We start from the raw sequence: 59,188 nt of genomic DNA, 5'->3' as shown, positions 1-59,188 counted from the left end.
AATAATAGATGATTTTTTAAAATGATGATGAAATCAGAGCAGACCTATTGTCATGTTTAATCCCAGTGAGAGTCAAGTTGGGAATTGATAATTTCTTTTTTTTTTTTTTTTTTTTTTTTTTTACAGAGGATCAGTTTAGTATGCATTAAGTAAGGATTTCAACAGTTTGCACCCCCATAGAAACACAAAGTGAAATATATTGTTTGAGTACTCGTTATAGCATTAAATCTCAATGTACAGCACATTAAGGATAGAGATCCTACATGAGGAGTAAGTGCACAGTGACTCCTGTTGTTGACTTTACCAATTGACACTCCTGTCTATGGCATCAGTAATCTCCCTATGCTCCAGTCATGAGTTTCCAAGGCTATGGAAGCCCTCTGAGTTCTCCGATTCTTATCTTGTTTAGACAAGCTCATAGTCAAAGTGGAGGTTCTCTCCTCCCTTCAGAGAAAGGTACCTCCTTCTTTGATGGCCTGTTCTTTCCACTGGGATCTCACTCGCAGAGATCTTTTGCCAGAGTGTCTTGGCTTTCCATGCCTGAAATACTCTCATGAGCTTTTCAGCCAGCTCCGAATGCCTTTAGGGCTGATTCTGAGGCCAGAGTGCTATTTAGGACATCTGCCATTCTATGAGTCTGCTGAGATTCTCACTTCCCATGTTGGATCACTCTCCCCTTTATTTACTCCATCAGTTAGCGTTAGCAGGTACTAGACTTGTCTATGTGCTCCCTTTGACTCCCAGTCCCTTCACCATGACCAACTGTGAACTGAAACTGATCACCTGGAACAGTGAGATGGCATTGGTACATGCCACCTCGATGGGATTGAATTGGAATCCCCTGGTATGCTTCCAACTCCACCACTTGGGGCAAGTCAGCCTGAGCATGTCCCAAATTATACATCTCTTCCCTCTCCCATTCCCACCACCATGTTCAACAGGGATCACATTTCAGTTAATTTTCAACACTTAAGAATAACTGTGCATCAATTACAGATCTAAACCAGTCATATTAAGTAGAACAAACAAAAAAAACTACTAAGAGGGATAATGTATTTAGTTGTTCATTAACAGTCAGGGCTATGCTGATCAAGCCACCATTTCCCATAGTGTCCACCTCACTCCAACAGGTTTCCATCTTTAAACATTTTTGATTAACATATAATATAGGTATTTTTTAAAAGATTTATTTATTTATTTGAAAGAGTTACACAGAGAGAGGAGAGGCAGAGAGAGAGAGAGAGGTCTTCCATATGCTGGTTCACTCCTCAATTGGCCGCAGCAGCCGGAACTGTACCAAGCTGAAGCCAGGAGCCAGGAGCCAGGAGCTTCTTCTGGGTCACCCATGCAGGTACAGGGGCCCAAGCACTTGGGCCATCCTCCAATGCTTTTCCAGGTGCATCAGCAGGGAGCTGGATGAGAAGTGGAGCAGCCAGGACTTGAACTGGTGCTCATATAGGATGCTGGTACTATAGGTGGTGGCTTTACCCACTAAACCATAGCATTGGCCCCTGTGTGTACATTTTTATGGGATATAATCCAATCTCTCAACACACACACACACACACACACACACACACACACACACATATATATATATAGCATAGGACCCATTATTATGAATTATAATCACCCCACTGTATTATAGAACTCTAGAGCTTATTCTGTCTGTATTTTGGTGGGGGCCTTTAATATGTTCTGAATTTTAATCTTGTGTCTGTTAGACTATACTCTGTTATGTCTCTTTCAGATTCATTTATGTTATCTTTTGTCCAGATAAGTTTCAAATATGTCAGACTTTTTAAACATAGTTCCTGAGTTTTGTGTGATATATGAGGGGGCTTCAAAAAGCTCATTGAAAATTTGTATCATATTTTAATCCCATTTTCCATGAAACTTTTGAAGCCTCCTCATAAATTATTTTATATTATTTTTATATTTGTAGTTTCCGTTTAGCTTTTGAAGCTATTAAAGTTACTGGGGCCGGCGCTGCGGTGCAGCAGGTTAAAACCCTGGCCTGAAGTGCCGGCATCTCATATGGGTGCCGATTCTAGTCCCGGATGCTCCTCTATCTTCTGGGAAAGCAGAAGATGGCCCAAGTCCTTGGGCCCCTGCATCCGCGTGGGAGACCCAAAAGAAGCTCCTGGCTCCTGGCTTCAGATTGGCACAGCTTTGGCTGTTGAGGCCGTCTAGGGAGTGAATCAGTGGATGGAAGACCTCTCTCTCTGTCTCTACCTCTCTCTGTAACTCTTTCAAATAAATGAAATAAATCTTTATAAAAAGTTATGTTTACATGTAGTGTAAGGAATTCATTTACTATTTTTCCACGTCCAATTTTTCTCAGTGTCATTTTTGAGTAGTATATTCTTTCCTCCATTGATTGAAATTCTGTATTCATCATAAAATAGATCCTCACAGACACAGGACTATTTCTTTACATTTTTCTCGCTGTATTTGATTTTTGTCAGTTCCTGAATAAATTATACTATTTCAACTATATATTGATTTTTTTCAAATACATATTGATATTTTACAGACCAAGAATAAACTTTCAGGTTCTATTTTTCAAATAATTCTTAGAAATTTTACCCATTTTTCTTTTAACTTAAGAATCAGCTTGTCAGTTTGCACAGAAACAGTTCCATAGGGAATTGGACTCGGGTTTCATTGGATATATTTGATGTGAATTGATGTTAAAATATTACAGCTTCAAAACTCATCAAATTATATACTTTTAAACTGATTTTACTATGTCAAGGCTAATCTTCAAAAAATCTGTTTAAAAGGAGGCACCCTGGCTGGCGCTGCGGCTCAATAGGCTAATCCTCCACCTGAGGCGCCGGCACCCCGGGTTCTAGCCCCGGTCAGGGCACTGGATTCTGTCCCAGTTGCTCCTCTTCCAGTCCAGCTCTCTGCTATGGCCTGGGAGTGCAGTGGAGGATGGCCCAGGTCCTTGGGCCCTGCACCCGCATGGGAGACCAGGAGAAGCATCTGGCTCCTGGTTTTGGATCAGCGTGGTGCACTGGCTGCAGCGTGGCGCCGGCCACAGCAGCCATTGGTGGTGGAGGGGCAGTGAACCAACGGAAAAGGAAGACCTTTCTCTCTGTCTCTCACTGTCTACTCTGCCTGTCAAAAAAAAAAAAAAGGCACCCTTTCCATGGCCATTATATATCTCCTTTCATTGTGGTATTCTTGTATGTATCTCAGTAAAGAATTTGTTACAGTACAGAGGGAGGTAGAGACAGAGACAGAGAGAGGTCTTCCATCTGCTAGTTCACCCCCCCAAATGGCATGACTGGAGCTGAGCCAATCTGAAGCCAGGAGCCAGGAGCTTCTTCCAGGTCTCCCACATGGGTGCAGGGGCCCAAAGACTTGGACCATCCTCCACTGCTTTCTCAGACACATTAGTAGGGAGCTGGATTAGAAGTGGAGAAGCTGGGATCGAAAGCAGTGCCCATATGGGATGCCAGCACTGCAGACCAGGGCTTTAACCTGCTGCATCACAGCACTAACCCTTCTTGTATCTAATCTAATTGGCCTTGAGAACAGGCTCGTTTTTTCAGTGTTGAGGTTTTTTTCCATTGTATTTCTGGTATAGAGGAAACTAATTTAAAGGCTAATATTTTATCTTGTAACTGATAATTCTTTTGTATTGTGCCACTGAGATTTCAGAGTTTATTCATTATTTTTTAAAGATTTCTTTATTTATTTGAAAGTCAAAGTTACACAGAGAGAGAAGAGAGGCAGAGAGAGAGAGAGAGGTCTTCCATCTGATGGTTCACTCCCCAGTTGGCTGTAACAGCCAGAGCTGAGCCGATCCAAAGCCAGGAGCCAGGAGCCTCCCCCAGTCTCCCACGCGGGTGCAGGGGCCCAAGGACTTGGGCCATCTTCTACTGCTTTCCCAGGCCATAGCAGAGAGCTGGATCGGAAGTGGAGCAGCCGGGTCTTGAACCGGCGCTCATTTGGGATGCCAGCGCTTCAGGCCAGGGCATTAACCCACTGTGCCACAGCACCAGCCCCCAGAGTTTATCCATTATAAGAACTGACATTACCTTTTTTTTTTTTTTACAGGCAGAGTGGACAGTGAGAGAGAGACAGAGAGAAAGGTTTTCCTTTTTGCTGTTGGTTCACCCTCCAATGGCCACCGCGGCCGGCGCGCTGCGGCCGGCACACCGCGCTGATCCGATGGCAGGAGCCAGGTGCTTATCCTGGTCTCCCATGGGGTGCAGGGCCCAAGTACTTGGGCCATCCTCCACTGCACTCCCTGGCCACAGCAGAGAGCTGGACTGGAAGAGAAGCAACCGGGACAGAATCCAGCGCCCCGACTGGGACTAGAACCTGGTGTGCTGGCGCTGCAAGGCAGAGGATTAGCCTAGTGAGCTGCGGCACTGGCAACATTACCTTTTTTTTAAAAAAAATATTTACTTATTTATTTGAAAGACAGAGTTACAGAGAGAGGGAGAGACAGACAGAGGGGTCTTTCATCCCCTGGTTCACTCCCCAAATGGCTGCAATGACCGGAGCTGAGCCAGTCTAAAGGCAGGAGCCAGCGACTTCTTCTGAGTCTCCCGCATGGATGCAGAGGCATAAGCACTTCTTTCCCAGGCCATAAGCAGAGAGCAGGATTAGAAGAGGAGCATCCAGGACATGAACCAGTGCCTAAATGAGATGCCAGCACCGCAGGCAGGGATTTAACCTACTACACCGTGGCGCCGGCCCCAGAACTGATGTTACCTTAACAACCATATAGAAAGTACATTATTTCAAGAAATATGAAATCAAATGTAAAGAAGTGGTTGATCAAGGAAGCCTGTAGAAGGTGACATCAGAAATCAGGATGTAGGATTAAGGACACTTGACGGGACATAAAGAGCTGAATGTTGAGCATGATGTGATTGAACTGCCCGTGGAAACTCAAGTGGAGATATGCACTAGTCAGATGAAAATGGCAGTTGGGAGCTCAGGAGAAAGGTCTGGGCTTCAGATCAAGATGTGGAGGTCAGGAAAACATACAAGAGGATGAAGGTGATGGCTTTGGAGGCCCTCACTTGTGGGACAAAGGAAAAAAGTTAAGGTTGGAACTTTTGCCATACATGGAGCTGTTTGAAAAAAGAATGGTTGCCCATCTTCCTTCTGAACTGGAAAAGAATGAAAAGAAACTGGAGTCAGATAGTTTGTGATATTATATAGGCTCAGCAACTGACACACTGATTGGGCAGTCATTGAACTCCTCCATATTTTGCATATTTTACCTTGATAGTAGCTTCTGAATATCCTTGAAGTTGTCATGAGGGTGGAATAAAAACAGTTATTTTGTGAAAGTCAAAATATCAAATAGAAGAGAGACATCCTTAAAAAGTGAACTTATTTGTACCAGCTCTAGCTTTTTTCTCATTACTAGAGAAAATTTTAAATCTTCTTGTGCTGTTAGTTAATTCTAAATAAACCCAAACTACACCATTGTTGTAAAGGATTAGAAAAAATATATTGAACATCATGCCAGGCCAAGAAAGTCTTTGTAAATGTGAAAATAAATCTGGAGGGGTAGAGGGTACTTAAGTGATACAATGTTGTGAAATTTTCTTTTGGGGGGTATTTATAGGAGACATTTAGTGGTTGGTTGGGATAATTAACACACTTGATCTAATTTAGTACTGAGCAAAGAATATATGGAACTACTTAGAACTGCCACAAACAAAGAGGTGTTCTGGATAAAATAAGAAAAGTCCTATAACAATTTAAGAATGTAAGACATGCAGATGATTTAAAACAGTAATTCTTAAAAAAAAGATTTATTTTATTTGAAAGGCAGAGCTAGAGAGAGAGAGAGAGAGGCAGGCAGGCAGGCAGGCAGAGAGATCTTCCATCCACTTGTTCACTCCCCAAATGGCTGCAACAGCCAGCACTGGGCCAGGCTGAAGCCAGGAGCCATGAGCAGCTTCTGGATGTCTCATGTGGATGCCCCCGTGGGCTCTGCATTTGGGCTCTCCTCCACTGCTTTCTCAGGCACATTAGCCGGGAGCTGGATCAGAAGTGGAGCAACCAGGACTCAAGCTGGTGCCCAAATGGGATGCCGGCACTGCAGGTTGTTGGCTTAATCTGCTATATCACAACCCAGCAAACCAGTAGTTTTTAAACTATGCTTTTCCAGGTGAGGAAGATAAAGAGGAAGAGACAGCCAGGTCATGAAGATCCTCTCCCTTAGTTAAATTGCTCAGCTACATTTTCTTTCTTAATATTAAATGATTATGTGGTGTGCCATTTTGACAGAAATTCACGTAAAGAGTCTGGAATAGTATTCCAATATTAGTATCTGTATATATGTATGAGATAAATTATGTAAAAATTTTAGTTCTGCCATCATAGGCAGAAGAGGATTTTCTTTTTACAAATGACTCTGCCCAAGGCTCCCTTCATGTCTCTGTTCCTCAGGCTGTAGATGAAGGGGTTCAGCATGGGAGTCACCACAGTATACATCATAGCCATGACAGTCTCCTTCACAGTAGAATTATTGGCTGATGGGATTAGGTAGAGACCAATAATTGTGCCAAAGAACAGTGACACCACGGACAGGTGGGAACCACAGGTGGAGAAGGCCTTACGGATGCCCCGCGCAGAAGGAACCTTGATGATAGACAACACAATCCTTGCATAGGATGTAATAATGAGTAGGAAGGGGATGACAATAACAAGTCCACCCATGACAAATATCACCAACTCATTGACATGGGTGTCAGAGCAGGCCAACTTCAGCAGAACAGATATGTCACAGAAAAAGTGGGGGATCACATTATCTGCACAGAAAGACAGCCTGGCCATGAGCAGGGTGTGCAGCAGGGCATGGAACGTGGTCAGCACCCAGGACAGCACCACCAGGCAGAAGCAGAGCTTGGGGCTCATGATGCTGGTGTAGTGCAGGGGGAAGCAGATGGCCACATAGCGGTCGTAGGCCATGGCCACAAGGAGGAAGCTCTCCAGGTCTGCAAAAAATAGGTAGAAGTACATTTGGGCCAGACATCCTGCATAAGGGATGGATGGGACTTGGCTCTGCATGATCTGCAGCAATTTGGGCATTGTGACAGAGGAGAAGCAGAGGTCAGAGAGGGACAAGTTGCTGAGAAACAAATACATGGGCGTGTGGAGATGAGAGTCCAGGTGAATGAGGACAATGATGAGGAGGTTCCCTATGACTGTGGTCAGGTACATGGCCAGGAACAGGACGTAGAAGAGGTTTTTGTGCTGTGGCTGGATGGGCAGGCCTAGGAGGAGGAACTCTGAGACAGTGGTTTGGTTCTTTCCAGTCATGTTCTGTTGCTAGAGCCCTTAGGCAGAAGCAGTAGTGTCCATCAAAAGTTGAAGTTTGATTGATTGTTTCTATGGTACGCCGACTGTTAAGTGTTCTGAAAAAAATTATTTTTTTCACCATCATCACAATGAACATAATCTCTATACTCCAATGTTTTATAATCAGATTATATCCTTATAGAGTTGTATCTATGAGCTATATGGAATCTGTTCTGTTTGCATTAACATTACATTAACATGACAATTGAAAAAAAAGCTAAGAAGCAACCATAGCCTTGGCAACTCATGACTAGAGCCTAGGGAGATTACTGACGCCATAAACAAGAGTGTCAAATAGTTAAGTCAACAACAGGAGTCACTGTGTACTTACTCCTCATGTGGGATCTGTCCTTATTGTGTTGTCCAATGTGAAGTAATGCTATAACTAGTACTGAAACAGTATTTTACACTTTGTGTTTCTGTGTGGGTGCAAACTGAAGAAATCTTTACTTAATATATACTAAATTGATCTTCTGTATATACAGATAATTGAAAATGAATCTTGATGTGAATGGAATGGGAGAGGGAACGGGAGATGGGAGGGGTGCGAGTGGTAGGGAAGTTGGGGGGGGGAGCCATTATAATCCATAAACTATACTTTGGAAATTTATATTTACTAAATAAAAGTTAAAAAAAGGCAACCAGACACTTTACCTTCTGCTCACAAACATTGGACAACATAGATACCTATAACCTTTTCTGGCATCTGCTATGTGCTTGAAAACTCAAATTCATTTTTTTCATTGAAGCTTGTATGAGGTTACCCTCGGACTAAGATCTTTGTGAGAGTACTTTCCATCCGTCAGTTACCTGTTTGCTTTTTTCAGAGTAGGATTCTGTCCTCATTGGTATATCTCACAAGTTATATCTTCAAAAGTTGAAGTTTGATTGATTGTTTCTATGGTACGCTGACTGTTAAGTATTCTGAAAAAAATTATTTTTTCACCATCATCACAATGAACATAATCTCTACACTCCAATGTTTTATAATCAGATTATATCCTTATAGAGTTGTATCTATGAACTATGTGGAATCTGCAAATTGTCCAGCACATATTAAATATTAACTCCTAATAATAATCTTACATGTAAAAAAGAGGCTTGTAATTGTGACTTTCTTTACTTCTCATTAACAATTACAACATTCTATCTTTTCTAAAACATTCTTTTCTATTTTCTTCTGAGGCATGAAATACATTACTTTTATCTTCCTGGTTGGTTATCCTCAGTAACTTTAATTGGCTACTGTTCTGTCACTTTTTTTCTTTTTCTTAAAGATTTTATTTATTTATTGGAGAAGTAGAATTACAGAGAGAGGGAGAGACAGAGTGTAGGGGCTTCCATCCATGGTTCACTCCCAAATGGCCACAACAGCCAGGGCTGCGCCTGATCTGACGCCAGGATCCAGGATCCAGGAGCCTGTTCTGGGTCTCCCACATGGATGCAGGGGCCCAAGCACTTGGGCCATCCCCTACTGCCTTCCCAGGTCATAGCAGAGAGCCAGGTTGAAAGATGAGCAACTGGGACTAGAACTGGCGCCCACATGGGATACTGGTGCCGCAATCAGAATATTAACCCACTGTGCCACGGTGCCAGCCCCATGTCACTTTCTTACTTGTTAATGTTCGTCAAGCCTTTTTTTCTTTTAATTGTATGAATACTCCCAAGAAAAATCCTTCTACTCAGTGTCTTAGATCACTATTTAAATATCAGGTGCAGACATCTTTGACACAGAGAACTCTATCCCATTATTTTCTATGGATGGTTCATGGGCACCATAAGCTCAAGAGATCCCAAATGACTCATGATCTCAACATTTCCCTCTCCCAACCTCCTCCTCCACTCTCTCATGTTTCAGTGAGAGGAATCTAGGATCAGAAATATGTGAGCTTTATCTCATTCATTCCTTCTCTCACCATCAGTTGCAATATAGCTGTCATAGATTTCATACTTCATCTCACTCTGATTCATTGACTCCTCAACCCAACACCACAATCTTAGACCAAACAGATCTTACCTTACTTGGACTATTAAAAAATCCTCTCTGCTCTTCTCGTCTTCTGCCTTAATACCCTTCTCCTTAAAGATGCTTCATTCACATTGTGGCATTCTAAGATAAAACATTTTTCCTATGGATTTTTAAATTTTTTATTTATTTTCATTTTAGAGGGCTTTATTAATAGATTGTTAGGGCCACAGCAAATGCATGTAAATTACTACAACACAATTATCATCAATTCTAATGTTAATGTGTTATTAAAAAAAGAGGAAAGATTCAATACAGTTCATACATACAGTTCTAAGAATATAACATTTCTCTTCTGCCCTCTCTGTTTCTCTACCTTGCTGTCTGTCTTTATTTTTTGAGATATTTTATTTTAAAATTACATCATAGTCAAAGACCTAATGATCCAGCGAATACAGTGAAAAGACCCTAGCTCAGCAGGCATGTAGGCAATGGCTATAAACAAGAATCAAATGAAAAGATGACTATTTCCCCCATATCCAGTGAATTTTAAAATAATCACAGATTATTAAAACTATAGTAGCTTAACCAGTGGTTTCACAAAGATATAAAACAAAGTTTTGCAAAACTGTATTTGTAGCAATACTGATAAACAGGCATTTCTCTTTTTGGGTTATATTTTTTATTTTTTTTTCTTTTTAAATTTTAGCTTCTACATAAAAGGGAGAACATGCAGTATTTTTGTGTGTGTGTCCAGCTTATTTCCATCAACATAAATGAAAATCTTATCATCTCTCTCTCTCTCTCTTTTTTTTTTTTTTTTTTTTTTTTTTTTTGGACAGGCAGAGTGGACAGTGAGAGACAGACAGAGAGAAAGGTCTTCTTTTGCCGTTGGTTCACCCTCCAAGGGCCACTGCGGCCTGTGCACTGCGCTAATCTGAAGCCAGGAGCCAGGTGCTTCTCCTGGTCTCCCATGCAGGTGCAGGGCCCAAGCACTTGGGCCATCCTCCACTGCACTCCCGGGCCACAGCAGAGAGCTGGCCTGGAAGAGGAGCAACCGGGACAGAATCCAGTGTGCCGGCACCACAGGCGGAGGATTAGCCTATTGAGCTGTGGCACTGGCCCATCTCTCTTTTTAAGATAATTTATTTTATTTGAAAGGCAGAAAGAGAGAGAGAGAGATCTTCCATCTGCTGGTTCATTCTCCAAATGGCTGCAATGACTGGGAGTGGGTCAACCAAAAGCTTGGGGCCTGGGACTGCAGCTGGGTCTCCCACATGGGTGGCAGGGGCCCAAGTACTTGAATCATCATCTGCTGACTCCCAGGCACATTAGCAGGAAGCAGGATTGCAAATGAAGAAATAGAGTCTTGATCCAGCACTCAGATATGAGATGCCAGCATTGCAAGTGGCAGCTTAACCCTCTGCATCATGAAGTCAGCCCCAGGATCATCTCTCTTTTGATGAATGGTCTGAGAGATTCTCATTCCTCATAAAATAAAGGCAAAACTCCTTTCAAGGATACAAACATTGCTTCATAACCTCGCCCTTGCCTAGCTGCACACTCTCATCTTGCCCCACAATGACCCCTGCATCCCACCCTCCAGCAATGCTGGACTGAAACACCCTCGTCTTGTTGTCCCTCCTGCCTACCACTTCATTCCTTTTGCACCCTCCCTCACCTGCTCATCCTTCAGGTGTATTTCCTGTCCCTGCTCAACTAAACCTTTCTGTGTCTCCAGACTTGGTGAGGCCTGCTACTATGCTTCCATCCCATCCTGAACTCACCCTGCAGCGGTCAAGCCCCTTGATTACTCGTTTAGTCGACTTCCCTGATGACTGGGGCACAGCCAGCATTTGGTGCAGTACCTGATGTTTCACAATGTCCATTCACTTTTCTTCAGGCTGAGATGTGGATTCCTTCAACTTTAAAGGAGCAAAACCCCATTATGTTAAAATAACTACATTTATTAAATCATCTCAAAATTAAAAATCTCTAGCCTTAACTATTTGGCATGAATTTTTGGCAATCTATCCAAGTTTAAGATACAATTTTGTATCACAAAATATTAGGGAACCTCAGATATACTATTTTTTTTACAGGCAGAGTGGACAGTGAGAGAGAGAGACAGAGAGAAAGGTCTTCCTTTGCCGTTGGTTCACCCTCCAATGGCTGCCGCGGCCAGCGCGCTGCAGCTGGTGCACCACACTGATCCGATGGCAGGAGCCAGGTACTTATCCTGGTCTCCCATGGGGTGCAGGGCCCAAGGACCTGGGCCATCCTCCACTGCACTCCCAGGCCATAGCAGAGAGCTGGACTGGAAGAGGAGCAACCGGGACAGAATTCGGTGCCCCGACCGGGACTAGAACCCGGTGTGCTGGTGCCGCAAGGCGGAGGATTAGCCTAGTGAGCCGCGGCGCTGGCCCAGATATACTATTTTTAACAATACAGTTGACTGAGCCCATACATCTTGATGCTGAAATGGACATGATGTCATGGACTTTGATGTAGAAAAAATAAATATGAGAATTTAATAAATTATGGGAGGAATTAAAGGAAGAAATATGGTTTCTATCCTGACTTGTTCACTTGAGATCTTCTTCAGGGTTCCATATCCTATGTAATAATTTTACATGTCAATGTGGCTAGGTCTTGGCGGCTGGCACCGTGGCTCAATAGGCTAATCCTCCGCCTGTGGCACCGGCACACCAGGTTCTAGTCCTGGTTGGGGCACCGGATTCTGTCCCTGTTGCTCCTCTTCCAGTCCAGCTCTCTGCTGTGGCCCGGGAGTGCAGTGGAGGATGGCCCAAGTCCCTGGGCCCTGCACCCACATGGGAGACCAGGAGAAGCACCTGGCTCCTGGCTTTGGATCAGTGTGGTGCGCCGGCCACGGTGCACCAGCCGCGGCGGCCATTGGAGGGTGAACCAACGGCAAATGAAGACCTTTCTCTCTGTCTGTCTCTCACTGTCCACTCTGCCTCTCAAAAAAATAATGTGGCTAGGTCTTGGTAACAAGTTTTTTCTAAAATACTTGATGTAGGTATTGTGAAGATATTTTGTAAAGTGCTTAACATTGAAATAATTAGATTGTGAGTAAAGTGGATTATTTTCCACAGTGTGCTGAGCATAATGGAATCAATAGATTTTAAGAGAAAAGTCTGATGTCCCCTGAAGAAGACAGTTTCTGTCTCCAGAGTGCTTTGAACTCAAGGCTAAAACATCAGGTCTCCCCAGGGTCTTCACTTGCCAACCTACCCTAATGATATCAGATTTATCAGCTCCTATAATCATGTGAAATAGTTCCTTAAAATTAATCATGTGTGTGCATGTGTATATGAGTGTACTTGAAAAAGTTCATGGAGATATGGAACTAACAGCATGAATTAATTCTGGTGTAAAACCTTTTGGAATACATGCCCCTTTTCATAATATACATGTTTATGTATTAAAATTTTTTACACCAAAATAAAATCATTTTTCTGTTTTCCTACAACTTTTTGAGTGTACACGCACACACTGTTACTTCTGCTTTATTTTCTGGGGATCACTAACACATTCCGTTTTTTCTCAAAGCTGATTAGGAAAGCAGAGGAGAAGCATCCATCCACATGTGTGGGAAGAGCCTTTTTTTTAAAGATTTATTTCATTCAAAGTGGGACAGTCAGGAAAGAACAGGTGTTCATTTTGGTGTTCAGTTTGCTCAGCTGCTCCACGTTGAAGCCAGCTCCTTGCTAATGTGTCTGGGAACAGTGGAAGATGGCCCAAGTTCTTGGACCCCTGCACCCATGTGGGAAACCTGGATCAAGCTTCTTGCTCCTGACTTCAGTTTGGCTGAGCCCTGGCCATTGCAGCTATTTGGGGAATGAGCCAGCAGATGGAAGATCTCTCTCTGTCTCTGTGTCTCTTCTATCTCTGCAAATATCTTTCAATTAAATAAATCAATATGTTTAAAAGAGACTGCTTTACAGAGTTATTATGTTGAAATGATATGCTCACTGAAAATACATTGTACAGTAAGTGAGAATAATGGCGACTATCATTTAAAAAATTGTACTAGGAGAAGATTACTTAAAGTATTTCTACAGTGTGGCACAGTTGTAGGAGGCAGAGAGATGGAGAAGAGGAACGTTATCACAGCTGAAAAGTGATTCATACAACCTGGAAACTAAGGAGGGACACTGAGGCACTGCCAGCTCATTCACCATCCTGTCCAACTTACCCAGGGTTCTAAAGGTGGCTCAGGGCTGGGGGCTCAGGGCTGGGGCTCCAGATCTGCTTCCCTTTGCTCACAACAGGCATCAGAGGGGACAGCCTTTGCTCTCATGATCAGTGTCTGCGTTGCTGCTTCTTACATACTTGTTCTCCCCATCCCTGGGCCTAAAGGGCCCTGCGTCCCAGAGGAGGCCACATCCTGGAGTAACTCATTAGGGACAAAGTAATTGCCCAGGACCTCACCAGGACAGGACTCTCCAGAGTCCCACAGCAGTGAGCACAGTCCTGGGTCATACCCGACTACACCTTGGGGAAAGGTGGGGACGGAGAGAAGTTTGTGATGGGTGCTTAACCAGCCTGTTAAGAGAATGTAACATAAAAGGTAGACCATAGCCATGTAAGAATTTAGGCTTTGTCCTATGGACATGAAGAAGCCATGAGTGATCAGTGAGTGGAGTACCATCAGGAAAGACACATCCATGCTTGGAAAGATGTCCAAATGTCAGGCTCTCTCACTATAACCCACTTCTCTGTAGGCAGTCCCCAGCAGAGAGAAAAACTGATAACAAGAGTCCGCTCCTGAATCAATCATACATAGAAATCCAGGCAGGACAGGAACAAGAGAAATGATGAATCTCCCAGATTCTGCACATTCTGCCTCAGGCCGTGATTAAAAGAGAAACCCAGGTTCTCATTCTGTTAACTGCCTTTCATATCCTTAGCTCTCTAGGGAAACCTCAGAAGTATCGTCCACTGCCGTCATCCATTCTGTTCTCCCTACATGTCCTGTTACCTCCTAATGTCAATTGCTTCGTGTGCCTGCAACTGATCATGAAGTCATGTGTGGCAATTATAATTCCAGTACCCATTTCTTGTTCATCTTTCCATTAACCATGATTGGCTGGTGAGGATCTTTACATAATGGCTCATAGGAAATTCTAATTCCCAGAGAATGTGCATCTTCACTGGTCTTGCCTTTACTGGATTCTTGCAGGTTTCATTAATGGAAATGGAACTACTGAGTGACATCCAAAGAATTCCCCCGAATTTCAGGCATGGTTCTTCCTGCTGCCCTTGTGTGCCCATGTGTGCTTTACTTTCTCTTGGTGGTCAATATCCTTTACCCGAGGTGGAATTACCACCCCTCCACCAGTGTGTGTGTGTGTTACCTAAGAATCTAAAGGACTTGGGGCAGGTTCAACTTCCAGTTGAACGAAACTGTCTTTTAACCCTTGGCAGAAAATGCACACGTCTTGAGGACCACACATTTCCAGTTCACCGTTTGAGGTTCTTTCAGGTACCTTTTATTGTAGCCAAAGCTGCAGAAACCAGTTCTGTGCCGATTTCGACTGGCTTTGGTAGATACAACTCAACAACTCCCCACTTCCATCATTCTCCACGTGCTCCTTGCATCTTCTCTGGGATTGGGGAAGCTTTTAGCACTCCTCCAAATGTTCAGATCTAGGATGCATTTGAGCTAATTGTTGAGTGTGTGGTGTAGAGTGAAGTTTGCTTTTTTTGCATATGGAAATTCAATCTTTTCATTTGTTCCACTGAATTTTCATTGTATCTTTGGAAGGTGCAAACCAATGGAAGATGCACGAGTGGGTCAATTTCTTGTATCTCCATGCTCTTCTACACACTCCATACTGATGTATATTTCTATCTTTCTTAAATAACACATTTTTCTGCTTATTGTAGCTTCATGATAAGTCTGGAAACCAGGTATTATGAATCCTGTTACTTGGTTTTTCTCTTCTGAAGTGAATTGTGGTTTTTAGTTTCTTTACCTGTGGAACATAATTATCAATTTGTGGACCAAAACATCTGTTGGAATTTTGATTGGAATTGTGTTGACTGTCTAGATCAGTTTAGAAAATCAAGATCTTAACAGTAAGTCTTTCAGTCATTGAACATGGTATGTTTATTATACAAGAGTAATATTTGATTACTTTTACCAGTGTTTTCATCATATAGATCTTGCCTAGATCTTTAATATTTAAAAATTTATTTTGTTTTATTATTAAATGAGAAATAGTCATTGTTTATAGGTACAATGTGCTGTTTTGATATATATATATATATACATTATGAAATTATTAAAGCAAAAATTCTACCTGGTTTTAAAAAGATCTATTTTATGTATTTGAAAGGCAAAGTTATAGAGAGAGAGGGAGAGAGATCTTCCATCTGCTGGTTCATGCCTGAAATGGCTGCAATGGTTGGGTTGGGCCAGGCCTGGAACTCCAGTTGGGTTTCCCACACGGGTGGAAGGGACCCATCTTCCACTGCTTTCCCAGGTGCTTATGCAGGGAGCGATGTAAGAAGCGGAGTACCTGGGACTTGAACTGGTACTCACATGGGATGCTGGTATCACAAGTGCAGCTTAACCCACTGCACTACAATACTGGCTCTAATACTTACCTTTTTTGTCATGGAAACATTCTTAGTACTTCTGAAGTTTGCATAACTTTATTCTTAACTAACGTTATCAGTGGTTTTTAAAAAGATTTATTTTATTCATTTGAAAGGCAGAGGTATATTATAAAGAAGGCTAGACAGAGAGAGAGGTCTTCATCTGCTAGTTCACTCTCAAATGCCATGAGGCATGGCAGGCCCTTACTTTAACCTGCTGAACCACAGCACTGACCTCTATTGGGTTATTATTAACATTGTTACTAGCCTTGTTGTACAATAGGCTTCAAATGCTTATTCCTCCAACCTAAATAAAACTTTGTACCCTTTCTCCAACAGCTTCTATTCCTTCCCTAGCTCTGATAACCACTACTCTACTTTACATCTCTATAAACTTGATATTTTTGGATTCTCCATGTAAATGAAGTTATGCAGGTCAGTATACAAGGAGACTTCAAAAGGTTCATGGAAAATTAGCGTTATATTTTAACTCCATTTTTCATGAACTTTTACCTCTTGTTTGCCTTTTTATGCCTAGATTATTTCACTTAGCATGATGTCCTCTAGTTTCATTCGTAGGGTAGCAAGTGACAGGATTTCATCCTTTATATGAATAGTATTCTATTATATATATTATATACATATTATATATATTATATATAGTTATATATGAATAGTATTCTATTGTTTGTATGTACCACATTTTCTTTATCCATTCATGAATTAACAGACATTTAGGTTGTGTCAATTTCTTGGCTATTATGAATAGTGTGGCAAAAGGCATAGGAGTGTTTCACTTGGATATATTTTCAGTGGTAAGGTTACTATACATAAGGCCACTCTTTTTATTTATCTATACTTTTTTTCTGTACTGGTTATGTTAATTCACATTCCTACCTACAGTGTGTAAGAGTTCCATTTTTTTCTACATTCTCATAAACACTTGTTATTTTTTTTTTTTTGATAATAGCCAGTCTAACTGGAGTGAGGCCATATCTTATTGTAGTTTTAACGTGTGTTTCCTTGATGATTAGTGATAGCATTTTTTCATGTACTTGTTGGCTATTTGTATTTGTTCCTTTGACAAATGTTTGTTTAGATCTAGTATCCAGATTTAGTTGGATTATCATATTCTTTTTGGCTGTTGGGTTTTTTGAGTTATATATATATATGTGTGTGTATATATATATATTCTGGATATTGCCCTTTTTCAGACATGGTTTGTAAATATTTCCTCTTGTTCTGTAGATTGTTCACTCTGTTAATTGTTTAAGTCTTTAATTTTTGTATAAGAGTCCAATTCTGTTTTATTTACATGTGAATCTCCAGTGTTCTAACACCATTTATTGAAGATATTGTCCTTTTCCCATTGTGTAGTTTTGGCACCTTTACTAAAAATCCTTTGACTATAATGTGTGGGTTCATTTCTGGCTTCTTTGTTTTGCCATTGGTCAATGTGTATGTGTTTTATGACAATATCTTGCTGATTCATTACTATATAATTGCAACATGTTTTGAAATCAGATAGTATGATGTTTTCAGCTTTGTTCTTCTTGCACAAGGTTGTCTTATCTATTAAGGGTCTTTTCTTCAGTAGTTTCATATTGATTTCAGGATTTTTTTTCTTATGGAAAATGACATTGAATTTTGCTAGAGATTATATTGTATCTGTAGGTTGATCTGTATAGTATGGACATTAAACAATTAACTCCAATTCCTAAATATGGAATATCTTTCCATTTATTTTTATCTTCAACATATTTCATTAATGTTTTAAATCTTTGATGTAAAGATATTTGCTTCTTTGGTTAAATTAATTTCTGAATATCTTTTGTGGCTAATGTAAGTGAAATTTTTAAACATTTTGTTTTCAGATAGTTCATCGTTACAGTATACAAATATGACTGGTTTCTGTATGTTAATGTATCCTACTATATCAAATTAATTTATTAGCTTTAACAGCTTTTTGATGGAGTCTTTAGGATTTCTGTGTACAAAATCAGTTAAGCAAACACAGACATTGCACCTTTTCTTTTCTAATTCAGATATCTTTCAATTCTTTCATTTCCTAATTGTTCTGGGTGGGTTTTTCAGTACTGTTGAAAAGTCATGAGAGTAGAATAAAAACACAGACATGAATTTCTTTTGTAAAGTCCAAAGTAAGAGGCATCCTTAAAAAGTGAAAATTTTGCCAGCTTGTAGTGTCTTTCTGTATTCCTGGGGAAGCAAAAATTCATGGGCCCCTGAGTATTAGTTAATTGACAAGTAGACACAAAATACATCACTGTGTCAAAGGGTTAGATCAACTAAAGGTCAGGCTGGATCAAAAAAGACTATGTAGACATGAAAATAAATCAAAATGGGGGGAAAGTTAAGAGATAAAATGATGTGAGCACTTTTGAAGAAGGATATATAAAGGAGACATTGAAGGAAGGCTGGAGGTTCAGATGTTTGGATATTATTTAGTATTGATTACAAGCACTATAGGATTACAGAGGACTATTTAAAATGCAATATTCAAAACATAATTCCAGATAATATAATAAAGCATGTCTTTTCAAGCATTTGAAACTTAACCATTCTTTAAAATTTTGGTTAACGACAGTTAGACATATTTATGGTGTGATATGTACAGTGTTATATTTAAATGCATGTATACAATGCATAGTAATAAAATCAGGACAAATAATTTTTCCTGTCTTTACTTTATGATTAGAGCCTTGGAGCTCCTGTCTTCTGTTTACTAAAAAGGCATGAAAATGTTATTGTGAACTATGTAGGCACCCCCACTATGCTGTGTAGCACTAGTAGCTTGTGCCTTCTTACTCTTGATTTGAAAAACCCCTAACCCAACCTCTCTTACGTGGAAGTTAAAAAAACCCTCAATCTAAACATAGACTAGTAATCATTTTATTGTTTATATATGTATTCATGGAGTTATTTAAAGTAGTGGTTCTTAAACTATGCCTCTCCAAGGTCATCTGGGGAGGTCAGAGGAAGTATGGCCATGTCTCCAAGGTCAGACTCTCTTTTGAACTACAGGACAGGCATATTGTAGTACACCATTTTAACAGAGGTTCCTTGGTACAGTAAAAACTTGGAATAATATTTCAGCATCAATTAAGTATACGTAAAGGATAAAATTGTGTAAAAATACTTGTTACCATCCTAGAGAGAAGAGAGTCTTCTTTCCACAGTCAATTCTTCCCAGGGCTCCCTTTATGTCTTGGTTCCTCAGACTGTAGATGAAGGGGTTCAGCATGGGAGTCACCACAGTATACATCATAGCCATGACAGTCTCTTTCACAGTAGAATTATTGGCTGATGGGATTAGGTAGAGACCAATAACTGTCCCATAGAACAATGACACCACAGACAGGTGGGAGCCACAGGTGAAGAAGGCCTTATGGATGCCCCGTGCAGAAGGAACCTTGATAATGGAAGACACAATCCTTACATAGGACATTGTGATGAGTAGGAAGGGGATGACAAGAAATGTGCTTCCCATGACAAATATCACCAACTCATTGACATGGGTATCAGAGCAGGCCAACTTCAGAAGAGCAGACATATCACAGAAAAAGTGGGGGATCCTGTTGTCTGCACAGAAAGACAGCCTGGCCATGAGCAGGGTGTGCAGCAGGGCATGGAACGTGGTCAGCACCCAGGACAGCACCACCAGGCAGAAGCAGAGCTTGGGGCTCATGATGCTGGTGTAGTGCAGGGGGAAGCAGATGGCCACATAGCGGTCATAGGCCATGGCCACAAGGAGGAAGTTCTCCAGGTCTCCAAAAAACAGGAAGAAGTATATTTGGGCCAGGCATCCTGCATAGGGGATGGATGGGACTTGGCTCTGCATGATCTGCAGCAATTTGGGCATTGTGACAGAGGAGAAGCAGAGGTCAGAGAGGGACAAGTTGCTGAGAAACAAATACATGGGCGTGTGGAGATGGGAGTCCAGTCGAATGAGGATGATGATGAGGAGGTTCCCTATGACTGTGGTCAGGTACATGGCCAGGAACAGGACGTAGAAGAGGTTTTTGTGCTGTGGCTGGATGGGCAGGCCCAGGAGGAGGAACTCTGACACAGTGGTTTGGTTTCCTATCATGTTTGTTGCTAGTACCTTTAAGAGGAAATAACCATGTCCAACAAAACTTGAACTTACATTGATTATATTACTATGATACATTATCTGAAAAGATGTTTCCTTTCAGTCTCGTCACAATGAAAGTAATTGCTAAATTTCAAATTTCTGTAATTAGAATCTATATAATTATACATGCTGCCGAAGCGAGCACAGAATCTATATAATTATAAACAACCTATTTTCTTCACATCTCTTTAACATGTTAACTATATTCCATCATTTCTAAAACATACTTTTCTATTTGCTTCTGAGACATAAAATATGTTAGTTTTCCTTTTACCCACCTGGTTGGGCATCCTTGATAAGTGTAATTCACTCCTGCTCTGTCAGTACTTGTTTTTAAAAAAGATATTTATTTGATAGTCTGAGTTACAGAGGGTGGTAGAAGACAGAGACTTTCCAATTACTGGTTCATTCCTTAGATGGCTGCAATAGTCAGGGCTGAGCCAGACCAAAGTTAGGGCCAAGAGCTTTCTCTGGGTCTCCCACATGGGTGACAGGGGCCCAAACATTGGACCATCTTCTACTGCTTTCCCCAGGCCACTAACAGGGAGCTTGATTAGAAGTAGAGCACCTGGATATGGTGCCCATGCAAGATACCAGTATTATAGGCAGTGGCTTTACCTGCTACACCACAATGCCAGCACCCCTTTCAGTATCTTATATGTTGGTTTTCCTCAGGGCTTTTTGTAAACATCATTCTTTTATAATTCTATGTGAATTATATATCCCAAGAAATTGTATACCTCATGAAAAAGTCATCTACTCAATGTCTTAGGTTATCATTTAACTATCAGACTTAAATGTCTTTCTCATCCAGGTAATTCTGAATCCTATTGCTCAATAATTATCTTCTGTGGATGTGTCACAGGCATGTTAAGCACAACAGATCTCGAAGGAAACTCATGATCTCACCTTTCACTCTTCCACCCTCTTCCTCCTCCACTCTCTCATCTCATTCTACTTCTTACACCAGCACCACACTGCCAGATCAGGATGGCATGTTCTCTCCCCTGGACTGTTGAAATAGCCTCTGAATTAATCTCTTTGCCTTCCTGATCAATGCCCTTCTCCTTGAATGTTTCATTCATACAGTGGGGGGAACTCTAAGGTGAAAATCTGATCATTTCTTTTCTTACTAACATTTCTGTGAGTGCTCACTTCTCTTAAAGTCAAAGACCCTTTGAAGGATACAAATTATGTTTCATTGTGATACTTGTGCCTACCTCCATATTCTCATCTGGCTCCACAATGATTCTTTTTATTTTTTTAAGATTTATTTTATTTTAAAGACAGTTAAGAGGGAGGTAGAGCCAGAGAGAGGGAGAAAGGTCTTCCATCCACTGCTTCACTCCCCAGATGACCTCAACGGCCATAGCTGAGCTGATCTGAAGCCAGGAGCCAGGGGTTTCTTCTGCGTCTCCCATGTAAGTGCAGGGGCCCAAGCATTTGAGCCATCTTCTGCTACTTTCTCAGGCCGTAACAGAGAGCTGGATAGCAAGTGGGGCAACCAGGACTCGAATGGGCGCCCATATGGGATGCTGATAACACAGGCTGGGGCTTTAACCTGCTGCACTATAGCACCGGCCCCCACAATGACTCTTGCGTCCCACTCTAGAACAATGATGGACTTAAACATAATTTCTTACTTCCAAACCTTTGAACTCGCTTTTCCTTCCACCTAGCACCCTTTCCCCTCTGCTCCCGTTTAACCTGGCTTACCTGTACTTATTCATATATATTACATATCACTTGCTCAGCTAAACCTTCCTTGTGTTTCCAGACCTGATGCTATACTTTCACCCCAGCCTGTACTCACACTGTAACACTCAATACCCTAGATCATTAGTTTGCAGCCAGTCACCTCACCTTATACAGTGAACTCCATTCAGGTGAGGATCCTCTTGAGTTCAGCAGAGCCCACAATGGGTAAGGCACCTGAATATGATCCAGGTGTCATTAACATTTGTTAGCTGCCTGCCATTCCCCAGCTTAAAGACAGAACAACTCTATCAAGCTAGAATCATCACTCCCATAAAGTCCTGAGTTAAGATGCCCACATCCCTGATAGGAGTACCTGGGTTTGATTCCTAGGTCCAGATCCTGACTCCAGTTTCCTTCCAGTGCAGATGCTGGGAAGTAGCGACGATAATTCAAGTAATTGGGTTCCTGTAACCCACATGGGAGACCTGGCTTGTGTTCCCAGCTTCTGGCTTTGGGCTTGGTCATTGTGAGCATTTAGGGAGTGAATCAGCACCTGGGAGCATTCTCTGTCTCTGCCTTCCAAATAGAGAAATAAACTCTATAAGTGATTAAATATTACTTTACTAGGCCTTTTATTTATATTGAATTACAAATTGAGGGAGGCCTGTGCAAAATTTTTAAATGTACATAGATGATTCTAAAAGACAGGGCTTAAAACAGCTGCATTAAAGGGTGCTCACAGAGCAGTCATCCTATTGAAATGATATGACAGAGAAGGCATTGCACAACAATTATTAATGAACACTGTCACCAACAAAAATTATAACTGCAACATTAATAAAAAAGATTTCTACAGGGCAGTACAGTCTCGAGAGGCAGAGAGATGGAGAAGAGGAAAGATATACTGAAGAACTGTCCCACAAAGCATCATTACAAGCTGGGAAACCAAGACCTTAAGTTGGAAGGACACTAGGGCACCAGCTTATTCACCCTCCTGCCCAACTTACTCAGGGTGTCTGAGGGTGACTCCAGGGTCTTGACCCAAGATCCTGCTGCCCTTCATTCATACAGCCTCTGTAGTCATTACCTACGTCTGCATCACCCCTTCTTACATGTCTCGTTCTACCCATGCCTGAGCCTAAGGGGCTCTGCATCCCAGAGGAGTCCAGAACCTAGAGTAACTCATTAAAGACGAAGTAATTGCAGGACTTATTCAGGACAAAGGCTTTCAGAGTGGTGACTGATTATAGTCACCTGACTACTTTGGGAAAAGGTAAGGGTGAAGGGAAGTTCCTGGGTAGATGCTTAACCATTTCCTGTTAGAGAATAGAGAGTAGCCTGTGTGGCTGGAGCAAGTATTTTGGGAGGTGAAGAATGGTTGGAGAAGCCATAAAAGCAGGGAGGGCCAGCTTATGAATGTTCTAGATATCTTAGCCATGCAACAATTTAGGTTTTGTCCTGTGAACAATAAGCCATCTGTGGCCCTTGGGTTGAGTACCACCACAAAGGGCACTGATCCCTGGGTGTCAGTATTTCTCACTACAACCCAACTCCCTGTCAGTGGTGCTGCATGAGAGAAAAACCGCCTTTAACAAGAATCAGCCATCTATGGTCCAACCATATGCAGATATGTAAGAAGCACAGGAAGAAGAGAAAAGATGAACCTTCCCAGTAATATTCAGTTCTCCTTCAGGATGTGATTAAATGACAAATCCAGATTCCCACTCCATTTATCTACTTTCAGCTCCTTAGCTCCCCAGGAAAACTTTAACAACACCTACCACCACCAGCATCCCTATCACTCTCTAAATATCTCCCATTAGTCCCTGATCCCAAGTTCTTCCTGTGCCTGCCGTTGATCAGGAGCCCATGTGTGACATTTGTAATTACTTTTTTCAGTACCCACTCCATGTACACCTTCCCAGTGTCCAATATCAGCTGGATGAGGATCTTTATGTAGTGGTAGAATGAAAATGTTATTCCTAGTAAGTGTATCTTTATTGGATTTCATGGTTATTTTTACAGTTTTCACCAATTTTTTTAATGGACATGGAATACTAAGTAGTATCTAAAAAATTCCCCAGGATTTCAGACATGGTCCTCCCTGTTCTTGTAGGTACAGCAGCTCAATTTCTCCTTGGTAATTAACATCAGTTATCTCAGGCAGAATGGAAATGCTGCTTTTGAATATTGTTTTATAAAAGACCTCCAAAGGGGCTGGCATTATAGCATAGCATGTTAGCCTCTGCCTGAGATGCTGGAATCCATATGGATGTTGGTTCGAGTCCTGGTTGCTCTACTTCCAATACAGCTCACTGCTAATACTCCTGAGAAGGCAGTGGAAGGTGGTCCAAGTGTTTGGGCCCTTGAACCCATGTGGGAGCCTGGAAGAAATTTCAGGCTCCTGGCTTTGGCCTGGCCAAGCCCTAGCCATTACAACCATTTGGAGAATGAACCAGCTGATGGAAGATCTTTTTCTCTCTATCTTTCATCTTTCTGTAACTCTGCCTTTCAAATAAATAAGCAATAATTCTTTTTTAAAAAGGCCCCCCATGATTTATCCAAGGTATGCAGAGATGGTTCAACGTTTGCAAATCAATCAATGTGATACACCACATTAACAGACTGCAGAAGAAAAACCATATGATTATCTCAATAGATGCAGAGAAAGCATTTGATAAAATACAATACCCTTTCATGATAAAACTCTAAGCAAATTGGGTATAGAAGGAACATTCCTCAACACAATCAAAGCAATTTATGAAAAACCCACGGCCAGCATCCTATTGAATGGGGAAAAGTTGGAAGCATTTCCACTGAGATCTGGTCCCAGACAGGGATGCCCATTCTCACCACTGCTATTCAATATAGTACTGGAAGTTTTAGCCAGAGCCATTAGGCAAGAAAAAGAAATTAAAGGGATACAAATTGGGAAAGAAGAAGTCAAACTATCCTTCTTTGCAGATGATATGATTCTTTATTTAGGGTATCCAGTGAACTCTATTAGGAGACTATTGGAACTCATAGAAGAGTTTGGCAAAGTAGCAGGATATACACAGGCAATGCCATGGCTGAGAAAGAACTTCTAAGATCAACCCAATTCACAATAGCCAGAAAAACAATGAAATACCTTGGAATAAACTTAACCAAGGACATCAAAGATCTCTATGATGAGAAGTACAAAATCTTAAAGAAATAGAAGAGGATACCAAAAAATGGAAAAATCTTCCATGCTCATGGATTGGAAGAATCAATATCATCAAAATGTCCATTCTCCCAAAAGCAATTTATAGACTCTGTGAAATACCAATCAAAATACCAAAGACATTCTTCTCAGATCTGGAAAAAATGATGCTGAAATTCATATGGAGGCACAGGAGACCTTGAATAGCTAAAGCAATCTTGTACAACAAAAACAAAGCTGGAGGCATCACATTACCAGATTTCAGGGCATACTACAGGGCTTTTATAATCAAAACAGCATGGTACTGGTACAGAAACAGATGGATGGACCAATGGAACAGAATAGAAACACCAGAAATCAACCCAAACATCTACAGCCAACTTATATTTGATCAAGGATCTAAAACCAATTCCTGGAGCAAGGACAGTCTATTCAACAAATGGTGCTGGAAAACTGGATTTCCACGTGCAGAAGCATGAAGCAAGACCCCTATCTTTCACCTTACACAAAAATCCACTCAACATGGATTAAAGACTTAAATCTACGACCCAACACCATCAAATTATTAGAGAACATTGGAGAAACCCTGCAAGATATAGGCAAGGCAAGGACTTCTTGGAAAAGAACCTGGAGGCCACAGGCAGTCAAAGCCAAAATTAACAATTGGGATTACATCAGATTGAGAAGTTTCTGTACTTCAAAAGAAACAGTCAGGAAAGTGAAGAGGCAACTGACAGATGGGAAAAAATATTTGCAAACTATGCAACAGATAAAGGGTTAATAACCTGAATCTACAAAGAGATCAAGAAACTCCACAACAACAAAACAAAAAACCCACTTAAGAGATGGGCCAAGGACCTCAACAGACATTTTTCAAAGGAGGAAATCCGAATGGCCAACAGACACATGAAAAAATGTTCAGGATCACTAGCCATCCGGGAAATGCAAATCAAAACCACAGTGAGGTTTCACCTCACCCCGGTTAGAATGGCTCACATTCAGAAATCTACCAACAACAGATGCTGGCGAGGATATGGGGGAAAAGGGACACTAACCCACTGTTTGTGGGAATGCAAACTGGTAAAGGCACTATGGAAGTCTGTTTGGAGATTCCTCAGAAACCTGAATATAACCCTACCATACATCCCAGCCATCCCACTCCTTGGAATTTACCCAAAGGAAATTAAATTGGCAAATAAAAGAGTTGCCTGCACCCCAGTGTTTATTGCAGCTCAATTCATAATAGCTAAGCCATGGAATCAACCTAAATGCCATCAACAGTAGACTGGATAAAGAAATTATGGGATATGTACTCTACAGAATACTATACAGCAGGAAAAAACAATGAAATCCGGTCATCTGCAACAAAATGGAAGAATCTGGAAAATATCATGCCGAGTGAAATAAGCCAGTCCCAAAGGGACAAATATCATATGTTCTCCCTGATCAGTGACAACTGACTGTGCACCTAAAATGAAACCTGTTGAAGTGAAATGGACACTATGAGAAACAATGACTTGATCATCCCTTGTCCTGAATGTCAAGGAACAAGTTACTACTTTATTCCTTTTAGTATTTTTTTGTTCTACTTAATACCATTGGTTGAACTCTTTAATTAACACACAATTATTCTTAGGTGTTTAAATTTAACTGAAAAGTGTTCTTGTTAAATATAAGTTAGAAACGTGCCAGAGGATTCCAATCTAGTCCCATCAGGGTGGCATGTACCAATGCCATCTCACTAGTCAAAGTGATCAGTTTCAGTTCATAATTGATCATAATGATAGGCTTAAGCGTCAAAGGGATCACATAAAAAGACTAGTGTCTGCTACTACTAACTGATAGAATTAAAAAGGAGAGAACAATCCAACATGGGAAGCAGGATACATAGCAGACTCACAGAATGGCAGATGTCTTAAACAGCACTCTGGCCTCAGAATCAGCCCTTAAGGCATTTGGATCTGTCTAAAAAGCCCATGAGAGTATATAAGGCATTTCACCACAGTGACAACCTCATGGAATTGTTCTATTCTTAATGGGAATGTAGGTGGTCTTAAGGTTGGGGCTATTATGACTGTTACTGGTATATAGGTTCTGGAATTTGTCATTGATATATACTTATGAATTGGGAGTATATCCATAAAAATGGAATTGTTGGTATGTAGGCTTATCTATTCTGCTTAAGTAGCTACTACCAAACAGTTGTCTAAAATGTTTGTACCAATTTTAACACCTTCACCAGGATATGAGATTTTGGTTTTTTATATATTCTTGCTAAAGTTTGGTATTTCCTGTCATTTTTAAAACTTCAAAATTTTTATTTTAAAGTCACAGAGACACAAATGTTCCTTGTGCTTGTTCTCTTCCCAAATATCCACCAAATCCAAGCTGGGCCAAGCCAAAGCCAAGAGGCTAAAACTGAATCTGTGCCTCTCTCATGGGTAGCAGGGACCCAAGTACTTGAGCCGTTATCTGCTATCTCCCAGGGTGCACATTAACAAGAAGCTGAACTGGGAGTGGAGCTGGGACGTGAACTCTGATATGGGAGGCAAGCAGTGTCCTGACCACTGTGCTCCATGTCCATGCTTCTTGCCATTTTAACTTTGTTTTTAATTTAATTTTTAAGATATTATTTGGAAGGCAGAATGACCAAAAGAAGCAGGGGAAAGAAGGAGGGGCATCTTGCATCTGCTGACTCACCTCAAAGAGCCAGGGATGGACCATACCAAAGCCAGGAGCCTGTAACCCCAGCCAGGTCTCCCCTGGGTAACCCAAGTACTTGAGCCAGCTTCAGCTTCCTAGGGTGCGCATTAGAATGTTGGCTCTGAAGCGCACTCAGGACTCAAAGCCAGGTGCTCTTACATGGAATGTGGGTTTCCCAATCCCCTGTCCCATGGCATTTCTGTTTATATTTCTTATTGGTGTATGGTGGTACCAGGTAGTGACTTCACTTGAATTTTCACGATTACCAAGAACACTGAACATGTTCCCCATATTTGCTCATTGAACAATAGGCTTTTTTTGAAGTTTCTGTTGGAAAGATTTGCCTGTACTGTATTAGATGTTCTTTAACTGTTCTTTGCACTAAATACAATCCTATCTCTTCGTGTAAAAAAAAAATGACCTAAATGAAAGATCTCTGTGAGGACCCAGTGGAAAGAACAGGCCATCAAAGAAGGATGTACCTTTCTCTGAAGGGAGGAGAGAACTTCCACTTTGACTATCTTGTCTAAATAAGATCGAAGTTGGTGACCTCAAGAGGCTTCCATAGCCTTGGCAGCTCATGACAAAAGCCTAGGGTGATTACTGATGCCATAAACAAGAGTTCAGTTTGTTAAGTCAACAACAGGAGTCACTGTGCACTTACTCCCCATGTAGGATCTCTGTCCTTAATGTGTTGTACTGTGAATTAACGGTATAACTAGTACTCAAACAGTACTTTATACTCTGTGTTTCTGTGTAGGTGCAAACTGTTGAAATCCTTACTTAGTATATACTAAGTTGATCTTCTGTATATAAAGATAATTGAAAATGAATCTTGATGAAGAATAGGATGGGAGAGGGAGTGGGAGATGGGATGGTTGTGGGTGGGAGGGTGGTTATGGGGGGAAAAAGCTGCTATAATCCGAAAGTTGTACTTTTGAAATTTATATTTATTAAATAAAAGTTTAAAAAAATTTAATATATGTAAGATATAAAAAAAAAAAGTTTACATAAAAAAGGCCCCATAATGTCTGAAAGGTGGACTCAAATTCCAATTCAGTGAAACTGTCATTATCCCTCCCCATGCAGAAAATGCATCCCTTGAGAACTGCATGCTTCTAGGGCACTGTTTTAGCTTCCCTTAGTCTCATTTCTTATACAGTCACAGCTGCAGCAAGCAGTTGTGCACCACGTTCAGCTGGCTTTAGCGGATGCAACTGGAAAGTAACTTAGCTCAGCCCTGCTCCACGTTTCCTGCTTCTCCTCTCGGGTCTTTGGCTTCACAGAGTAGGGGGATGTGATGGGGAATATTCTTGCCATTCATACAGACATTAAGGTCTGTGATCCATTTTCTATTCATTATTGTAAAGAATGTGAGGTATGTATTGAAGCTATTTCTTTGCCTATAGAAATTCATTTTCCCAGCATCATTTGTTGAAAAGGGTACATTCCATTGAATTTCCTTTTCTGCATCTTTGGAAGGTGCAAATCAACAGAAGATACATGGGTATATCAGTATCTGCTGTCTCCATTCTCTTATACACACTCAGTACTGATGCATATTACTATCCTTTCTTTGACACTACACTTTCCTATGAATTGTAATTTAATAATCTGGAAACTAGACATGGTGACTCCTTCTATTTTTTCTCTTTGAAAATAAATTTTACTTTTTAGTTTCTTTACCTTTAGTTATAACTTTTACAACCAGATCATCAATCTGTGCATGAAAATTCCTGCTAAAATGTTTTATTGGCATTTTGACTCACTAGAACAGTTCAGAGTAGCCAATATTATGCAAATATTGAATCTTCCAATACTTGCTCATGGTATAGCTATTAATTGCTTTACATTGTCTGTGACTTTTTAAGTTTTTGTTTATTTGAGAGAAAGAGAGAGAAAGGTCTTCCATCCATTGGCTCACTCCCCAGTGGCCACAATGGTTGGCGCTGGGCCAGTTTGAAAGCAGGAGCTAGGAGCTTCGTCCAGGTCTCCTACAGTGGGTGCAGAGGCCCAAACACTGGGGCCATCCTCTACTGCTTTCCCAGGTCACAACAGAGAGGTGGATCAGAAGTAGAGTAGCCAGGACTCAAACCGATGCCCATATGGGATGCTGGCATCACTGGTGGAGGTTTAGCCTACTATGCCACAGCACCAGCCTTGACTTTTGTTTTTACAGATTTAATAAATTTATCCTTCCAGTTCCTAATTGCAGCACCAAATATTTCTCAAAATAGCAAAGGTCCAGTGCTGTGGCGTAGCGTGTAAAGCTGCTGCCTGCAGTGCCGGCATCCCATATAGGTGCTGGTTCGACTCCAGGCTGCTCCACTTCCAATCCAGCTCTCTGCTTTGGCCCAGGAAAGCAGCAGAAGATGGCCTAAATCCATGGGCCTCTCCACCCACGTGGGAGACTAGGAAGAAGCTCCTGGTTCCTGGCTTTGGATTGGCACAGCTCCAGCCATTTTGGCCATCTGGGAAGTAAACCAGTGGATGGAAGACCTCTCTCTCTCTCTCTGCCTCTGCCTCTCTGTAACTCTGATTTCAATAAATAAATAAATACTTTTTAACAATAGCAGACAGGGACCTGCGCCATGGCATAGTAGGTTAATCCTCCACCTGTGGCACCGGCATCCCATATGGGTGCTGGTTCTAGTCCTGGCTGCTCCTCTTCCAATCCAGCTCTCTGCTGTGGCCTGGTAAAGCAGTGGAGGATGGCCCAAGTCCTTGGGCCCCTGAACTCATATGGGAGACCAGGGGGAAGAACCTGGCTCTTGGCTTCGGATTGGCACAGCTCCAGCCATTGCAGCCATTTGGGGAATGAGCCAACAGACAGAAGACATTTCTCTCCATTTCTCCTTCTCACTGTCTGTAGCTCTACCTCACAAATAAATAAATAAAATCTTGAAAAAAAATAGCAGAAAGAATCAGTAGTGACTAACAAGTACTGTGAGTCTTCTGTGTTGTGCTGGCACTTGCCTATAACTGGCACTTCCCCACATCTGGGGAACTTTAATGTAACAGTGAAAAAAGTTTTATCCACTTCAAGGGGAGGAAAAAACCCACTCCTCAGAAATCCACAGATCTGGCTGTGGGGTTTTCTTCCTCCCCTCCCATCTCTAAGGCTAGTTGTCCGTTTATCCCAGTGGAGCGGGACAGACAAAACCTACCCTGAGTTACAGGAAACAAAATAGTAATCGTTATAAAGGGAGTGACCAGGAACAACTGAGGTTTTCCTTTATCTCCCACATCCAGTGCATGTGTTTCACAGAAAAACAACAACAACAAATGCACAAAACACAACCACTAGAATTGCAAAACCCATTCATCCAAGAGTGGTAGAAGGCAGGAAGGAGAGGTGGGAGGGCCAGAGGCACAGGGAGGAAATGAAATATTCCAATCAGTCCAGATCCAGGGGCTGGCGAATGCTAGAAAACAGCTGCAGAGGAACCTGGGGTCCTTTCAGACTCATGGAGGTATTAACAATCCACGCACTTGTGTTAAGAAGATTCTGCCTTATGTGCACCAGAGGCAGACAATCCAGTTCCTCAGAGAGAAGGGGACGTGCAGAGGGCCCTTGGGAAAATGGGTGTGTGTTTCCGTCTTGACTTAATGAAGAATCGGGCGGGATCTTGGCGAGTTCATCTCTTATTTCTGTCCTTTCTGTAGATATGCATGTGGTTGGGCCACAGAAGTCTGACTCCTGTTAGTGGCAGGTTTACCTCGCCTGTGCTGTGTTTTTGGGGAATTGAGTTTTACTGAGAGATTGCCTCCTGGAAATCTTTCCAAAGTATGTGTCTTTCAGGGTGGTATTTGGCTTAAAGCCCACTGAAAGCTTCTTGTGTAAACTCTGACACTCTTGAGATATTTTAGAACATTCTCAGTCTGATTAACTTTGTGGCTTCTCCAACCATTTTTCTTCACCCATAAAATGTAGGCTGCAGCCACGCGGGACTAGCCTCCAGGTGTAAACAGGAAATGATCAAGCATCCATGACAAGTTTCTCCCCACCCCACCTTCTTCCAAGTAGTCAGGTGCGACCAGTGGCTGTAATCAGTTTCCCCTGAAGGACTCAGACTATCTGTCCCAGAGAGGTCCCAGGCAGCTCCTTTGTCTTTAATGAATTCCTCCTGGATCTGGACTCCTCCAGGATGCAAGTCCCCTTAGGCCTAAGATGAGTGGAACGAGAGATGTAAGAGGATGGTGCAGACATTGGTGGTGACCACAGAGGCTGTCACATCACATGCCCATAATGAATAAAGTAGAGTAGAATTATGGATCAGGCCCTGGAGTCCCCCTCAAACAGCCTGGGTAAGTTGGGCAGGAGGGGGAATGGGCCTTAGTGTCCATCCAACCTGTGGGTTTTGGTTTTCCGAGTTGTATGATCTGCTGGATAGTTCTTTAGATATGATTAGCTTTCCTCTGCTCCACTTCTCTGACTGCCAAGACTTCCCAGCAATCTGGAAGTATTTTGACTAAGGTCGGCCAGTTACACTGTTTTAGAGATAGCATCCTACGTAAAACTTACTGTGCAATGTGTTCTTACAGGATTGCATCATTTCAGTGCAACGATGGTTCTGTGAGGTAGGCTTCAATGCAGTAGCTATTAAGTCTTGTTTTATTTAAAAATAATCTATAGTTTTAAGAAACATTGAACAGACTTCCATTCAGAAATTGTAGTTAAACTGCTCTGGGGAAAACGCAGTATTGTAATTTAAAGGCAATGTATGACCTTACTCCTCAAGTGCAGTCCGTGGACCGCAGCATTGCCATCATCTGGGTCTTCACTTAAAATCTGCAATCGGTTCACTAGGCTAATCCTCCGCCTAGCGGCGCCGGCACACCGGCTTCTAGTCCCGGTCGGGGTGCCGGATTCTTTCCCGGTTGCCCCTCTTCCAGGCCAGCCCTCTGCTGTGGCCAGGCAGTGCAGTGGAGGATGGCCCAAGTGCTTGGGCCCTGCACCCCATGGGAGACCAGGAGAAGCACCTGGCTCCTGGCTCCTGCCATCGGATCAGCGCGGTGTGCCGGCCGCAGCGCGCCGGCCGCGGCGGCCATTGGAGGGTGAACCAACGGCAAAGGAAGACCTTTCTCTCTGTCTCTCTCTCTCACTGTCCACTCTGCCTGTCAAAAAATAAAAATAAAAAAAAAATCTGCAATCTGAACTAGAGAATGAGAATCAGCATTGTTACAGAATGCCTGGCGGGTTTTCACAGACATTACACTTTAGAAGTTCTATCCTAGGTTATTCTTTTGTCCAGTGTAGGAGAGGAAGGTAGTGAAGCTAATTTCACCATCAGTGGTAGCACCTGCAAGGGATATCTCTGGTCTGTGATTCCTAGTTAGACTTTTGACACCAGGTTGGGTCTGACTACTTTACTCAGTTACTTTTGAGAAAACTGGTGAATGATTTCCCCTAATGTTTCTTCCCAGTGTAGTTCCATAACATAATGTCCAACTGTAAAACTGTCAGTGCAGCTTAAGGACTGTCAGGAGGATGAAGATCCCAGCAGGTGAGACCAGTTACATATTTTCATTGAAGGATATTCCAACATCTCTTAATGATCCTCCTCTGATTTCTCAGTCAGCTTTGATACAAAAAGGGCAGTATTTAAGTCAGCATTCTCCAGAAGTCAGAACCATATCATATAGATGGGTGATTGATAGATAGATAGAGATAGGTAGGTAGATAGATAATAGATGATAGAACAAGAGCAAGTGGGGGAGATTTATGCACAGGAATTCTATCTCATGCAGTTGTTGGAACTGCAAAGTCTAGAATATGCAGGGCAGGTCAGGAGGCTGGAAATCCAGGGAAAAGTTGACGTTACAGCCTTAGTCTTGCATCCAAAGGCAGTCTGGAGGCAGAATTCTTTGTTCTTCAAGGGACCTCTGCTTTTTCTCCTTAGGCTTTCAACATATTCTATGAGGTTCACCACATTATGTATGCTAATATGCTTTACTCAGTCTGCTCATTTAAATGTTTACCATGTTTCAAAATACCTTCATAGTAACATCTGGACTGGTATTTGTCTAAAACAAGGTACAAGGACCTACCCATATTGATACATTAAATTAACCATTACAATGGGCTTTGGACATCTTAGATAGAACTCAGTTTAGAGCTTGAGGGTAGAAATGATCATTTATCTTTCTGTTTCTCCAATAATTTCTAAAATTACCATATTTATTTTAAAAACTATTTACTTATTTCAAAGGCAAAGTGTCTCTCTCTCACACACACAGAGAGAGAGAGAGAGAGAGAGAGAGAGAGAGAGAGATTTTATATATGATGGTTCACTCCCTAAATGGCTACAGCAGCCAGATCTGGGTCAGGTCAAAGCCAGGAGCCAAGAACTCCATGTGGCATTACCATGTGGGCGGCAGGGGCCCAAGCACTTGGGTCATCTCCTGTTGCCTTCCAAGGCACAGTAGCAGGAGCTGTATCAAAGCAGAGCAGCTGGGACTTGGACTGATGCTCCCGTTTGGGATGCTGAAGTCCCAGGCAGTGCCTTAACTCACTGCACCACAATGCCGAGCCCACAATTGTATTTGTTTTTTCCCACGCCAATGCCAATGATGTGTGCAGTAGAAACATTAGGATGCTTAGAATGAGTCATCTGCATTGGTGAAATGAATGGTATAACTGAGGTACCCTCATGTTTTCTGTGGGTACAAAATTACATCTACCTAGTAATAGTCTAAATTTAGCCCCAAATGCTTAAATCTGGTTTTAGTTCTGGAGGATTTAGTAGGACTGTTAATTCTAACTTTAATGAGAGTTTGTAGCCTTTGAAGACTGAGGAATTCATAAGTATGTCTCAACTTGAAGGAAAATGATATAAGTAAGTAATGAAACATAGGTCCTATCTGGGTACCATGCCAGCTGCCAGCTCTACTGCAGGCATGGCATGGCCTTCCTACACGGAGCTTGCAGTCTGGGGGGAAGTCAGATTAAACTAGTGATCTAGGACGTGAGTGCTATGGGATGAGTACTGGGAACAGTGGTAACGTAGGAGCAAATCTTAAGAAGTCTGGTGAGACATGAAAGGTTTAGCTGAGTAAATGTCATCTACATAGAAGAATAACTGGGGGTAAATCAGGTAGAAAGGGAGCAGAGGGAATAGATGCTAGTTAGGAGGAACAGCAGGTGCAAAATGCTGGAGGCAAGAAATGATCACTTTTAAGTCCATCACTGCTGGAGAGTGGGGTCAGATGATAGTGTGGAGGTCGGCAAGAGTCAGGTCCTAGAGCACCACTCCTGCCCGTGAAAGGAATTTTGCCGTTATCTTAAGAGCAATGAGAATCCTCTGAAATACTTAATCAGGAGAAAGATGTAAGAACACCACAATGGGAGAAAAAGATTGTTGAAGGAGAAAAGCCCTGAAGCAGAGAAACAGGGAGATGAATTGAGCAGCTGTTTTAACCATCCATTTCAGTTAAGATGTCGGCCTGGCCTAGGATCGTGTGTTTGGATACAGAGTGGATGATCAGAGAGCTAAGTGTAGAATCTATAGGCTATGTTAGATTGGAGTTGATGATGAGAGGAGAAATGAATGAAATAAAACTCACAGAGTTTTGATTTGATACTGGATTCCTTTCACTGATTGTGAGAATGGAGAAGGAGAAGTTTGGGAGAGGGACTAGGTAAGACTTGAGTTTCATTTGGGATCTGTTGAGCTTAAGATGTCTGTGATCCCTCCACAGGAAGATAATCATGGAGCGGTGGGATACAGAGTTCTGTGGGTTAGATAGATATCTACACTAGTGTTTAAATGGTAAGCTAATACAGTGGAGGGCATGGTTCTGCTTGTAGGTATACATAAAGTTGAAAGAAAATGATATTTAGAAAACCTTGAGGAAAATTAACAGGTAAGAAACAGACAGAGTAGGAGCCAATCATAGTTTTCAAGTGGTCAGAAAGTAAACTAATAAATTTGTGTCTCAGGAACAAATAGATAATAATGTTTGAGAAATAAAGGAATACTGTAACATGTAAAAAGAAATGAAGAAATAAGGCATTTATGTCTATGGATTGTAATTGCATACATCAAGAGTAAAGACATCGATATTGTGATGTGAGTGAAAGGAAGTATTTTGACAGAACATTTAATAAATAATGTATCATAGAAATATGTTGATTTTTAAATTCAAGCTTTAGGGGACACTGTTATTTCTTCCTAAAGGTACTAGCCACACAACATGACAGGAAAGAACCAAACCACTGTGTCAGAGTTCCTCCTCCTGGGCCTGCCCATCCAGCCACAGCACAAAACCCTCTTCTACGTCCTGTTCCTGGCCATGTACCTGACCACAGTCATAGGGAACCTCCTCATCATCATCCTCATTCACCTGGACTCTCATCTCCACACGCCCATGTATTTGTTTCTCAGCAACTTGTCCCTCTGACCTCTGCTTCTCCTCTGTCACAATGCCCAAATTGCTGCAGATCATGCAGAGCCAAGTCCCATCCATCTCGTACTCCGGCTGCCTGGCCCAAATGTACTTCTTCCTGTTTTTTGGAGACCTGGAGAGCTTCCTCCTTGTGGCCATGGCCTACGACCGCTATGTGGCCATCTGCTTCCCCCTGCACTACACCAGCATCATGAGCCCCAAGCTCTGCTTCTGCCTGGTGGCGCTGTCCTGGGTGCTGACCACGTTCCATGCCCTGCTGCACACCCTGCTGATGGCCAGGCTGTCTTTCTGTGCAGACAACAGGATCCCCCACTTTTTCTGTGATATGTCTGCTCTTCTGAAGTTGGCCTGCTCTGATACCCATGTCAATGAGTTGGTGATATTTGTCATGGGAGGCATCATTCTCGTCATCCCTTTCCTACTCATTATCACATCCTATGCAAGGATTGTGTCTTCCATCATCAAGGTTCCTTCTGCGCGGGGCATCCGTAAGGCCTTCTCCACCTGTGGCTCCCACCTCTCTGTGGTGTCGTTGTTCTATGGGACAGTTATTGGTCTCTACCTAATCCCATCAGCCAATAATTCTACTGTGAAGGAGACTGTCATGGTTATGATGTACACTGTGGTGACTCCCATGCTGAACCCCTTCATCTACAGCCTGAGGAACCAAGACATGAAGGGAGCCCTGGGCAGAGTCATTTGTAAAAAGAAAATCATCTTCTGCCCATGATGATTGGGATTATTACATAATTTTATCTATTGATATTTAAATATTATTACAGACTTATTTTTGAAACTGTTTAAATGAAACACTATGTAATTGTTCAGTAAGTAAGAAAGGAGAAGTGTGTAGTTGAACACAGGAATGGGTTCTCAGTGACCAGCTAGGAAAGTTTTTCTCTTTGTGAATTTCAGGTCACCTTGAAGAGGCGTATTTTATGATATTTTAATAGAAACTTTGGTCTCAAGTTATTAAACCACTTACTTATCATCTATGTTTTTAAAACTATAACTGCAATTTAAATGATACTGCCTCCTCCCACGGCAACAAGGACTAAGACCCAAACACCTCAGTCTCCTGCTGCTTCTAAACTGGATTTGTTGTTTTTTTACTTATCTCTCTATAAAGCACTCACATCATTCTGTCTCTTAACCTTTTTAATTTATCTTGTGTTTTCCTCTCTGCATTGTGCTTTTTTAAAAAAAAATATTTATTTGAGCAGCAGAGAGAAAGGTCTCCCATCCCCTGGTTCACTCCCTAGATGCCTCATAGGCTGGAGCTGGGCGGATCTGAAATCAGGAGCTAGGACCTTCGTCTGAGTCTCCCATGCAGGTGCGGGGCCCAAGCACTTGGGCCAACTTCTACTGCTTTCCCAGGCCACAGCAGGGAGCTGGATGGGAAGTGGAGCAGCCAGGACATGAACTGTCACCCATGTGGGATGCTGGCACTACAGGCAGAGGTTTAGCCTACTATGCCTCAGTGCCTGCCTCTGCATTGTCCTTTTTAATGGACCTGAATCTAGAATGAACTTTCATCCTGTTTTGTTAGAATAGTTTGGTTTGTATTTACCCAAGAACTCAAGTCATCCCTGCGGCCCTAAATGTTGTTCTCTCAAGCTTGGGGAGGGAGCCAGAGTTAGGTTTTTTTTTTTTTCATTTCATTTTATTTTTCTTGAAAACAGATTAATATTGCAAAGTGAAGATTCATGACAATCATCATTGCAATGAGAAAAAATGGTATATTGTCATTTACATCATGATTCAGTGAAATAATATTTATAACTATATACTAGTTGATACTTCACTCGTGAAGTATTTCTTTCCTCTTCTCACTATTTTGCAAGTTATCAATAAACTTTACATTTTTGATGTTACTCTATTTTTGTGAAATCCTTTGAAGGAAAGGAAATATTATCATTTTAAAGGCTGAACATTAACTTGTTACTAAATGGAATTTTATGCTCACGAGTGCCTATTTTAGGTTTTTGAATTTGCAACTTGGATTGTAATTAAATGAGCATAGATGAGTTAAACATATTTAAGACTGTAAAACCTGGATACTGCACAATTTAAAAGGAGGTCATTAACAAGTTATATTTTAAATAGGATATCAATTCCAAGGGGATTTCAGGGTAGGGGAGTAAATTTTCCTCCTTTGGAAAAATCAGACTAAGTTCTTTAAAAGCCATGGAGGATTTTTAGGAGGTGAAGCTATTCTTTTTGATACTGAATTGGTGAATACAAATCATTATACATCCGTTCAAATCTACAAAACGTAGTTTCCTTTAGGAAACTGTAGACTTTAATTAATAAGGTGTCAGCACTGGATCATAAGTTGTACAAATGTCCCACCCTCAGGCAAGGTGTTAATATCGAGGATAACTGGAATGGAAGGAGTGAGTGAGAGCCCTATGCTTGCCACTGGTTTTTTTTTTTTTTAATTTGTGTAACCTAACAATGACTCTAAAAACAATTCAAACAGAAAATTCTGATCTGCAGTGATAGAATTCAAATAGGAAAAAATCAGCTTAGTGACAGGAGATGAAATCTTGATTGTAAATTTTCTTTTTTTTTCTTTCTCTCTCTCTCTCTCTTTTTTTTTTTTTTTTTTTTTTGACAGGCAGAGTGGACAGTGAGAGAGAGGGAAAGAGAGAAAGGTCTTCCTTTTTCCGTTGGTTCACCCTCCAGTGGCTGCTGCGTCTGGCGCACTGCGGCGTGTGCACCACGCTGATCCGAAACCAGGAGCCAGGTGCTTCTCCTCGTCTCCCATGCAGGTGCATGGCCCAAGCATTTGGGCCATCCTCCACTGAACTCCCAGGCCACAGCAGAGAGCTGGACTGGAAGAGGAGCAACTGGCACAGAATCTGGCACCCCGACTGGGACTAGAACCCAGTGTGCTGGCACCACAGGCAGAGGATTAGCCTATTGAGCTGTGGCGCTGGCCTGTAAATTTTCATACTAAATTGCGAGGTGATGGAATTTTTCCAGATTTTGAGTGGGTTATAAGTTTATTTTATTTTAAAACTCATTGAACTGACCTTAAAATGAGTGTATTTGCTTGTATGTAAATTATATTTCAAGAAAATTTTAAAATGTAGTCCCTAGTCCTTGCTGTTAGTGGAGAAGGTCAACTATTTGTAAACTTGCCAATTATATGATCATTCAATGAACACTTACTATTTTTCAGTTTGCTTGTTCCTAGTTGGCATTGAAGCTGAACATATTTTCCTGTCATTTATTCTTTATGAGTTCTCTGCTAGTATTCTTTTTATACTTTCTGTTCTATTTGTTTTATTCTTTTTTAAAAAATTTTGTTTATTTACTTATTTATTTGACAAGTAGAGTTACAGACAGTGAAAGAGAGGGAGACAGAGAGAAAGGTCTTCATTCCATTGGTTCACTCCCCAAATGGCCGCTACGGATGGCGCCACACCTATCCGAAGCCAGGAGCCTCCTCCTGGTCTCCCATGCAGGTGCAGGGGCCCAAGCACTTGGGCCATCCTCCACTGCCCTCCCAGGCCACAGCAGAGAGCTGGACTGGAAGAGGAGCAACCAGGACTAGAACCCAGCGCCCACATGGGATGCTGGCACCGCAGGCAGAGGTTTAACCAAGTGAGCCAAGGTGCCAGCCCCTGTTTTATAATCTTAGTATTTCATCTTTAAACATTTTTGATTAACATATAATATAGGTACTTTTTAAAAGATTTATTTATTTATTTGAAAGAGTTACACAGAGAGAGGAGAGGCAGAGAGAGAGAGAGAGGTCTTCCATATGCTGGTTCACTCCTCAGTTGGCCGCAGCAGCCGGAACTGTACCAAGCTGAAGCCAGGAGCCAGGAGCCAGGAGCTTCTTCTGGGTCACCCATGCAGGTACAGGGGCCCAAGCACTTGGGCCATCCTCCAATGCTTTTCCAGGTGCATCAGCAGGGAGCTGGATGAGAAGTGGAGCAGCCAGGACTTGAACTGGTGCTCATATAGGATGCTGGTACTATAGGTGGTGGCTTTACCCACTAAACCATAGCATTGGCCCCTGTGTGTACATTTTTATGGGATATAATCCAATCTCTCAACACACACACACACACACACACACACACACACACACATATATATATAGCATAGGACCCATTATTATGAATTATAATCACCCCACTGTATTATAGAACTCTAGAGCTTATTCTGTCTGTATTTTGGTGGGGGCCTTTAATATGTTCTGAATTTTAATCTTGTGTCTGTTAGACTATACTCTGTTATGTCTCTTTCAGATTCATTTATGTTATCTTTTGTCCCAGATAAGTTTCAAATATGTCAGACTTTTTAAACATAGTTCCTGAGTTTTGTGTGATATATGAGGGGGCTTCAAAAAGCTCATTGAAAATTTGTATCATATTTTAATCCCATTTTCCATGAAACTTTTGAAGCCTCCTCATAAATTATTTTATATTATTTTTATATTTGTAGTTTCCGTTTAGCTTTTGAAGCTATTAAAGTTACTGGGGCCGGCGCTGCGGTGCAGCAGGTTAAAACCCTGGCCTGAAGTGCCGGCATCTCATATGGGTGCCGATTCTAGTCCCGGATGCTCCTCTATCTTCTGGGAAAGCAGAAGATGGCCCAAGTCCTTGGGTCCCTGCATCCGCGTGGGAGACCCAAAAGAAGCTCCTGGCTCCTGGCTTCGGATTGGCACAGCTTTGGCTGTTGAGGCCGTCTAGGGAGTGAATCAGTGGATGGAAGACCTCTCTCTCTGTCTCTACCTCTCTCTGTAACTCTTTCAAATAAATGAAATAAATCTTTATAAAAAGTTATGTTTACATGTAGTGTAAGGAATTCATTTACTATTTTTCCACGTCCAATTTTTCTCAGTGTCATTTTTGAGTAGTATATTCTTTCCTCCATTGATTGAAATGCTGTATTCATCATAAAATAGATCCTCACAGACACAGGACTATTTCTTTACATTTTTCTCGCTGTATTTGATTTTTGTCAGTTCCTGAATAAATTATGCTATTTCAACTATATATTGATTTTTTTCAAATACATATTGATATTTTACAGACCAAGAATAAACTTTCAGGTTCTATTTTTCAAATAATTCTTAGAAATTTTACCCATTTTTCTTTTAACTTAAGAATCAGCTTGTCAGTTTGCACAGAAACAGTTCCATAGGGAATTGGACTCGGGTTTCATTGGATATATTTGATGTGAATTGATGTTAAAATATTACAGCTTCAAAACTCATCAAATTATATACTTTTAAACTGATTTTACTATGTCAAGGCTAATCTTCAAAAAATCTGTTTAAAAGGAGGCACCCTGGCTGGCGCTGCGGCTCAATAGGCTAATCCTCCACCTGAGGCGCCGGCACCCCGGGTTCTAGCCCCGGTCAGGGCACTGGATTCTGTCCCAGTTGCTCCTCTTCCAGTCCAGCTCTCTGCTATGGCCTGGGAGTGCAGTGGAGGATGGCCCAGGTCCTTGGGCCCTGCACCCGCATGGGAGACCAGGAGAAGCATCTGGCTCCTGGTTTTGGATCAGCGTGGTGCACTGGCTGCAGCGTGGCGCCGGCCACAGCAGCCATTGGTGGTGGAGGGGCAGTGAACCAACGGAAAAGGAAGACCTTTCTCTCTGTCTCTCACTGTCTACTCTGCCTGTCAAAAAAAAAAAAAAAAAAGGCACCCTTTCCATGGCCATTATATATCTCCTTTCATTGTGGTATTCTTGTATGTATCTCAGTAAAGAATTTGTTACAGTACAGAGGGAGGTAGAGACAGAGACAGAGAGAGGTCTTCCATCTGCTAGTTCACCCCCCCAAATGGCATGACTGGAGCTGAGCCAATCTGAAGCCAGGAGCCAGGAGCTTCTTCCAGGTCTCCCACATGGGTGCAGGGGCCCAAAGACTTGGACCATCCTCCACTGCTTTCTCAGACACATTAGTAGGGAGCTGGATTAGAAGTGGAGAAGCTGGGATCGAAAGCAGTGCCCATATGGGATGCCAGCACTGCAGACCAGGGCTTTAACCTGCTGCATCACAGCACTAACCCTTCTTGTATCTAATCTAATTGGCCTTGAGAACAGGCTCGTTTTTTCAGTGTTGAGGTTTTTTTCCATTGTATTTCTGGTATAGAGGAAACTAATTTAAAGGCTAATATTTTATCTTGTAACTGATAATTCTTTTGTATTGTGCCACTGAGATTTCAGAGTTTATTCATTATTTTTTAAAGATTTCTTTATTTATTTGAAAGTCAAAGTTACACAGAGAGAGAAGAGAGGCAGAGAGAGAGAGAGAGGTCTTCCATCTGATGGTTCACTCCCCAGTTGGCTGTAACAGCCAGAGCTGAGCCGATCCAAAGCCAGGAGCCAGGAGCCTCCCCCAGTCTCCCACGCGGGTGCAGGGGCCCAAGGACTTGGGCCATCTTCTACTGCTTTCCCAGGCCATAGCAGAGAGCTGGATCGGAAGTGGAGCAGCCGGGTCTTGAACCGGCGCTCATTTGGGATGCCAGCGCTTCAGGCCAGGGCATTAACCCACTGTGCCACAGCACCAGCCCCCAGAGTTTATCCATTATAAGAACTGACATTACCTTTTTTTTTTTTACAGGCAGAGTGGACAGTGAGAGAGAGACAGAGAGAAAGGTTTTCCTTTTTGCTGTTGGTTCACCCTCCAATGGCCACCGCGGCCGGCGCGCTGCGGCCGGCACACCGCGCTGATCCGATGGCAGGAGCCAGGTGCTTATCCTGGTCTCCCATGGGGTGCAGGGCCCAAGTACTTGGGCCATCCTCCACTGCACTCCCTGGCCACAGCAGAGAGCTGGACTGGAAGAGAAGCAACCGGGACAGAATCCAGCGCCCCGACTGGGACTAGAACCTGGTGTGCTGGCGCTGCAAGGCGGAGGATTAGCCTAGTGAGCTGCGGCACTGGCAACATTACCTTTTTTTAAAAAAAAATATTTACTTATTTATTTGAGAGACAGAATTACAGAGAGAGGGAGAGACAGACAGAGGGGTCTTTCATCCCCTGGTTCACTCCCCAAATGGCTGCAATGACCGGAGCTGAGCCAGTCTAAAGGCAGGAGCCAGCGACTTCTTCTGAGTCTCCCGCATGGATGCAGAGGCATAAGCACTTCTTTCCCAGGCCATAAGCAGAGAGCAGGATTAGAAGAGGAGCATCCAGGACATGAACCAGTGCCTAAATGAGATGCCAGCACCGCAGGCAGGGATTTAACCTACTACACCGCGGCGCCGGCCCCAGAACTGATGTTACCTTAACAACCATATAGAAAGTACATTATTTCAAGAAATATGAAATCAAATGTAAAGAAGTGGTTGATCAAGGAAGCCTGTAGAAGGTGACATCAGAAATCAGGATGTAGGATTAAGGACACTTGACGGGACATAAAGAGCTGAATGTTGAGCATGATGTGATTGAACTGCCCGTGGAAACTCAAGTGGAGATATGCACTAGTCAGATGAAAATGGCAGTTGGGAGCTCAGGAGAAAGGTCTGGGCTTCAGATCAAGATGTGGAGGTCAGGAAAACATACAAGAGGATGAAGGTGATGGCTTTGGAGGCCCTCACTTGTGGGACAAAGGAAAAAAGTTAAGGTTGGAACTTTTGCCATACATGGAGCTGTTTGAAAAAAGAATGGTTGCCCATCTTCCTTCTGAACTGGAAAAGAATGAAAAGAAACTGGAGTCAGATAGTTTGTGATATTATATAGGCTCAGCAACTGACACACTGATTGGGCAGTCATTGAACTCCTCCATATTTTGCATATTTTACCTTGATAGTAGCTTCTGAATATCCTTGAAGTTGTCATGAGGGTGGAATAAAAACAGTTATTTTGTGAAAGTCAAAATATCAAATAGAAGAGAGACATCCTTAAAAAGTGAACTTATTTGTACCAGCTCTAGCTTTTTTCTCATTACTAGAGAAAATTTTAAATCTTCTTGTGCTGTTAGTTAATTCTAAATAAACCCAAACTACACCATTGTTGTAAAGGATTAGAAAAAATATATTGAACATCATGCCAGGCCAAGAAAGTCTTTGTAAATGTGAAAATAAATCTGGAGGGGTAGAGGGTACTTAAGTGATACAATGTTATGAAATTTTCTTTTGGGGGGTATTTATAGGAGACATTTAGTGGTTGGTTGGGATAATTAACACACTTGATCTAATTTAGTACTGAGCAAAGAATATATGGAACTACTTAGAACTGCCACAAACAAAGAGGTGTTCTGGATAAAATAAGAAAAGTCCTATAACAATTTAAGAATGTAAGACATGCAGATGATTTAAAACAGTAATTCTTAAAAAAAAGATTTATTTTATTTGAAAGGCAGAGCTAGAGAGAGAGAGAGAGAGAGAGAGACAGGCAGGCAGGCAGAGAGATCTTCCATCCACTTGTTCACTCCCCAAATGGCTGCAACAGCCAGCACTGGGCCAGGCTGAAGCCAGGAGCCATGAGCAGCTTCTGGATGTCTCATGTGGATGCCCCCGTGGGCTCTGCATTTGGGCTCTCCTCCACTGCTTTCTCAGGCACATTAGCCGGGAGCTGGATCAGAAGTGGAGCAACCAGGACTCAAGCTGGTGCCCAAATGGGATGCCGGCACTGCAGGTTGTTGGCTTAATCTGCTGTATCACAACCCAGCAAACCAGTAGTTTTTAAACTATGCTTTTCCAGGTGAGGAAGATAAAGAGGAAGAGACAGCCAGGTCATGAAGATCCTCTCCCTTAGTTAAATTGCTCAGCTACATTTTCTTTCTTAATATTAAATGATTATGTGGTGTGCCATTTTGACAGAAATTCATGTAAAGAGTCTGGAATAGTATTCCAATATTAGTATCTGTATATATGTATGAGATAAATTATGTAAAAATTTTAGTTCTGCCATCATAGGCAGAAGAGGATTTTCTTTTTACAAATGACTCTGCCCAAGGCTCCCTTCATGTCTCTGTTCCTCAGGCTGTAGATGAAGGGGTTCAGCATGGGAGTCACCACAGTGTACATCATAGCCATGACAGTCTCTTTCACAGTAGAATTATTGGCTGATGGGATTAGGTAGAGACCAATAATTGTGCCAAAGAACAGTGACACCACGGACAGGTGGGAACCACAGGTGGAGAAGGCCTTACGGATGCCCCGCGCAGAAGGAACCTTGATGATAGACAACACAATCCTTGCATAGGATGTAATAATGAGTAGGAAGGGGATGACAATAACAAGTCCACCCATGACAAATATCACCAACTCATTGACATGGGTGTCAGAGCAGGCCAACTTCAGCAGAACAGATATGTCACAGAAAAAGTGGGGGATCACATTATCTGCACAGAAAGACAGCCTGGCCATGAGCAGGGTGTGCAGCAGGGCATGGAACGTGGTCAGCACCCAGGACAGCACCACCAGGCAGAAGCAGAGCTTGGGGCTCATGATGCTGGTGTAGTGCAGGGGGAAGCAGATGGCCACATAGCGGTCGTAGGCCATGGCCACAAGGAGGAAGATCTCCAGGTCTGCAAAAAATAGGTAGAAGTACATTTGGGCCAGACATCCTGCATAAGGGATGGATGGGACTTGGCTCTGCATGATCTGCAGCAATTTGGGCATTGTGACAGAGGAGAAGCAGAGGTCAGAGAGGGACAAGTTGCTGAGAAACAAATACATGGGCGTGTGGAGATGAGAGTCCAGGTGAATGAGGACAATGATGAGGAGGTTCCCTATGACTGTGGTCAGGTACATGGCCAGGAACAGGACGTAGAAGAGGTTTTTGTGCTGTGGCTGGATGGGCAGGCCTAGGAGGAGGAACTCTGAGACAGTGGTTTGGTTCTTTCCAGTCATGTTCTGTTGCTAGAGCCCTTAGGCAGAAGCAGTAGTGTCCATCAAAAGTTGAAGTTTGATTGATTGTTTCTATGGTACGCCGACTGTTAAGTGTTCTGAAAAAAATTATTTTTTTCACCATCATCACAATGAACATAATCTCTATACTCCAATGTTTTATAATCAGATTATATCCTTATAGAGTTGTATCTATGAGCTATATGGAATCTGTTCTGTTTGCATTAACATTACATTAACATGACAATTGAAAAAAAAAGCTAAGAAGCAACCATAGCCTTGGCAACTCATGACTAGAGCCTAGGGAGATTACTGACGCCATAAACAAGAGTGTCAAATAGTTAAGTCAACAACAGGAGTCACTGTGTACTTACTCCTCATGTGGGATCTGTCCTTATTGTGTTGTCCAATGTGAAGTAATGCTATAACTAGTACTGAAACAGTATTTTACACTTTGTGTTTCTGTGTGGGTGCAAACTAAAGAAATCTTTACTTAATATATACTAAATTGATCTTCTGTATATACAGATAATTGAAAATGAATCTTGATGTGAATGGAATGGGAGAGGGAACGGGAGATGGGAGGGGTGCGAGTGGTAGGGAAGTTGGGGGGGGGGAGCCATTATAATCCATAAACTATACTTTGGAAATTTATATTTACTAAATAAAAGTTAAAAAAAGGCAACCAGACACTTTACCTTCTGCTCACAAACATTGGACAACATAGATACCTATAACCTTTTCTGGCATCTGCTATGTGCTTGAAAACTCAAATTCATTTTTTTCATTGAAGCTTGTATGAGGTTACCCTCGGACTAAGATCTTTGTGAGAGTACTTTCCATCCGTCAGTTACCTGTTTGCTTTTTTCAGAGTAGGATTCTGTCCTCATTGGTATATCTCACAAGTTATATCTTCAAAAGTTGAAGTTTGATTGATTGTTTCTATGGTACGCTGACTGTTAAGTATTCTGAAAAAAATTATTTTTTCACCATCATCACAATGAACATAATCTCTACACTCCAATGTTTTATAATCAGATTATATCCTTATAGAGTTGTATCTATGAACTATGTGGAATCTGCAAATTGTCCAGCACATATTAAATATTAACTCCTAATAATAATCTTACATGTAAAAAAGAGGCTTGTAATTGTGACTTTCTTTACTTCTCATTAACAATTACAACATTCTATCTTTTCTAAAACATTCTTTTCTATTTTCTTCTGAGGCATGAAATACATTACTTTTATCTTCCTGGTTGGTTATCCTCAGTAACTTTAATTGGCTACTGTTCTGTCACTTTTTTTATTTTTCTTAAAGATTTTATTTATTTATTGGAGAAGTAGAATTACAGAGAGAGGGAGAGACAGAGTGTAGGGGCTTCCATCCATGGTTCACTCCCAAATGGCCACAACAGGCAGGGCTGCGCCTGATCTGACGCCAGGATCCAGGATCCAGGAGCCTGTTCTGGGTCTCCCACATGGATGCAGGGGCCCAAGCACTTGGGCCATCCCCTACTGCCTTCCCAGGTCGTAGCAGAGAGCCAGGTTGAAAGATGAGCAACTGGGACTAGAACTGGCGCCCACATGGGATACTGGTGCCGCAATCAGAATATTAACCCACTGTGCCACGGTGCCAGCCCCATGTCACTTTCTTACTTGTTAATGTTCGTCAAGCCTTTTTTTCTTTTAATTGTATGAATACTCCCAAGAAAAATCCTTCTACTCAGTGTCTTAGATCACTATTTAAATATCAGGTGCAGACATCTTTGACACAGAGAACTCTATCCCATTATTTTCTATGGATGGTTCATGGGCACCATAAGCTCAAGAGATCCCAAATGACTCATGATCTCAACATTTCCCTCTCCCAACCTCCTCCTCCACTCTCTCATGTTTCAGTGAGAGGAATCTAGGATCAGAAATATGTGAGCTTTATCTCATTCATTCCTTCTCTCACCATCAGTTGCAATATAGCTGTCATAGATTTCATACTTCATCTCACTCTGATTCATTGACTCCTCAACCCAACACCACAATCTTAGACCAAACAGATCTTACCTTACTTGGACTATTAAAAAATCCTCTCTGCTCTTCTCGTCTTCTGCCTTAATACCCTTCTCCTTAAAGATGCTTCATTCACATTGTGGCATTCTAAGATAAAACATTTTTCCTATGGATTTTTAAATTTTTTATTTATTTTCATTTTAGAGGGCTTTATTAATAGATTGTTAGGGCCACAGCAAATGCATGTAAATTACTACAACACAATTATCATCAATTCTAATGTTAATGTGTTATTAAAAAAAGAGGAAAGATTCAATACAGTTCATACATACAGTTCTAAGAATATAACATTTCTCTTCTGCCCTCTCTGTTTCTCTACCTTGCTGTCTGTCTTTATTTTTTGAGATATTTTATTTTAAAATTACATCATAGTCAAAGACCTAATGATCCAGCGAATACAGTGAAAAGACCCTAGCTCAGCAGGCATGTAGGCAATGGCTATAAACAAGAATCAAATGAAAAGATGACTATTTCCCCCATATCCAGTGAATTTTAAAATAATCACAGATTATTAAAACTATATTAGCTTAACCAGTGGTTTCACAAAGATATAAAACAAAGTTTTGCAAAACTGTATTTGCAGCAATACTGATAAACAGGCATTTCTCTTTTTGGGTTATATTTTTTATTTTTTTTTCTTTTTAAATTTTAGCTTCTACATAAAGGGAGAACATGCAGTATTTTTGTGTGTGTGTCCAGCTTATTTCCATCAACATAAATGAAAATCTTATCATCTCTCTCTCTCTCTCTTTTTTTTTTTTTTTTTTTTTTTTGGACAGGCAGAGTGGACAGTGAGAGACAGACAGAGAGAAAGGTCTTCTTTTGCCGTTGGTTCACCCTCCAAGGGCCACTGCGGCCTGTGCACTGCGCTAATCTGAAGCCAGGAGCCAGGTGCTTCTCCTGGTCTCCCATGCAGGTGCAGGGCCCAAGCACTTGGGCCATCCTCCACTGCACTCCCGGGCCACAGCAGAGAGCTGGCCTGGAAGAGGAGCAACCGGGACAGAATCCAGTGTGCCGGCACCACAGGCGGAGGATTAGCCTATTGAGCTGTGGCACTGGCCCATCTCTCTTTTTAAGATAATTTATTTTATTTGAAAGGCAGAAAGAGAGAGAGAGAGATCTTCCATCTGCTGGTTCATTCTCCAAATGGCTGCAATGACTGGGAGTGGGTCAACCAAAAGCTTGGGGCCTGGGACTGCAGCTGGGTCTCCCACATGGGTGGCAGGGGCCCAAGTACTTGAATCATCATCTGCTGACTCCCAGGCACATTAGCAGGAAGCAGGATTGCAAATGAAGAAATAGAGTCTTGATCCAGCACTCAGATATGAGATGCCAGCATTGCAAGTGGCAGCTTAACCCTCTGCATCATGAAGTCAGCCCCAGGATCATCTCTCTTTTGATGAATGGCCTGGGAGATTCTCATTCCTCATAAAATAAAGGCAAAACTCCTTTCAAGGATACAAACATTGCTTCATAACCTCGCCCTTGCCTAGCTGCACACTCTCATCTTGCCCCACAATGACCCCTGCATCCCACCCTCCAGCAATGCTGGACTGAAACACCCTCGTCTTGTTGTCCCTCCTGCCTACCACTTCATTCCTTTTGCACCCTCCCTCACCTGCTCATCCTTCAGGTGTATTTCCTGTCCCTGCTCAACTAAACCTTTCTGTGTCTCCAGACTTGGTGAGGCCTGCTACTATGCTTCCATCCCATCCTGAACTCACCCTGCAGCGGTCAAGGCCCTTGATTACTCGTTTAGTCGACTTCCCTGATGACTGGGGCATGGCCAGCATTTGGTGCAGTGCCTGATGTTTCACAATGTCCATTCACTTTTCTTCAGGCTGAGATGTGGATTCCTTCAACTTTAAAGGAGCAAAATCCATTATGTTAAAATAACTACATTTATTAAATCATCTCAAAATTAAAAATCTCTAGCCTTAACTATTTGGCATGAATTTTTGGCAATCTATCCAAGTTTAAGATACAATTTTGTATCACAAAATATTAGGGAACCTCAGATATACTATTTTTTTTACAGGCAGAGTGGACAGTGAGAGAGAGAGACAGAGAGAAAGGTCTCCCTTTGCCGTTGGTTCACCCTCCAATGGCTGCCGTGGCCGGTGCGCTGCAGCTGGTGCACCACACTGATCCGATGGCAGGAGCCAGGTACTTATCCTGGTCTCCCATGTGGGTGCAGGGCCCAAGCACTTGGGCCATCCTCCACTGCACTCCCTGGCCACAGCAGAGAGCTGGCCTGGAAGAAGGGCAACCGGGACAGAATCCGGCGCCCCGACCGGGACTAGAACCCGGTGTGCCAGTGCCACAAGGCGGAGGATTAGCCTAGTGAGCCGCGGTGCTGGCCCAGATATACTATTTTTAACAATACAGTTGACCGAGTCCATACATCTTGATGCTGAAATGGACATGATGTCATGGACTTTGATGTAGAAAAAATAAATATGAGAATTTAATAAATTATGGGAGGAATTAAAGGAAGAAATATGGTTTCTATCCTGAATTGTTCACTTGAGATCTTCTTCAGGGTTCCATATCCTATGTAATAATTTTACATGTCAATGTGGCTAGGTCTTGGCAGCCGGCACCGTGGCTCAATAGGCTAATCCTCCGCCTGTGGCACCGGCACACCGGGTTCTAGTCCTGGTTGGGGCACCGGTTTCTGTCCTGGTTGCTCCTCTTCCAGGCCAGCTCTCTGCTGTGGCCCGGGAGTGCAGTGGAGGATGGCCCAAGTCCCTGGGCCCTGCACCCACATGGGAGACCAGGAGAAGCACCTGGCTCCTGGCTTTGGATCAGTGTGGTGCGCCGGCCACGGTGCACCGGCCGTGGCGGCCATTGGAGGGTGAACCAACGGCAAAGGAAGACCTTTCTCTCTGTCTGTCTCTCACTGTCCACTCTGCCTGTCAAAAAAATAATGTGGCTAGGTCTTGGTAACAAGTTTTTTCTAAAATACTTGATGTAGGTATTGTGAAGATATTTTGTAAAGTGCTTAACATTGAAATAATTAGATTGTGAGTAAAGTGGATTATTTTCCACAGTGTGCTGAGCATAATGGAATCAATAGATTTTAAGAGAAAAGTCTGATGTCCCCTGAAGAAGACAGTTTCTGTCTCCAGAGTGCTTTGAACTCAAGGCTAAAACATCAGGTCTCCCCAGGGTCTTCACTTGCCAACCTACCCTAATGATATCAGATTTATCAGCTCCTATAATCATGTGAAATAGTTCCTTAAAATTAATCATGTGTGTGCATGTGTATATGAGTGTACTTGAAAAAGTTCATGGAGATATGGAACTAACAGCATGAATTAATTCTGGTGTAAAACCTTTTGGAATACATGCCCCTTTTCATAATATACATGTTTATGTATTAAAATTTTTTACACCAAAATAAAATCATTTTTCTGTTTTCCTACAACTTTTTGAGTGTACACGCACACACTGTTACTTCTGCTTTATTTTCTGGGGATCACTAACACATTCCGTTTTTTCTCAAAGCTGATTAGGAAAGCAGAGGAGAAGCATCCATCCACATGTGTGGGAAGAGCCTTTTTTTTAAAGATTTATTTCATTCAAAGTGGGACAGTCAGGAAAGAACAGGTGTTCATTTTGGTGTTCAGTTTGCTCAGCTGCTCCACGTTGAAGCCAGCTCCTTGCTAATGTGTCTGGGAACAGTGGAAGATGGCCCAAGTTGTTGGGCCCCTGCACCCATGTGGGAAACCTGGATCAAGCTTCTTGCTCCTGACTTCAGTTTGGCTGAGCCCTGGCCATTGCAGCTATTTGGGGAATGAGCCAGCAGATGGAAGATCTCTCTCTGTCTCTGTGTCTCTTCTATCTCTGCAAATATCTTTCAATTAAATAAATCAATATGTTTAAAAGAGACTGCTTTACAGAGTTATTATGTTGAAATGATATGCTCACTGAAAATACATTGTACAGTAAGTGAGAATAATGGTGACTATCATTTAAAAAATTGTACTAGGAGAAGATTACTTAAAGTATTTCTACAGTGTGGCACAGTTGTAGGAGGCAGAGAGATGGAGAAGAGGAACGTTATCACAGCTGAAAAGTGATTCATACAACCTGGAAACTAAGGAGGGACACTGAGGCACTGCCAGCTCATTCACCATCCTGTCCAACTTACCCAGGGTTCTAAAGGTGGCTCAGGGCTGGGGGCTCAGGGCTGGGGCTCCAGATCTGCTTCCCTTTGCTCACGACAGGCATCAGAGGGGACAGCCTTTGTTCTCATGATCAGTGTCTGCATTGCTGCTTCTTACATACTTGTTCTCCCCATCCCTGGGCCTAAAGGGCCCTGCGTCCCAGAGGAGGCCACATCCTGGAATAACTCATTAGGGACAAAGTAATTGCCCAGGACCTCACCAGGACAGGACTCTCCAGAGTCCCACAGCAGTGAGCACAGTCCTGGGTCATACCTGACTACACCTTGGGGAAAGGTGGGGATGGAGAGAAGTTTGTGATGGGTGCTTAACCAGCCTGTTAAGAGAATGTAACATAAAAAGTAGACCATAGCCATGTAAGAATTTAGGCTTTGTCCTATGGACATGAAGAAGCCATGAGTGATCAGTGAGTGGAGTACCATCAGGAAAGACACATCCATGCTTGGAAAGATGTCCAAATGTCAGGCTCTCTCACTATAACCCACTTCTCTGTAGGCAGTCCCCAGCAGAGAGAAAAACTGATAACAAGAGTCCGCTCCTGAATCAATCGTACATAGAAATCCAGGCAGGACAGGAACAAGAGAAATGATGAATCTCCCAGATTCTGCACATTCTGCCTCAGGCCGTGATTAAAAGAGAAACCCAGGTTCTCATTCTGTTAACTGCCTTTCATATCCTTAGCTCTCTAGGGAAACCTCAGAAGTATCGTCCACTGCCATCATCCATTCTGTTCTCCCTACGTGTCCTATTACCTCCTAATGTCAATTGCTTCGTGTGCCTGCAACTGATCATGAAGTCATGTGTGGCAATTATAATTCCAGTACCCATTTCTTGTTCATCTTTCCATTAACCATGATTGGCTGGTGAGGATCTTTACATAATGGCTCATAGGAAATTCTAATTCCCAGAGAATGTGCATCTTCACTGGTCTTGCCTTTACTGGATTCTTGCAGGTTTCATTAATGGAAATGGAACTACTGAGTGACATCCAAAGAATTCCCCCGAATTTCAGGCATGGTTCTTCCTGCTGCTCTTGTGTGCCCATGTGTGCTTTACTTTCTCTTGGTGGTCAATATCCTTTACCCGAGGTGGAATTACCACCCCTCCACCAGTGTGTGTGTGTGTTACCTAAGAATCTAAAGGACTTGGGGCAGGTTCAACTTCCAGTTGAACGAAACTGTCTTTTAACCCTTGGCAGAAAATGCACACGTCTTGAGGACCACCCATTTCCAGTTCACCGTTTGAGGTTCTTTCAGGTACCTTTTATTGTAGCCAAAGCTGCAGAAACCAGTTCTGTGCCGATTTCGACTGGCTTTGGTAGATACAACTCAACAACTCCCCACTTCCATCATTCTCCACGTGCTCCTTGCATCTTCTCTGGGATTGGGGAAGCTTTTAGCACTCCTCCAAATGTTCAGATCTAGGATGCATTTGAGCTAATTGTTGAGTGTGTGGTGTAGAGTGAAGTTTGCTTTTTTTGCATATGGAAATTCAATCTTTTCATTTGTTCCACTGAATTTTCATTGTATCTTTGGAAGGTGCAAACCAATGGAAGATGCACGAGTGGGTCAATTTCTTGTATCTCCATGCTCTTCTGCACACTCCATACTGATGTATATTTCTATCTTTCTTAAATAACACATTTTTCTGCTTATTGTAGCTTCATGATAAGTCTGGAAACCAGGTATTATGAGTCCTGTTACTTGGTTTTTCTCTTCTGAAGTGAATTGTGGTTTTTAGTTTCTTGCCTGTGGAACATAATTATCAATTTGTGGACCAAAACATCTGTTGGAATTTTGATTGGAATTGTGTTGACTATCTAGATCAGTTTAGAAAATCAAGATCTTAACAGTAAATCTTTCAGTCATTGAACATGGTATGTTTATTATACAAGAGTAATATTTGATTACTTTTACCAGTGTTTTCATCATATAGATCTTGCCTAGATCTTTAATATTTAAAAATTTATTTTGTTTTATTATTAAATGAGAAATAGTCATTGTTTATAGGTACAATGTGCTGTTTTGATATATATATATATATATATACATTATGAAATTATTAAAGCAAAAATTCTACCTGGTTTTAAAAAGATCTATTTTTATGTATTTGAAAGGCAAAGTTATAGAGAGAGAGGGAGAGAGATCTTCCATCTGCTGGTTCATGCCTGAAATGGCTGCAATGGTTGGGTTGGGCCAGGCCTGGAACTCCAGTTGGGTTTCCCACACAGGTGGAAGGGACCCATCTTCCACTGCTTTCCCAGGTGCTTATGCAGGGAGCGATGTAAGAAGCGGAGTACCTGGGACTTGAACTGGTACTCACATGGGATGCTGGTATCACAAGTGCAGCTTAACCCACTGCACTACAATACTGGCTCTAATACTTACCTTTTTTGTCATGGAAACATTCTTTAAGTACTTCTGAAGTTTGCATAACTTTATTCTTAACTAACGTTATCAGTGTTTTTTAAAAAGATTTATTTTATTCATTTGAAAGGCAGAGGTATATTATAAAGAAGGCTAGACAGAGAGAGAGAGAGGTCTTCATCTGCTAGTTCACTCTCAAATGGCCACAGTGTCTAGGGTTGGGCCAGGGTGAAGCCAGGAACCAATAATTTCTTCTGAGTCTCCCACATGGGTGCAGGAGCCCAGGCACTTGGGGCATCCTCTGCTGCTTTCCCAGGCACATTAGCAGGGAGCTGATCAGAGATGGAGCAGCTGGGACTCAAAACCAGCACCCATATAGGATGAGGCATGGCAGGCCCTTACTTTAACCTGCTGAACCACAGCACTGACCTCTATTGGGTTATTATTAACATTGTTACTAGCCTTGTTGTACAATAGGCTTCAAATGCTTATTCCTCCAACCTAAATAAAACTTTGTACCCTTTCTCCAACAGCTTCTATTCCTTCCCTAGCTCTGATAACCACTACTCTACTTTACATCTCTATAAACTTGATATTTTTGGATTCTCCATGTAAATGAAGTTATGCAGGTCAGTATACAAGAAGACTTCAAAAGGTTCATGGAAAATTAGCATTATATTTTAACTCCATTTTTCATGAACTTTTACCTCTTGTTTGCCTTTTTATGCCTAGATTATTTCACTTAGCATGATGTCCTCTAGTTTCATTCGTAGGGTAGCAAGTGACAGGATTTCATCCTTTATATGAATAGTATTCTATTATATATATTATATACATATTATATATAGTTATATATGAATAGTATTCTATTGTTTGTATGTACCACATTTTCTTTATCCATTCATGAATTAACAGACATTTAGGTTGTGTCAATTTCTTGGCTATTATGAATAGTGCGGCAAAAGGCATAGGAGTGTTTCACTTGGATATATTTTCAGTGGTAAGGTTACTATACATAAGGCCACTCTTTTTATTTATGTATACTTTTTTTCTATACTGGTTATGTTAATTCACATTCCTACCTACAGTGTGTAAGAGTTCCATTTTTTTCTACATTCTCATAAACACTTGTTATTTTTTTTTTTTGATAATAGCCAGTCTAACTGGAGTGAGGCCATATCTTATTGTAGTTTTAACGTGTGTTTCCTTGATGATTAGTGATAGCATTTTTTCATGTACTTGTTGGCTATTTGTATTTGTTCCTTTGACAAATGTTTGTTTAGATCTAGTATCCAGATTTAGTTGGATTATCATATTCTTTTTGGCTGTTGGGTTTTTTGAGTTATATATATATGTGTATGTGTATATATATATATATATTCTGGATATTGCCCTTTTTCAGACATGGTTTGTAAATATTTCCTCTTATTCTGTAGATTGTTCACTCTGTTAATTGTTTAAGTCTTTAATTTTTGTATAAGAGTCCAATTCTGTTTTATTTACATGTGAATCTCCAGTGTTCTAACACCATTTATTGAAGATATTGTCCTTTTCCCATTGTGTAGTTTTGGCACCTTTACTAAAAATCCATTGACTATAATGTGTGGGTTCATTTCTGGCTTCTTTGTTTTGCCATTGGTCAATGTGTATGTGTTTTATGACAATATCTTGCTGATTCATTACTATATAATTGCAACATGTTTTGAAATCAGATAGTATGATGTTTTCAGCTTTGTTCTTCTTGCACAAGGTTGTCTTATCTATTAAGGGTCTTTTCTTCAGTAGTTTCATATTGATTTCAGGATTTTTTTCTTTTGGAAAATGACATTGAATTTTGCTAGAGATTATATTGTATCTGTAGGTTGATCTGTATAGTGTGGACATTAAACAAGTAACTCCAATTTTTATCTTCAACATATTTCATTAATGTTTTAAATCTTTGATGTAAAGATATTTGCTTCTTTGGTTAAATTAATTTCTGAATATCTTTTGTAGCTAATGTAAGTGAAATTTTTAAACATTTTGTTTTCAGATAGTTCATTGTTACAGTATACAAATATGACTGGTTTCTGTATGTTAATGTATCCTACTATATCAAATTAATTTATTAGCTTTAACAGCTTTTTGATGGAGTCTTTAGGATTTCTGTGTACAAAATCAGTTAAGCAAACACAGACATTGCACCTTTTCTTTTCTAATTCAGATATCTTTCAATTCTTTCATTTCCTAATTGTTCTGGGTGGGTTTTTCAGTACTATTGAAAAGCTCTAGTTGTCATGAGAGTAGAATAAAAACACAGACATGAATTTCTTTTGTAAAGTCCAAAGTAAGAGGCATCCTTAAAAAGTGAAAATTTTGCCAGCTTGTAGTGTCTTTCTGTATTCCTGGGGAAGCAAAAATTCCAAGGCCCCTGAGTATTAGTTAATTGACAAGTAGACACAAAATACATCACTGTGTCAAAGGGTTAGATCAACTAAAGGTCAGGCTGGATCAAAAAAGACTATGTAGACATGAAAATAAATCAAAATGGGGGGAAAGTTAAGAGATAAAATGATGTGAGCACTTTTGAAGAAGGATATATATAGGAGACATTGAAGGAAGGCTGGAGGTTCAGATGTTTGGATATTATTTAGTATTGATTACAAGCACTATAAGATTACAGAGGACTATTTAAAATGCAATATTCAAAACATAATTCCAGATAATATAATAAAGCATGTCTTTTCAAGCATTTGAAACTTAACCATTCTTTAAAATTTTGGTTAACGACAGTTAGACATATTTATGGTGTGATATGTACAGTGTTATATTTAAATGCATGTATACAACGCATAGTAATAAAATCAGGACAAATAATTTTTCCTGTCTTTACTTTATGATTAGAGCCTTGGAGCTCCTGTCTTCTGTTTACTAAAAAGGCATGAAAATGTTATTGTGAACTATGTAGGCACCCCCACTATGCTGTGTAGCACTAGTAGCTTGTGCCTTCTTACTCTTGATTTGAAAAACCCCTAACCCAACCTCTCATACGTGGAAGTTAAAAAAACCCTCAATCTAAACATAGACTAGTAATCATTTTATTGTTTATATATGTATTCACGGAGTTATTTAAAGTAGTGGTTCTTAAACTATGCCTCTCCAAGGTCATCTGGGGAGGTCAGAGGAAGTATGGCCATGTCTCCAAGGTCAGACTCTCTTTTGAACTACAGGACAGGCATATTGTAGTACACCATTTTAACAGAGGTTCCTTGGTACAGTAAAAACTTGGAATAATATTTCAGCATCAATTAAGTATACGTAAAGGATAAAATTGTGTAAAAATACTTGTTACCATCCTAGAGAGAAGAGAGTCTTCTTTCCACAGTCAATTCTTCCCAGGGCTCCCTTTATGTCTTGGTTCCTCAGGCTGTAGATGAAGGGGTTCAGCATGGGAGTCACCACAGTATACATCATAGCCATGACAGTCTCTTTCACAGTAGAATTATTGGCTGATGGGATTAGGTAGAGACCAATAACTGTCCCATAGAACAATGACACCACAGACAGGTGGGAGCCACAGGTGAAGAAGGCCTTATGGATGCCCCGTGCAGAAGGAACCTTGATAATGGAAGACACAATCCTTACATAGGACATGGTGATGAGTAGGAAGGGGATGACAAGAAATGTGCTTCCCATGACAAATATCACCAATTCATTGACATGGGTATCAGAGCAGGCCAACTTCAGAAGAGCAGACATATCACAGAAAAAGTGGGGGATCCTGTTGTCTGCACAGAAAGACAGCCTGGCCATCAGCAGGGTGTGCAGCAGGGCATGGAACGTGGTCAGCACCCAGGACAGCACCACCAGGCAGAAGCAGAGCTTGGGGCTCATGATGCTGGTGTAGTGCAGGGGGAAGCAGATGGCCACATAGCGGTCGTAGGCCATGACCACAAGGAGGAAGTTCTCCAGGTCTCCAAAAAACAGGAAGAAGTATATTTGGGCCAGGCAGCCGGAGTACGAGATGGATGGGACTTGGCTCTGCATGATCTGCAGCAATTTGGGCATTGTGACAGAGGAGAAGCAGAGGTCAGAGAGGGACAAGTTGCTGAGAAACAAATACATGGGCGTGTGGAGATGGGAGTCCAGTCGAATGAGGATGATGATGAGGAGGTTCCCTATGACTGTGGTCAGGTACATGGCCAGGAACAGGACGTAGAAGAGGTTTTTGTGCTGTGGCTGGATGGGCAGGCCCAGGAGGAGGAACTCTGACACAGTGGTTTGGTTTCCTATCATGTTTGTTGCTAGTACCTTTAAGAGGAAATAACCATGTCCAACAAAACTTGAACTTACATTGATTATATTACTATGATACATTATCTGAAAAGATGTTTCCTTTCAGTCTCGTCACAATGAAAGTAATTTCTAAATTTCAAATTTCTGTAATTAGAATCTATATAATTATACATGCTGCCGAAGCGAGCACAGAATCTATATAATTATAAACAACCTATTTTCTTCACATCTCTTTAACATGTTAACTATATTCCATCATTTCTAAAACATACTTTTCTATTTGCTTCTGAGACATAAAATATGTTAGTTTTCCTTTTACCCACCTGGTTGGGCATCCTTGATAAGTGTAATTCACTCCTGCTCTGTCAGTACTTGTTTTTAAAA

General features: G+C 41.6%; 5 protein-coding genes across 5 annotated transcripts; 1 reads left to right on the top strand and 4 right to left on the bottom strand.

The window, feature by feature from the left end:
• Positions 1-6,360: 6,360 nt before the first annotated feature.
• On the bottom strand, positions 6,361-7,305 carry LOC100352235 (olfactory receptor 1468). The gene has a single exon (XM_070060037.2). The coding sequence runs from the start codon at positions 7,303-7,305 to the stop codon at positions 6,361-6,363; it is 945 nt and encodes a 314-aa protein (XP_069916138.1).
• Positions 7,306-19,097: 11,792 nt separating this feature from the next.
• Positions 19,098-20,045, bottom strand: LOC138846352 (olfactory receptor 1E16-like). The gene has a single exon (XM_070061793.1). The coding sequence runs from the start codon at positions 20,043-20,045 to the stop codon at positions 19,098-19,100; it is 948 nt and encodes a 315-aa protein (XP_069917894.1).
• Positions 20,046-35,871: 15,826 nt separating this feature from the next.
• LOC127484351 (olfactory receptor-like protein DTMT) lies at positions 35,872-36,814 on the top strand. The gene is given in 2 exon segments (XM_051824547.3): positions 35,872-36,071; positions 36,073-36,814. Coding segments are annotated over 2 exon segments (942 nt in total).
• Positions 36,815-44,964: 8,150 nt separating this feature from the next.
• LOC138846351 (olfactory receptor 1468-like) lies at positions 44,965-45,909 on the bottom strand. Its single transcript, XM_070061791.1, has one exon. The coding sequence runs from the start codon at positions 45,907-45,909 to the stop codon at positions 44,965-44,967; it is 945 nt and encodes a 314-aa protein (XP_069917892.1).
• Positions 45,910-57,856: 11,947 nt separating this feature from the next.
• On the bottom strand, positions 57,857-58,804 carry LOC100357256 (olfactory receptor 1E16-like). The gene has a single exon (XM_070060036.1). The coding sequence runs from the start codon at positions 58,802-58,804 to the stop codon at positions 57,857-57,859; it is 948 nt and encodes a 315-aa protein (XP_069916137.1).
• Positions 58,805-59,188: the final 384 nt, after the last annotated feature.

Source organism: Oryctolagus cuniculus, chromosome 17 (genome assembly GCF_051225735.1).
Source record: "Oryctolagus cuniculus isolate XC-2025 breed Fujian yellow rabbit chromosome 17, ASM5122573v1, whole genome shotgun sequence".
Classification (NCBI taxonomy): Eukaryota; Metazoa; Chordata; class Mammalia; order Lagomorpha; family Leporidae; genus Oryctolagus; species Oryctolagus cuniculus.
Note: the sequence above shows the minus strand (reverse complement) of the source record. Positions and strands in the feature narration are given on the sequence as shown.

Bases quoted from the DNA above. Each gene is read 5' to 3' on its own strand.
- LOC138846351 (XM_070061791.1), bottom strand. From the start codon at position 45,909: ATGACTGGAAAGAACCAAACCACTGTCTCAGAGTTCCTCCTCCTAGGC.
- LOC100357256 (XM_070060036.1), bottom strand. From the start codon at position 58,804: ATGATAGGAAACCAAACCACTGTGTCAGAGTTCCTCCTCCTGGGCCTG.
- LOC100352235 (XM_070060037.2), bottom strand. From the start codon at position 7,305: ATGACTGGAAAGAACCAAACCACTGTCTCAGAGTTCCTCCTCCTAGGC.
- LOC138846352 (XM_070061793.1), bottom strand. From the start codon at position 20,045: ATGATAGGAAACCAAACCACTGTGTCAGAGTTCCTCCTCCTGGGCCTG.